Raw genomic sequence first — 67161 nt, 5'->3', positions numbered from 1 at the left:
CGATAGCATAGCGGGTAGGGCGTTTGCCTTGCACGCGGCCAACCCGGGTTTGATTCCCAGCATCCCATATGGTTCTCTGAGCACCGCCAGGGGTGATTCCTGAGTGCAGAGCCAGGAGTAACCCCTGTGCATTGCCAGGTGTGACCCATAAAGCAAAAAAAAAAAAAAGCAATGGTCCACTCTCACGGTCCTCTGCCCCATCTGGGAGAGAAGACTAACCCCTGAGTGCAGGAAGCTGGGGTTTGACTTAGTTCTCTAAAGGAGGCGATGATCCACAGCTGCCTGTCCTTGAGCCACGTTTGGATAAAGACCAATTCCTGGGCAAGTTTGGCAAGGGTGGCTGAGTGGCTTCTCTCTCGTCTCACTGCCGAGGCAGCACCTTCCCAGGAAGTGCCTTTCTGGAGCACCTGCAGCCCGTCTTTCTGGGGGCCTGGGCTGCTCCCTTCCCCCAGCACGGCTCGGAGCCCTTGCAACTGTGGCCGTGCTGGACGGCGCTGGACGGCGGCCACCCTGAGGAGAACAGCTGCCTCACCTCCAGGTCAGTGTTGCTCAAGGAGGCAGCTTAGTCTCCTCCCGGCCACGTGGCACTGCAGATACCCGTGTGTCGTTCTTGGGGGTGAGAGCTGTGTGGACGGCTGCTGAACACCTACAGTGCACCGGGCAGTCCCGCGCCCCCACTCCAGGCTTACCCAGCGGTCAGAGCAAACCAGGGGAGAAAAGTCGCAGGACTGGCCACAGAGATGGCTTTTCAGAGGGTTTTTACTTCCAATCTCCCTACCACCATCTCATCTGTTTTCTTTCCGAGCGACACCTGGCAGTGCTCCGGCTTACTCCAAGCCCAGCTCTGCACTCAGGGGTCACAGGGAAAGCCAGGAATCAAACCCAGGTTGGCCAAGCGCGAGGCAAGCGCACCGCCTGCTTTATTACCTCTCGAGCCCGCCTTTACTGTTGTTCTGACTAGGGTTTGTGCAAATGCCCGGCTCTGGTGCTCACACATGCTATTCCATTCTTTCTTCGGGGGGTGGAGGGGGTAAGAGGCTCCCAGGCGGTGCTCAGCAGAGCCCAGGGGCAATTCCTGGCAATTCTCAACCAACCAGGCTGGATGATCCAATGCTGGGGCCTGAAGATGCTGCAGTACTGCCTCGGCCCCATGGTTGGGGACCACCAGGGCCATCCTAGCAGAGATGGGGGCCTCCAGGGAGATACCTGGGGGTGCTCAGGAGGTCATCGATGCAGGGAACTGACACCGGGTTGGAAGCATGCAAGGCCTGAGCCCTAAGACCTATGCTACCTCCCTGGCCCCTCACTGTTTTGGGGCCATACCAGCTGTGCTAAGAGCTGACTCCTGGCTGTGATTGGGGGTCATTCCCTGCAGTACCCAGGGGACCGTGGGATTGAACCCACTTGGCCGTGTGCCAGGTAAGTGCGCTACGTGCTATCCTCTCTACCCCCTCACACTTTTAATTGTGCTGCAGGCCAGGGGTTGCAGATTGCCATTTGCCAGGGCCCTGAGGCTCACTTCCCTACTGGTGTACTTCTCCACATGCTCGCTAGAGGTCGCACTCCCCACTCATGCTGCTCACGTGTTTCCCGCAGAGCAGAGGGTATGTAAGCCCCACCTAGGGCAGTGTAGCTCGAGAATGCTCAAGGCACTCCAGACAGCAGCGCTCCCAGGCTCAGACAGACAGACCTACCAGGAGGCACGGGCGACTGAATGAGCAATTACACTTGCAAGACAGGCCTTGTAAGTTACTCAGCTTTTCCTTCATGACTGGAGGGGCCACACCCAGCTGTTCTCAGGGCTGCCCCTGGAGCTGCCCAGGGACCACGGGGTGACAGGAGTTGAATCTGGGCCTCCAGCACGCTCAGCATGTACCCACGTGTGTTTCCTTTTCTTTCTTGAAGTATAACAAATTTACTGGGTAATTTACTGGGTAATAAAGGGAACTAAGGAGGGAGCTCAGATATGTGCTCAAGAGAGAACACGGGCTTCTCCAGAGTAGAGAGTCAAAGTCTGCATCTCAAGAACAGAGGTGCAGGCGGCATGTGCTCAGGCAGATGGTGCTCGGAGAGTATTTTTTTTCTTTTTGGGTCACACCTGGCGATGCACAGTGGTCACTCCTAGCTGTGAACTCAGGAATCACCCCTGGCGGTGCTCAGAGGACCATATGGGATGCTGGGAATCGAACCCGGGTTGGCTGCGTGCAAGGCAAACGCCCTCCCTGCTGTGCTATCACTCCAGCCGCACAAAGAGTATTTTTTTTTTTTTGCTTTTTGGGTCACACCCAGCGAGGCTCAGGGGTTACTCCTGGCTCTGCACTCAGGAATTACTCCTGGCGGTGCTTGGGGGACCATATGGGATGCCGGGGATCAAACCCGGGTCGGCCGCGTGCAAGGCAAAAGCCCTCCCAGCTGTGCTATCGCTCCAGCCCCACGAAGAGTATTTCTTAACCAAGACTGATGAGCTCTACAGGCTAGGAAGCCACATCGCTCCAGTCAGCAATGGATAGGGCTGGCTGAGGGAAATGACTTGCACTGAGGATGGACACTGGATTTGGCTGGAGAACTGACCTTTAAATAGGGTTACTGCTCAGTTCCATCTTTTCTCTAAACCTACTGCTCAGTAAACACACACCCTCCCTTGGCACCAGCAATACTTACTCCCTGCTGCTTCAGTGGGAGGAGGGCCTGTGTGTGTGTGTGTGTGTGGCTATTTTGTACCTCAAAGGTGTAGTGTAGGGTGTTTGCCTTGCACACAGCTGGCCAAGGTTCAATTTCCAGCAGCCTTTATGCTGACCCCCAAAACCAGCAGGAATAGTTCCTGAGTGAAAAACCAGGAATAACCTCCGTGCACCGCTGGGTGTGACCCCAAAGCAACACACACACAGAAAAAACCCCACACAGGTGCAGTTAGGCACCGAGCTAGTGCCCCAAATGTGCAGTGAGGTATGTACCCCACCTTCTGGCGGAGCAGTGGCATTGCACTCAGGAGTGCATTCCTACCCACGAGTCAGAAACTTGGGTAGAGATCAGGTCACATTTGTCCCGGACTCTGCTAACCCAGTTTCAGATGTTAAGGTCAGACTTGCAAGGACTCTCTTAAAATCGTGTGCCTTGTCACATTGAGTCTTCCTGAGTCCCTCTTATGCAAAATACTCCATTTCTACACTACTAATATTATGGGTCCATTCCGTCCAAGAACCATCGTTTAGCAGCCAAGACTGGATGGACTCTTCTGATGGATAAATTCTACTGCCCCTTCCTAGGGCTGATTCCCACGTGACGAGCAGAGAAGGCTGGCTGGAGCTCCCTGGCTACCACAGCTTTCTCACACAGCCACTTGTTATAAAAGCTTCCTTTCCTAAGCATATCCCAGAACTACCTCGTAACTCAGTGATATAAACATCTACTCCCATCTACTGCCTTCCTTTGCAGTCTTCCCTTCATAATACAAAGTTGGGGCTAGGAAGGGCACTTGACTGATTGCAGAGATTGGAGCCAGAGTTAAGAGACTTGCCTTGCACGGGTTGATACCACCCGCCCCCCCTTCAGTCCCTGGCACTGCATTGCCAGGGGTGACCCCTGATCACAGAGCCAGAAGTAAGCCCCAGGTATGGCCCCACTACAGGTTTTTTTTGGGGGGCGATCACACCTGGCGACACACAGGGGTCACTCCTTGCTCTGCACTCAGGAATTACCCCTAGGACCATATGGGATGCTGGGAATCGAACATATGGGATGCTCAGGGGACCATATGGATGATGGGAATCGAACCCGGGTCGGCCTCGTGCAAGGCAAACGCCCTACCTGCTGTGCTATTGCTCCAGCCCCCCCCCTACAGATTTTTAAAATGTTTAAAATTTAAAAAAAAAGCACACAGGGGCTGGAGCAATAGCACAGCGGGTAGGGCGTTTGCCTTGCACGCGACCGACCCGGGTTCGATTCCCAGCATCCCATATGGTCCCCTGAGCACCGCCAGGGGTGATTCCTGAGTGCAGAGCCAGGAGTAACCTCTGTGCATCGCTGGGTGTGACCCAAAAAGCAAAAAAAAAAAAAAAAAAAAAAAGCACACAAACATATATAAAAATTCCTGATTGTTTCTAGGATATTTTTTATTTTTAGTTCACTCATCACTGACAGTGGGAATTCTTTGGTCAGCTCTTGCTATTTCAGGCTGTATAATGAGGAGATAGCTTGGGTGCACCTATGGCAACATTCATTTAGGGATAGAATTCAGATTTTAAGAGGGTGAGAGTTGTCAGTATCTACTATTGTAGCTGAAGTCAAGCAAGTGTTTGTTTTTTTTTTCCTGGTTGGGGTGCCGGGCTCCAAACGGTGCTCAGAGGGCCCATGGACCAACACCCAGTGGTTATGGCTGACCAAGCCAGCAATTCAATGCAAGGGCTCTAAACCATGGTGCTGCTCAGGACCTCTAGTACCGGAAATTACCCAGGGCACCCTGATGCTCGGAGACCTCCAGACTACACAGTGACGCTGCTCGTGGCATTCAGAGCTACATCTGACAATGCTCAGGGACTCTGGTGCTGTAGCTCAAACGCTAGTCAGGTGCGTGCAAGGTATGAGCTCTAACCCCCAGGCCTGTGGGCTTGATTTTGATAGGGCTGGAAACAGCTGTGCCTACTCTACCTTATTCCAGGTGGAGGGGTCACTCCCAGGACAAGTAACCTATGCCACCGCCTCCCCCATTCCTGCCGTTTCTATCCCACCATTTCTCGGTGGAGTGCTCTTAATGACTTACCACCTTGTTTCTGGGTCACACCTGGCAGGACTCAGCACTTACTACTGGCTCTGTGCTACCTGGCTGGGCGTGGGAAACCATATGGGGTGCTGGGGACCAACCTGGGCGACTGGGCACAAGGCAAGTGCCTTACCTGCTGTGCCTTCATAGCCTGTAACTTACCGACTGAAAAGGAAGCTGAATTTATACTCATTTTGTAAATGTTTCCATTATCCAGACTTCAGCTTTACCATCCTCAAGCCTGTGTGTAACCCTTCTACTTTTTTTTTTTTTTTTTTTGCTTTTTGGGTCACACCCAGCAATGCACAGGGGTTACTCCTGGCTCATGCACTCAGGAGTGCTCAGGGGACCATATGGGATGCTGGGATTTGAACCCGGGTTGGCCGAGTGCAAGGCTAAACGCCCTACCCGCTGTGCTATCACTCCAGCCCCATAATTCTCTTTTCTTAAACACCAGAATTGGGGGCCAGAGAAAGAGTATAGTGGATAGGACACTTGCCTTGCCCATGGCTGAGCCAGGTTCAATTCCCGATATCCCATATGGTCCCTTGAGCACCACCAGGAGTAATTCTCAGTACAGAGCCAGGAGTAACCCCTAAGTACTGGGAGGTGCTGCCCCCAACCCCCCCCCATACAATAATCTACTTCCTAGTGTCTTTCTCATGGTTAGGGGGCTGTTAAGTTGGAAAAAAACCCTATATGCTACCATGGAGCACAGGCAGCAACCAGGCACTGTTCTAGATATTGCTTCAGCAACAAGAACCTGCTTCCTAGCACAGCAGGTTGGGTGTTTGCTTTGCATGAGGCCGAGCTGGGTTCAATCCCCAACATCCCTTACAGTCCCCTGAGCACTGCCAGGAGTAATTCCTGAGCACCACTGAGGGTGACCCAAACCCCCCAACACCGACCCCCCCCCATCCCCCCTACACAAATCTTCTTCCCTAAGTAGAGGCCAGCAACAAGTTGCAGGAACACGGAGTTGTGCTCTGGATGCTGCTTGTACAAGGTCAGGTCTGCCTTGGAGGTTCTGGGATTCGCGTTTAGGAATCTACTACCCGGCTGCCTGCCGAGTCGTCCCTCTCGAGCCCCATGTCACCACAGGCACGCGGGACACCTATGCTGAGGGCAAGATAAATACACAGAGTCTTTGGAATCTCTATCAAATGTGGTTTTTATTCAACTGACAAGCACTTTTTCTACAGCTGCACTTGTGGAACATCACATGGCAAAAACAGGAGGTTTTTTCTCTAGACTTTTTTTTCCTTTTTTTTTTAACCTTATTAAAAATGAGATTGGTCCTAAAAATATAGAAAGAAATAAATTTAAATTCACAAAAAACTGTACATTATCAAAAAGTCACTAAAACACCACATTTGGTTATATAAAAAGTCAAGTCCCTTTTGTCGTAAAAGGAACATGGAAACTTGTTGGTGTCGATGGTGTGGTTTCTTCCTGTTTCCAGACTGATGGGGGAGGGAGACAAAGGGGCAGGGAGGTGGGTGTTTTTTTTTTTTTTTTAACCTGCCTTCCCTACCAAATACTCTTATTTATCAAGAAAATATCCACCTAGCTCAAGGGGCAGTGAAGATGAAGAAAGAAAAGTGAGAAATGGCCCTTGATCACGCCCACCCCCCACCCCCCACTTCTTCAAACCAGTGGCTAGGACTCCACCCCACCTTAAGAGTGCCTGGTCCCGTAGGAGAGAGATGGTGCTAGGAGAGGAACACGAAGCAGAACAACTGAGATCTTGCTCCCCTGTCCAACTCACTCCAATCAAATTAGTATGTTTTATGCCGGGGAAAACTGTCACGAGGAGAAAGCGAAGCCCCCAGCTCTAACAGTTCCAACATTTGACTAACACAAAGTTTGTTACAGCGCAGTTATTTAGATAAAATATAAATATTTATGCATAATATAAAGTCAATTCAAATATTCTTCAATCCACCTCTTAAAAGCAAAAAAAAATTTCAAATAAAATTAAAAGTTTTGAGGTTTTTCTGACAGAAAAGGCGACTTTAGAAATAGGCTATGGGGGAAAGGGGCATAAAGGAATCAAAACAGGGGCTGCCCCAGGACCTACACTGCCCCCCCACCCCCTTCAGTGGCTATTCAGTGCTGCCAGAAGTACAAGGGAATGCGCATCTTGCCTGGCACCCCCTCCCCCACCAATGGCACGTTGCGTGGACACCTCAGCTCTCTGCTTGGGCCAGCCAGCAGCCACCTCCCCAGTGCAAGTACCCGTATCTCTGATGGGAGGGGCTCTGCTGAGCAGGAAAGCAGGGGGCCTGGGGCCCATGGCTATAGCTGGGAGTTAGCAGCTTTCCTCTCACATGTTGGGGCTGAATTTGGACAGTCTTATGTAGGGCAGTGGTGGACCCAGAACCCTTCCTCCCTCCTCTCTCTTGTGCTCTGGAGTCTGCTGCTGGGGAAGGGGCCTGGGGATGGAGTAGGGAAGGGAAGGAAAGCACAACTAAACCCACAGAAGCTCATGGGATGAGGAGAAGATCCAGTTCTATCCCTCTCCCTGTGGAAGCTCAGCGCGCCAAGCTGCTGAAAGGAGAGGGAGTTCCTGCTGAAAGATTGCACAGTTTGAAGAGGCTGGAACAGAAATGACTGGGAGAGAGAGGAGACAAGACTTGTACCCAGAAAAAACTGTTCCTGTGGCTTCCCAAGACAACAAGTGGTGGTTCAAAACAACAGAAAAGGTGGGGCTAAAAACAAATACTGGGGGGAATGGAACGGATGCCATCAAACAGACCCATTCGCAGCACTCTCTCTCTTGCGCGCTCTCTCTCTCACACACACACATACACACACACATACAAACAAACATACATACACACACACACACACACACACACACCCCACACAACACAATGCCACATAACACACACGCCTCTCTCTCTGAGGCCAGTCGATTGCTACCTGGTCTCCATCTTGGGGGTTGCCCAAACTCAGCAGTAGTTGTCCCTGAGGAGTTCCCAAGAGGGAAGTTCGGGTAAGAGATGGGGAAGGAGGCTGGCAGGCCCTGGGTGCCTGCCCTGCCCTGTCCCCCCCAGCTGCTGAGTTTCAGAAAAGGCTAGAAACTCAGCACGTGAGGAGTATCGAACATTATACAGGGCATAGCTATTGGAAGATGAGGACAAAGACAAAGACAGGGACCTCTGAACACTTTTTCCCCCGAAGGGAAAAATGATTCGGACAAAGAAAAAAAAAAGTATGGAGAAACCCGTACACGATAGTTTTACATTATTGGATGAGAGAAAATCTGAACAAAGAGGGGGTGTGAAGAAAAATGGAAAGAAAGTGAGAAGCAGGGAGGAACTGAACATGGAAGCAGCATGTTCAGGGCCCGGTGTCCGGCTCGACACACTTGGGAGTTAAGTCCACTTTACTGGCCGTCACTGCGGGTCCACACACAGTACAGAGTGTTTCTCGGTTTCACACATTCACTAGAACTATTGCTATTGTTAAATAGCCCCAGGCTGCCGGGGCGCGTACAGGGAAGGAGAGGGAGCTGGGAGGAGGAAGTAGGGACCTCTTTCCTCCTCATTTTTTAATTAGAAAATAAAAACAGAAAGGAAAAATTATTTTTTCTTTCTTTTTTTTGGCTTTCAGTCCAGAAGGACCTCATCTCTGCCCCTCTTATTTGAGGGGCCAGAGGAGGAAAGGGAGAAGGGATAGAGGGGTAAGATGGAGGGCGCTGCCGCGGGTTCTATCTCTGACTTGAGTTTGGACCCAGGGCAGCATCAGCAGGGTGAGAATGGCAGGTTGTTTCGTTTCGGGGTGGGGGGGGAAATGCCACAAGGGACTCCCCCATCTCCCTCGCCTCACAGATTGGCCTGTTTTCCCTGATAAAATTCCTCCCAGCGGCTCTCAAAGAAGCGGCGCATGATGTGCCCAGCCTTGCCCACTTCAGAATCGTCTTCATTGAAGGTCTGGCAGTTGTCAAAGACCAAGAGCGCATCTGCTGCAAACTCCTCTGAAGTCGTGTACCTGGGCAGGGGTGGAGGCAGAGCCGTGAGTTGGGCAGGAGTGTCGAACAGTAACAAAAGAGCCGGGACAGGCACAGACGACCACCTACCCTCCCCGGAGCAGCCTCTCTCGCATGGTGGAAAAATCCATGGGGTTCTTGATGATCCGCCGGTAGCCGCTCACCAACCGTGGGTTAACAGGCTCCAGGAAAGGCCAGGCCGCATCGTGGGACTCCATCTCCATCAAGATGATCCTACAGTGCGAGAAGGAGGGACTGCTGCATCTCCGGGAGCTCCCAGCCAGGCACCTGGCAGGGGCAGAGCCAGCTGTCCCCAGCATTCGACTCACTCGCAGAATGTGAGATCACTGTGGTGGTTTCGCATGGAAAGTCGCCGCCGCTTGGAGGGGGAGAGCCCTTCCTCTGAGTACCGAGGCACTGCTGGGCTTTCTCGGCCCCTTGATAGTACTCGGCGTCGGCGGCCATCGCCCTCTGGGAAGCTCAGCATGTAGCTGCTTTTCCGCTTCTGGCCTCGCTTTGGGAAACCAGGTTTCTGGATGAATTCTCCCTCTACATGCTGAGGAGAAGAGAAAAGGGCTCAGCCACAAAACACACTCTGCTTGCCCTTCAGCTGATGACAATCCCTGCCCAAGTGCGACTGTCTCCTCACGTTACTTTCACACATAGCATGAGAATTTACTCAATCCAACTTCATAGGAGAAAGCAACTTAGACTAAGAATTTGTGACCTGTCGATGGCGACTAACGCGACAGTTCAGCAAGAAGGGCGCTTGTCTTACATATGGTCAACCCAAGCTTGATCCCTGGCATCCCATATGGTTCTCACCAAGCACCGCCAGGAGTGATTGCTGACTGCAAAGCCAGAAGTAACCCCTGACATTGCCAGGTACCCCTAAACCAAACCAAAAAACAGAGTCAAATCCTGTAATCTGTCTAAACAAGACCCCAAGTCTTCCCCACCTGACCCTTCGTGCGGGGTGATCACACACAGCTGCACTCAGGGCTTACTACTGCTGATGTGCTCAGGAATCACTTCTGTGGTACTGGAGGGGGTACTCTATTTGGTGCCAGGGATAAAACCAGGGTTGGCTGCATCCAAGGCAAGCGCCTTAATCCTGTACTATCTCTCCAGCTAAGAACGCAGTTTCAATGTGTTCTGGCACGCCTTTCAAGGAGAGACCAAGGGAGGGTGAGAAGGGAGTCTGTGGGACTGGGGGTAAATGATGCGTAAACTAGGAGTGGGATTTAGACAACAGAAGCTTCACCTGGGCCAAACAGACAGCACAGAACCAATCTCCTTCTGGGACCACCTCCATCTTGGGTCGATGGCAGTAAATATGGCAGCCACGGTCACATCCATCACAAAGCAGAAGAAACTCGTCATTGTCACCCTTCCGGCAGACTAGACAGGTCTGGAGCAAGATTGTGAGGTGAACAGTTAACCCTCCGGCACCAACAGCTTAGGGCCCCACCCCAAGCTGGCTCTGCCTACTGACCACTTTGTTGACGGACTTCTCCCAGGCAATGGATCTCTCCAGCTGGCTCAGGCACAGGCACACCTGGGCTGCACTCCTGCACCGCTCCAGGGTCTGGCGCCAGGCCCGAATCCGAGGGGTAATCTCATATGATCTGGACAGAGAAAGTGGTGATCTGTGAGTGAGCAGCACGATCCCTCTAACTCCTGGAGACGAGCGAGGCGGGAGGTGGGGCGCACTTACATTTCTGAGGTGGTGCACTGGGGGGCGCTATTGGGCGCGCTGAGCAGGGCCTTCTCCAACACCACCTCGTGTGCAGGCCACAGGGGCTCCCGCAGGTATCGCCGCTCCACGTTCTGCTCTAGAGCAGCCAACCTCATCACAGCCAAGTCTAGAGGGTTTGTGGCTTTCCGCTGGGGTGCCAGACCTTCTCGGCCTCGACCTCGCCAGGTGAGATCCTCTTGCGAGTCGGACAGATGCTCACAGTAGGACAAATCTTCACGAGTAGAGTCTGGGCTAGGGCATGTCCAACCCTACAGGTCCAACAGAAAGAAAATTCCTCATTGTGGGTTGGGGAAATGGCTAAAAAGGCTGGAGGTAAAGCTTTGCATGTGGGACCTCCAGGTTTGATTCCTGATACCACACGGCCCCTGAACACAGTGGCAGGTAAAAGTGCGCCCCACCACTACCATAAAAAACAAAAACAAAACCCCTCAATATAGAAATACATGATATGGGTAAGTGAGGTACTTTCCCTGCCTGGGGCTGCAGCAGTAGTGACCCTGTTTCAACCCCAGGAGCCATTTATGTTTCCTGAGCACCACCAAGGGTCACTGAGAGCACAAAGCCAGAAACGGTTTCACTGACCACCTCTGGGTATGGTCCACCCTCCCCACAGCAATTAAAGTAATAAAAAATGACCACTAGACCTTGGGAGCTATTGTAAAATGGAGACCCAGAGTATTTTCTAATAGAGCACAAGCAGTTAACGTCCTCCACAGCCCTTATGTACCCGAATCTGTAGGTCAGACTGGATAACCCGCTGTTCCAGTTCCTCAACCCACTGCAGCACAGCCAGATCTGTCTCGTAAGTCTTCTCTTTGGGGGACCAGCTCATAATCCCTTCTTGAAAGACACGTAGTTGACTGGGCTCAAAGATGGGGTCTGCAAAAGCAAAGAGAGAGACTCTTCAGCGCTCTGTCCACAGTTGCAGGTCCTCATTTACCCGGGGGCCTCACTCAGCCTGGAGGCAGTGCAGCAAGCTTACCAGTGGAGGGGCGTAGGCAGACTTCCTGTAAGAAGTCCCTGTGCTTGTTTAGGTGTTTGTGAAGTGCCTTCTCCCGAATGCCTCGGGGGTGCAGGGCCTTGAGCATGGCCTCCAACGTCTCAGGATCTCGGATCCACCACCAGCCCGAGCGCATCTCTACAAAGATTTTGTATGTGGGTTGGGGAGTGGGGCCCAGCTAAGATTCCTTAATGCTGCCCTACCTATCTTCTTGCCCCAGCTCACCCCAAGGTCACTCACCAGGGGGGACAGGCTGGGCAGTCAGTTGGGTTAGGTAACGCTGCTCCATCTGTTTGAAGAACTTGCTAGGGGGTCTCCCTCTCCGTTTTGGCTGTCCCATTCCGGTGGAACTCTGCAGTGTTTCTCCAGGCTCTCCTGCTCGCCTCTTTGTGGCCACCCCAGACAAGGGAGTAGAAGACAGCTGCAATGGAGAACAGGGATTTGTAGCACTATTCACCTGTGCATGAGATGAAGGCGTGTGCCAAAGGGATAAGGGGTAGTTTGTGTTCACAGGATCCTAATGGCCTTTCCAGTTCTCCAACGATAGTCACAACCCAGCCCAGGAATCAAGGGCACTTAGTGTGGCCGCTTACTGGCTTGGAAGAGGCTGACAGCTGAGGAGAAGGAGTAGTCTGGTCCTCTGAAACTGCAGGAGGCGGTGTGGGGGCAGCATTGCAGGGCGTGTGGGCTGAGAAGCTGAACCAGGACGCTGGAGCATCAGGGCTGGACTCTGTCTCATCAGGCTCTGGCTCCTCCAGTGGCTGTGATGGGATTGGGTCCAGTTTTCCGGGGCTACTATCAGGTGTGAGGACTGAGCTGCTCAACAGGGAACCGTGGTTCTGAGTCTGGCTCAGCCAAGACAAGAAGGCTGACTGGCTGAGGTCATGCTGGCTCTGACCCAGAGACAAAGGGGAACCTTCTAGTTCCAAGAACCCTTGGGGCTGAAGCTGGGGCTGGGGCTGGGGCTGGGTCTGAGGCTGAGGCTGGGGCTGGGTCTGGGACTGGGACTGGGTCTGGGATTGAAGCTGAGACTGGGACTGGGTCTGGGATTGAAGCTGGGGCTGGGATTGAAGCTGAGGCTGGGACTGAGGCTGAGGCTGGGATTGAAGCTGGGGCTGAGGCTGGGGCTGGGGATAAGCCTGAAGCGGAGAGTGGGGCTGAGTCTCTGGCTGGGGCTGGGGCTGCTCTGAACCCTGATCCTTAGCAGGGGATTTAAGGTGCCTAGGTTGCAGAGACCCAGGTTTAGTTTTCCGAGGTCGGCCTCGTGCCCGGGCAGGAGAAGTGGCACAAGTGCTGGAACCAGCTAATTCCTTCTTCTTCAAGGAGGCGGCGGGGTGAGGTGCTGGATGGGCTGCCGCTTTTAAGGAGTCAGGATCCTGCTTTATCACATTGTCGGGAACTGCAAAGAGAGTGAAAAGCTTGATTATGACACATACTGAGAATCAGAGCGATAGTACAGCAGGGAGAACCTTGCATATGTCCGACCCGGGTTGATCCCCAGCACCCTATGTGGTCCACTGAGCACCACCATGGCACCAAAACAATTACCAAAAAATGCAAACTGGTAAGTACAAAAGAAACAAAGGTGTATAGACAGGAAACTGCATACTCCTTGCTTTTTCTCTTGGACTTAATCACCACTGTTTTTGAGATACCACTGGTTAATGTCAGGCTAATGCCAATGAACAAAGTATCTAGGAAAAGAAATACTGTTCTGCTAGTGAACAGATAATAAGATATGTAACTTACTGAGAACTACATGTTAAGCACTATTCAGAACATTAACTTATTTTTAATCCTCTGAGTAGTTCTATGAAGTACAAAAACTATCATTAGCTCAATTCTCAGTTCTACAAATGAAGAAACTGAAGCACACAGTTGGTGAATCCTTTTCTCTGGGGAGGTTTTGGGGCTATTCTGGACTGTGCTTGGGAATCGCTCCTGCCTAATGCTCCAAGGACGATATGGTGGTAGGGATCAAACCCAGGTTTTCCACATGCAAAGCATATCCTCAGCCACTGAGCTGGTTCACCAGGCAGCTATACTCTTTTTGGGGGGGAGGTGGGGGCCATACCTGGCCAGCTCAGGGTTTACTCCTGGCTCTGCACTCAGGGATCACTCTTGGCAGGGCTTGGGGGAATTACATGTGGTGCTGGAGATCATACCAGGGTCCACGCATGGAAGGTAAACGCACATATCCACTGTACTATGGCTCCAACCCCAATATACGTTCTTTTCTAATGAAAGAAGCTAAGAATAACTAAGCAGAGGAGGAACTGTTTAACAAAAGTTATAGAGGACTCAATTCAGGCTCCCACAACACACCTACCTGAACCTCCCTCTGTTCCTTCCACAAAAATACCAGCCAAACAAGGCAACACCCAGTAGCGACGTCTGTAGCGGTCCTGACCCAAGGAGACTGCGCGAAGCATTTGGGATGAGTGAAGCAGCTTTTTGCGAAAGAAGAGCTGCCGCTGAGTAAGCAAAAAAAAAAAAGGGGGGGGGGGAAGTGAATAAAAAACACACTTCCAGAGTGACAGTGTTGATTTCATTCAGGATAAGGAAGGGTGTGGCTGGCCCTCAGCCTCTCCCCGTAAAAGTGATCATGTGGGCCTAACTCAACAGGTAAACACATCTTGCCCAGCCCTCATGGCCCACTCCTAGACGTCTGCAAATAAGAAGTACCTTGCTGAGTTTTTCTATTTGGCGCTCTAGCTCTGGGATGCTAGATGTTGTGGCATCAATCTGAAGAAATAAGCATATGCAAAGAAAAAGAATTATCACCTTCAAGAAAGAAATGATCTATTCTCCAACTCCCTCTTTCCCTGGTCAGGGAACTTATACCTCTCCATCTCTTCGACCCCTACGGCTATGGAGAGCAGCTGTGGCCTCCTCTTCTTCCTCCTCTTCCATGCCACTGGTCTCCTCCATGATCCGAGAGCTGCGCCTCCGTCCCAGGCCTTCCTCTGGCCCTTGCATCTCTACCTCAGGCCGCCCAGTTCTCTTCGCCAGAGCAGTTTTTAGTCTTGAATTAGACAATGATGGAGGAAACTATGATGAGGAACAGGATGCTGCCAGACTGAACCCCTATTCTCTAAGCCATCTAAAGCCCTGGGAAAGAGCTCAACACCCAGGAAGGATTAAGGGCTTGAGTTTCAGGCAAAATTCTTGGCTATATTACCCCCTTTCCCCTTGTCTCCTTTCTCTGGGCCTACCCTCTGTCCCGGAGGCCCTACCTCCGGAGCCGGCCTTCAACAATCCACTTGTTTTTCCTGTAGCTGGACATACTCTCCAGAGTCTTGTCAATCTCACTGTAGTGGGACAGGGAATGAGATTTTTGAGGTCGAAATGGCAGCACATATATTTTAAAAAAAGGGGGGGAAGGCTTAAGGGAAAAGGGCTGCAGCTGAACAGGGAACTTCAGCTTAGAGCCTAGATTATGTGAACAGAAGGCGGCTTAAGTTCTCCCAGTGAAGGCAATGAAATTCAATCCCCAGCCACTGGTGCATCCCCAGAGCAGGGCAGCAGACACAGTTCCCAGTTTGAGATAGCTAAGGCCTCCCAACATCCACTCTGAGCAAGGCAGACAATAACCACCATCACCCTGGCCCCTCACTTGATGATGAGGCTGGAGCCATTAAGCTCATGTACAAGGAAGGCCAGCACTGCGGCCTTCTGTTGTGGTGGCTGGGCCTGGAAAGGTTGAGTGCGCAGGCTGTCACAGAGGGCCGGCTCCGCTCCATACGCCATGAGGAAGCAGCGCAGGATCTCAGACACGTTGTCTCTTGTCAGTGGTATCTCCGAGATCTTCTCCCCCAGGATCTTTAAGGACTAAATAATGTATGTTCAAAAACAAAGAGAACACAAGCTGGGTAAACTACAGTAGAAAATATAATAGAACTACGAGGATAAGTAAAATAAGAGCCGCCCCCCCCATGCTACCCCCCTTAAACTACAGTAAGAAAGAATCAAGTTGTTGGGGCCAGAAAGAGCTCAATGAGCTGAGCGCATGCTCTGCAGGCAGGAGGCCCAGGTTTCAATCCCCAGCATATGGTGCCCCAGTGCTACTGGGAGCAGTCCTCAAGCACAAAGCCAGAAAAAGTAAAACTGCTAGCACAAGACAAAGGCAGTGCGTGTGTGTAAACAGAGGAAAGGCCAGGAAAGAAAGAAACAAGGATAAAAGGAAAAGGAATAAACCATCTCCCTCTCCTTGTCTGATCACCTTAGGGAGGGGCTGTGTTTGACTTAAGAAAAACTGGGAGGGCTGGAGCAATAGTACAGTGGGTAGGGCATTTGCCTTGCATATGGCAAGGCCAGAGTTCGATCCCCAGCATCCCATATGGTTCCCCCCAGCACCAGTAATTCCTGAGTGCAAAGCCAGGATTAATCCCTGAGCATCCCTGGGTGTGCCTCACAAAGCAAGGAAAAAAAGAAAAACTGGGAGTGAGGGTTAGACACAACACTGGCCCAGCCCCCCCACTGCCTAGGAAAGCAGCTCACCTGACAGTAGGAGGGCAAGCCAGGGTCATACAGCGCAGCCTTCAGAAGCCGCACGAGCAGGTCTTGCACCTCTCCCAAGCTGTCACCTTGACACAGGAGTCCCTCCTGTAGGACCCCTAGGCTGGGCACATCTTTGGCCGGGTCAAAGCCCAGCACCTTGCCGAAGCTATGCAGGAACTCTATAATGGTCAAACAGTCTGAGAAGGTCCCACTGGGCAGGATCAGACCAGGGATGTGTGAGAACTCAGGCAGGGGCTGGAAGAATAAAAACCATTAGGGGTTGGGAGGTGAGGGCATGGGGTTTGGATGGGGGAGATGGTTGGGGAGGGGACATGATAAGGGGTTATGTTCAGAAGGCTATAATCCTTCTGAGAGGCCCTAAAACTGGCCCAGCAGGGCCCAGCAGGCCCTTGGTTCCGTTTCCCTCCCCTCACTACCTGGTGGTCAGTGAGACACATGTCCTCTGTGGGTTTCTTCATCTCCTCCAGGATCATCTGCTGCCTCTGCCGCTCCTCCAAGCGCCTCTGGGTGGCCAGGGTTTTATCTGCTTTACAGACAGCCTTGGCTTTGGGTGTCTCCTCCTTTTCCTTCATTTTTACCTTCTCTTTCTTCTCCTTCTTAACTTTTTCCTTCAGTTTTTCTTGTTTTGTTTTTACCTTCTCCTTCTCAGCCTATACAACCCAACAGAGAGGGATAGCAAGAGTGTCATAAAGATTCTATTCACTACCCTTTCCTGGGAGCTATAGCACAGCGGTTGGGCCTTTCATGTGGCCGACCCGAGTTCGATTCCTCTGCCCCTCTCGGAGAGCCCGGCAAGCTACCCGTGCGTATTGGATATGCCAAACACAGTAACAATAAGTCTCTCAATGAGAGACGTTACTGGTGCCCTCTTGAACGAATCGATTAGCAACGGGATGACAGTGACAGTGAGTGACCCTTTCCTGCTTCTCACCCTTCCCGTCTCAGTCCCGAAAGCAGCAAGTCCCAAACCCCTATTTATAAAACAAGACCACCATTCACATCTTGCAAAATCTGATTGGTAACTTCGAAGTTATTCTTGTTTTTGTATGCACCTACCTTGGACTTCTTCTTAGCTTCTTTCTGCTTTAAGTTCTTGTTCTCTTGTTTCCGTTTGTTTCTGGCCTGTAAACCATAAGGGAAGTCATTTCTCCTCAAACTCTGAAAGTATCTCTGCTTGGGCTAGGATTAAAAACAGACAAGGGTGCTGGGAAGGGAAGGTGAGAGATGGGATGAGGTGTTGGCAATGGATCAATTCTCTCACCCGGGAGATGCCCACATTATTTTTGAAGCCCAGATCTCTAAATCAAGCCCCCAATAATTCCAGGTGCGATGCCAGAATAGGGATAGCAGATTTGAAAGAAGGACAAAAAATGATGGAGTAGGTTGCAGGAAAAGTTGACCCACTCTGTAATTTGATGTCCCTCACCTGCCCTTGAATAGTAGTAGTCTGACATTCTCCCCGTTGTACCTTCTGCTTTATCTTCTTCTTGATTTTACTTATCTTTGATTTGTCCTCCTCATTCAGTGTTTCTGTGAGAACAGAAAGAAAAAAGAATGGTGCAGAGATCAAGCTCTGCACACAGGTACCTGCCACAAAGCTGGCTTTCTAGGCAACTCCACTAAGGAATCTAGACCAGCCTCTCCCTACCCCTGAAAAAATTGGAAGAGCTTATCTACTGTACTATCTCTCTGGTCCCAAACAAAAAAATTAAATATACAGAATTTTTCTTTTTTGGGGGGGGAGGTTGCTGGTGGTGACTGGGGGAAATGAAACTACCACTCATAGAGTAACTTGTCTTCCCTAGAACTTCAATTTGATCCCTAGCACCCACTTATGGTCCCCCAAGCATCACCAAGGGGTTACTCTGAGCAGTGAGCCAGTAACAGTCCCTGAGACTTTATTGTGTGGCCCCAAAACCAACAAAAATGTGTGTTGCGAGAAGCCTGAGTGATAGTACAGCAGGTAGGGCACTTGCCACATGCAGCCTACCTGGGTTCAATCCCTAGCACCCCATATGATCCCTGAGTGCTGAGCCAGGAGTTAGTTATGAGCACTGCCAAGTGTGGCCCAAAACCCATTCCCCTTAAAAAAAGTTGTGTTTGGGGTTGTGAAATGTGAAAGACATCTCCTATAGGTAGTACAAAAAAATATAAACAGCATGTCCTATCCAGGAGGACTGGACTGCATTAGAAGGGATCCTAGAAGTTGAAATGACAGACTCATCTTATTACCTGCTCCTCTCTCCTGGCTACCTGACAAGGACATCAACCTTTAGTGTAGCATAGATTAACACTGATGCTTGGCAACCGAGTCTTGCTCCACTGCTATGAAATTCAGGGGCCAGAGCAATAGTACAGTGGATAGGGCATTTGCCTTGCATGCCTCAGGTTCAATCCTCAGCACCCAGTATGGTCCCGAGTACAGAGCCAGAAGTAAACCCTGAGCAACGCCAGGTATGGCCCAGAAACTTAAAAAAAAGATAAACTGATTGGAGAAAATAGTGCACAGCAGGTTAAGTTGCTTGCTTTGCATGTGGAGGAAGTGGATTTGATTCCGGGCAGCCCATATGGTCCCCTGAGCACCACCAGGAATGATCCCTGAGCAGAGTCAGGAATAAGCTTGAGCACAGTTGTGTAGACCAAACAAATTTAAATGTGTCCCTTTAGGAAGACTGAATATTGATGCAAATAACAGTGCTTTAGAGCTAAACTTTCTGATATGAGTTTTTTGTTCTACTCTGGCATAGAAACACACTACTCATATCACTCCTATCTGTATGGTAACCATTTAAAATGAGAACATTTTCATCTGCAGATGAACTACTATAGTTTTGTTAAAAAAACAAAAGTAGGGCTGAAGAGATAGTATAATGGGTAGAGCACTTGTATTGCACACAGCAGAGAGGTTCAATTCCTATACCCCATATGGTCTCCTGATCACCACCAGGTGTGATCCCTGAGTACAGTCAGGAGAAAGCCCGAAGCACTGCCAGGTGCAGCCCAAAAAACAAAACCACCACAGGGTGCAGTAAGGGGCTAGCTGGGAGGGAACTCAGATGGTGATGGAGGAAGCAGACACTCTGGTGGAGGGTGTGGGGTTATAATCTTTTTTGAAACCCTACCATCAACAGTACTGTAAATCAAGACACTTAAAAAAAAGAAATCTAAGTGACTTGCCCATGTCTTTGTGAAAATATGGCAGAATCCAACTCCAAATAGGAGTCAGAAGGCTCCCAAAGTCTTTCAAACCTTTATCAGGATAAATGACACGTTTCAGGATGTGATGAATTTCCTGAAGGTGAGGGTTAAAAGGCGATATTCCTCTTTGGCCCCTAGCATGTGGGCAGAAATGTGAATTATTTGCTTTATTTTGTTATTGGGCCACAACCAGCAGTGCTCAGAACTTACTCTTTATTCTACACTTAGGGACCACTCCTGGTGGGGCTCCATAAGACTATAAGGAGTACCAGGGATGAATGCAGGTTGGCTGCATGCAAGGCAAGCACCTTACCCACTGTACTATCTTGCTGGGCCCCTACATGTGAATTCTGAACCTCCAAGATGGTGGTAATGAGCAGTAACTATACAACCAAAACCAGTAAGGAGCTGAAAGAAGAAAGGATCTGAAAGCGCTCTGGAGACACGTAAATATATCTGGGGACAGCCCAAGGTTCCACTAATGAGAGCAATTCAAAAACCGTATTGACTGTTAAGGAGCACCACATGGGAACCAGAGGAGACAGTACATGGGCTAAGAGGCTTGCCTTTTTGCCACTTTAATCCCCAGCACAACATGGTCCCAACCCACCCTCGGAAAAAGGAGTACCAAAGAGAGCCGAGAGATAACTCAAAGGGTTGGGTTGGATGATACATTTTGCATGCAGGAGGCCCAGGTTTGATCCCTATACTACAAGGTCCCCCCAGCTCCGCCAGGAAAATCCCCAAGCAACTCGCCAGTGGTAGCACATTTCTTACATGAAGTACCACAGAAATGCTGGAATTCTGTTGCCGTTTTCCAGGGAGGGGAAGGAGATCTAGATTCATTCTGTCTGGATACAGTCACTCATACTCCTGGGAAACCCAGGCATTAGCAAATTCATCAATATTTCGGATACCTCATACAGCAAGCAAAATCGCAATATAAGAAACACCACTGTACCTTGGGCCTCCGGTTTCTTTAGGAAGCGGCTATCTGTCTTAGTCAACAGATCAGTGACTTTGACCTTGGGTGGCCGACCTCGCCCCCGTTTCACCTTGGGGACTTCCTTGGTCTTGGCCTTCTCAGTGTTTCGAGGCCGGCCCCGTTTTCCAGTAATTGCCTGAATCCTGGACGGGATTTCCTCTGCTGAGAGCTGTACCCACTGCAAGCCCTAAGGTAATAAGGCAGACACTGTCACCAAGAAAGCTCAGTTTTTAATGTCCCATAACCTTAAATTCCGAAAGAGGGAAGCTATAACAAGTACACCAACCCTGTCTCAGGCACCAAAGAATATTTAACCACTGGCTCCGTACCTCTGGGGTGTCTCTCTCTTCAAAGAAGTCTCCAACAGGCATACGGGGACTAAAACTGAAATGCTCACGGCGGACATTGTGTACCACGTTGCGGCTCAAGTACTAGAAGGAGGTAAAGTGACATTAAGGGAGATCTATCAGGCCTTAGGCCAGCACCAGCAAAACAGGCCTGAGACCATATAAATGAGTCTTTTATACTTGACTCCAAAAAAGGTCTCTGAGAAGCCCCTAAAAAACCAAACCAAAACAAAAAAAACCCATGAAATTAACATTACCTTGATCACTTCCGGGAACTGTTTCATCCTTTTCCCACAGGGACCATAATACCAGGTTTCCCCCTGCCAGCGGTGGCTGCCTTTCTTGATGCGCACCTCTCTCCGCCACCTGCCAGAAAAGCACACGGGCCCTGCCTCCAGGTCACACCCTACCCACTCTCAAGCCACCCTGGAGACAAGTGCACTAAGCAGATATCTTCCCCACAACTGTCTCACAGAACTTCCCACAAATATAAATGCAGCATGAGACACAATCCTGGCCAAAAGGTAGGCCTCAGGGGGCCTTAAAGACAATACAGCAGATAAGGGGCTTATCTTGCATGTGGCCAATCCAGGTTCAATCCCCAGAATCTATGTAGTCTCTCATCATACTCCCAGTCCACCCACCCCCCAATCCCAGCCTACCAGAAGTGATTCCCTGAGCACAGAGCCAGGAGTAAACTCTGAGCACACCTGGGTGGGGCCCCCAAACCAAATCAAACCAAGCTAAAGCAAAGGCAGGCCTTAGCTCCACAAGCTCCTCCCTGAAGCTGGTCAAGATAATCACTGTGTTTTAAGTAATAAAGGATGAAGACTCAAGAGAATAAAACAAGAAAGACAGGGAGTAAGAAGAAGTGATTGCTAGGCCAGGTTTAGTAAGGAATTGTATTCGAAACAACCTAAACAGATTATCCTAAAGCTGATTATTCTAAAACTAGGTATCCTAAAACGAGGTCTTTAAGCAGAATTTTAAGCAGACTTGGTAATCACAAGTGATCTATGGAGGTAAGGAAGACCAGGAAAGTAGATTTTTCCTATAAGGAACCAGTTGTAAACTAGCTTATTCACTCTGGTCATGAATTGCTTGCTCCTGCCTTCACCTTTCCAAAAGCATTAACAAATATCAAGTTAGGGAGATAGTTCAAAGGGCTGGAGCATGTGCTCGTGGGAACCAGGTTTTGATTCTTCACACTGCTGAGAGCAACCTCTAGCACTGTACTAGTAGGCCACCCTCCCCTGGCCAGCACTCCCAGGTATGGCCAAACACAAAAGAGACAACTACACTGGTGCTGGGAAATGTACACTGGTGGAGGGATGAGTGCTGGAATACTGTGTGACTGAAATCTAATCACAAACAGCTTTGTAATGGTTTATCTCACCGTGATTAAATTAAAAAAGTTAAAAAATAAAAATAAAAAGCAAACAAATTCCAAAGAATTGGGACTGTGACTCCTCCACTCACAGCTAAGTACAGAAGAGATTTTCTTTAATCTTTTTTTTTTCTTTTTGGGTCACACCCAGCAATGCTCAGGGGTTACTCCTGGCTTTGCACTCAGGAATTACTCCTGGCAGTGCTTGGGTGACCATATGGGATGCCAGGGATTGAACCCAGGTCGGCCGCGTGCAAGGCAAATGCCCTACACGCTGTGCTATCGTTCCAGCGCCGATTTTCTTTAATCTTATAATCACATCTAAGCAAGTTTGGATAGCTAAGTTCCAGAATCCCCAGTTGGTGTTGATGAAACTAGCTGAAGCCTCTTGAGTAGCCAATAAGATGAGGAAAGAATAGATGAGAGGAGGACAACCCAGAGAGAGGAAGAAGGAAAGTTCAGGAATCTCACCCAGGAAAAATTATTACTATAGGAATAGTACAGCTATCAGTGTACAGCTATTACAGTGGGTAAGGCGGTTCGATCCCTGGAACCCCAGAGTCCTCCCCCCAAAAGAACTATTACCATTCTGTCTTAATTCATTCTTGTCTAATTCATTCCTAGATCATGAGGCATGTGCCTCTTTCTAGAATCACTCAGTAAATTTGTTACAGTAAATGCACGTAGCAAACTAGAGCATTTACCCATGTTGTAGAGGAAGACGAACTTCTTCTGGGGTAGCAATGCGTCTTCTCAGGCCATCGCCTGGGGAATATAAGGGACACCATGTCAAGAGTTCAAAATAGTGAGAACAGTGAAGGGCTAAATGCCACAAGAGACAAAACTTTCCCTTAGGGCTGGAGAGATGGCTCAAAGGGCTGGAAGTGCATGTGTTACATGCAGGAGGCCCAGATTTAATCCCAGAAACCAAATGGTTCCCATCCCCCACCCCCAACCCCCACTACCCCAGCATCACTGCGAGTGGGCCCAAGCATTGCCAAGTATGGCTTAAAAACAAAAACAAAAACCAACTTGAAAGCCTTTCCCTGGAAGTGGCTAGGGGTAGAACAGAATCTAGAGACTTACCACTTGCAGAAGGAGTGGCTCCTCCAGTGATCTCTTCCAGATCAGCAGTGGTCTCAGGATAGCTGCTGACATCCTTACTTGCTGGAGAGACTGTTGAGAAGACAGCTGCTGGGGAATGTGCAGGGGATGCTTTGGGGGAGGGCTCCGGGGAGGCTGTCAAGGAGACCTCTGAGGAGACTGGTGGGAGCACTGCTGAGGAAGTTGGAGAGACTGGTGGGAAAGCTGCCGGGGAGAGGACTGGGGATATTTCTGGGGAGGCTGCTGGGGAAACTTCTGGAGATATTTCCTGGGAGGCTGCTGGAGAAACTGCTAAGGAGATTGGTGGAGAGGCTGCTGGCGAGACTGCTGGTGAGGTTGCTGGATGGAGGCGAATAGTGGATGACTGGTCAGAAGCTGGCTGGGTCAGGGGTGGTGGGAAGTCTGAAGTCTGAGTCTCCATTTCCTGTTCTGTATCACTACCATTATTTAGGTCAAAGCTGTTATCTGGGGAAAGGGAAAGGAATGAAGAAAGGGAAAGGAAAAATTATGTCATATGAAATAAGAGAATCTATTTGATCAAACCTGGACTAAGCTAAACAGGGTTACTGCAAGGACTTTTCCCTAGGGGTGGGAAAGTGGCCTCTGGCTGTCCTCCCCAACCATTCATGAAGGCGAAAGGGTAAAGCTGCTGCTATCACTGTAAAGAATTATCTCCTACCTGGGCCCAGAAAAGTCTCTGGCCTCCTTCTCTTTCCTGCAAACTCCCAACTCGCACAAGTTTTGATCACAGAGATTAAGCCACACTGCAGAAGCCCAAGTTTTTCTCAGTCCCACATTCACTATCTAAGTAAGGTGTTGCCATAAATCTCTCACTCCAAAGTCCTAATGGTGGATCCTGTTTTCTCCCTTTTTCCCAGACCAAAGATTTCCTTCTTTCTACCTTCTCTCACTTACCTTGCAGGACAGACTCTCCAAGGACAGGTGGAGAGGTGGGACTGGCAAAGATAGAGGCTGACGTCTGACTATCATCTGCCAGGAGACTGAAGGCAGTGGCATTATTGAGGGAAGGGCAATCAAGAGCAGAGATCTCTGGACTGTCTTCAAGAGGCAGCTTGTCCTCTGCGCCTATCAGCTCTGTGTCATCTATACCATAGAGTCCTCCACTCACAGGCTCTTCAAAAGAGAAAAATCAGAAAACAAGATTTAAAAAACACTGGGTTGAACATATCCAATTTCAGTTCCCATAGTATGAAGGTATTAATTGGGGGGCGGGAGATGAAGAGGGGGATGGGGGTGGGGGTGGTCATTTCAGCCCTGCTCATGGTCCAGGTGACGGGAAAGGGGGTCACTCCTGGAGATGCTCTGCAAACCAGGTTGGATACAATGTAATGCTCAGGCTCAATAGTGCCTGGGGACTACCAGGCCAGTGGAAGGGTACAGAAATGATCAGGGTCACAACTATGCTCCAGAGATACCAGGGCTCTACATGGCAATGCAAGGAAAAGAACATGTGGTGCCGGGGAACCAACTCATGTCCTTAGAAATGCAAAACATACACCCCTGACCATTGAGCCATCTCCCCAGCCCTCTTTCTAATATGAGCAATAGCTCAGAGTCAAATCACAAGGCTATATATAAGGATCACAAAGCTTGAAGTGGAAATAAAAGGAAGACATTAGCACCGACTTTGTATTAACACACAGACCAAAGAAAATTTCTAGCTTTAAAAATATTTCAGTAGGGTGGGGCTGGAGCGATAGCACAGCGCGTAGGGCATTTGCCTTGCACGCGGCTGACCTGTGTTCAATTCCCAGCATCCCATATGGTCCCCTTAGCACCGCCAGGAGTAATTCCTGAGCACAAAGCCAGGAGTAACCCCTGAGCATTGCCGGGTGTGACCCCAGAAACAAAAAAAGAAAAATCAGTAGGGTAAAAGGTGATTGTTCACTGGCAAACATTTTCTCTCTAGTTAGAGAGAACCCAAACCCAAACAGCCCAACTCTGTGGTAATGAGTTCCTATCCAGTGAATTATAGTCCAGGGCTCTTGGCCAAAAGGAACATGGGAGAGAACCTGGGAAATGAACCAATTCAGCTCAGAGTGCAGTTGGCTCAGTCAGTCCAGTGGCTTGAAAATGTGGTCTGTCATGGGATTATCCTAAGGCCCAATGCCCCAGTTCCCGAACACTTTTCTGTTTACTTTCTCTGTGAGGTGGAAGCAGGCCAGTCTCTGCACTATCAGCTGAAGAGAGCATCTCTCCAAGCCTACCTGGAGCAAGAGTGTTGAAGGGCTCCAGAGAGACTTCACTGAGGATTGGAGTGTCTTCCAGTTGATCAGGAAGATGTGAAGGGTCATCTAAGCAGCTCACTGTGGGATCAGGGACCAAAACTGAGACCTCTTGGTGTAATGATTCCACAGAAGGGACAGAGCCATTGTAGCCACATATCTTCAGTTCTAGAAAAGCCCAAGAGAGAACAAATGTAAAGTCAGTGTCCTCAGTTGGTTCATTTAGCTAACGTTCATCCATTCAACATATATGGGAAGCAGTTCTATGGGGGAACCAACTATACCAAGACATTCTGAGTGAACAGGGATATGCTGATAAAACCTAAAGCAGGCAAATAAAGGGGAAAACAAAATAGGGTCTGAGGAAAAACTCCCTTATTTTAGCATCTTTCCCCCATTCAGAAGCATTCAGAAGGAACAGGTGATAAAACAGAAAAGGAAAACATCCTTTGATTTTACAGGATTCTCACTCCTATTCTCAGAATCAATAGCAAACTAAGCTTTTGTCTATTTGGAGGAAAAAGATGATAGCAACTATCACATGAACCAAAAGTAACAACAAAAAAGAAACTGTGAGTAGACAAGCAATGGTATCTTGTGCTTTCTTTCTTCCTATTCTGATTGCCACTTGAACTCAGCCTGGCACTTTAGCAGCCAGCCTGGCTCGGCCAGACTCGGCCAAATCAGCCAATACCCCAATCCCTTCCTGTATTTTGGAAGAAGCCCATCTGATGCAGGGTGTCTATTGGGGCCGTTTCATGCTCGCCCACCTGCCCTCTCCAGGCCAGCAGCTCTGCATGAGCTTGAAATAATTTGCACTCCCACTTGCGAGCTGGTGTTGCTGCCACAAAAACACCAGCCACTTGGCTCTGCTAATCACCAACATGCAAATCAGCCTCCACGGCAGAGAGCTGGAAAGACAAGTTTTCCTCACCTCAAAAAGCCACTGCCCTGCCATCCCCCACAGCCCAATTTTTCATTTTCCCAACCCAACTCATAGATCCACAGTCATACCTGGTTGTTCCTCCAGCTCTAGGCTGCCTACCAAGCCAGTGCCATTCTCTGCCACAACCGAAGTCAGCTCCTTTTCTGCCGCCTCATCAGGATGGATTCCACTGCCTACCTCCTGGGAGGATGCAAAGGTTTGGATGCTGGATCCCAACATAGGAGAAGTCTGTGGGGAGGTGAAAAAACTAGGGGGTCCATTGGGCATCACCTCAAAATTCTGATCAGGAAAGGAATCATATAGTTCCTGTGAGTCGAAGTTAAGCCCCATGGGACTCTGGGTACCGTTCGCCCAGAACTCTTGGCTCCCAGCCCGAAGGTTAGTGTTGTGACTTGGGGATGAAGGTTGCCGACTGCCCCCAAGGATGCCGTTGAGTGGATATTGTCCACCCGAGAACTGGGAGAGAAGGGGTGGGTCCTTGAGGTTGCTGCCAGAATTGGCAGGTGGATACTGTGAGTAGTTCCAGAGACAGTCGTAGGCCACGTTGGGGTGATGAAGGTGTGAGGTGCTGGAGGAGTGGGGAGCAGAGTTCAAAATCCCTGAAGTAGTAGTGTGAGATACAGTAGATAAGCCATTAACATTCACATCCCCATTCAAACCTGGCAGAGAAAGAGGGAAAAGGGTCAGTTACAGACATGTATACAAGTAACATTATCAACCCTACCAAAATAATGCACCACCAGGGCTGGAGCAATAGCACAGCGGGTAGGGCATTTGCCTTGCACGCAGCCGATCTGGATTCGAGTCCCAGCATCCCATATGGTCCCCCGAGCACCGCCATGAGGAATTCCTGAGTGCAGAGCCAGGAATAACCCCTGTGCATCGCTGGGTGTGACCCAAAAAGAAAAAAACAAACAAATAAACAAAAACGCACCACCTAGAAAAAGGAAAGTAAAGGAGGATTCCCTCTCACTATATTTATAGCTTTCTGGTTTCCAGGGAACACCAAAACTTAGATGCCTGGATGTAAGCTTAGCAACTACTGCTGAGACTACTGAATTAGGGGGGCTGGGAACTCTCCTGGTTTATCACAAGACCAAACAGAGCAAGCACTGGTTCCTACTGATGCTCAGGCCTTTAATTTTTTATTATGATGCTGTTTGCAGACTTGCAAATGGTGACGTGCATTCTGATCCATTCTCATTCCCTAAAAGACTTCGTCTCTTGAAGTAGCATGACTGAATTCTCTAGACACCCCCTTTCCCCAGTGCCTATTTGGCCCCACAGTGGCACCAGAAGGGACAACCTCTACCTCACTGGCACATGCAGATCCAGCACTATTTGCTGGGATAAAAATAGAATTTGCAGTCACCACAGCAGCAAGATCTCAGCTCAGTCTCAGGCTCAGCCCCTCCCCATAGGCAGTGGAGAGAAATATGCAAAGTGGGGGGGAGAGGCAGGAATTTCTGCACAACCAGGACTGCAGACTTCAGTTCTCAACAGAAGCAACCTCCACAGTGGGAACTGAGACACTAAGATGCTGGGAAGGAGGGGAGGAAATTAAGGACAGCATCCTCCACTGAAATAAAGGAGCTTCTATCTGCAACCCCCTTTGAATGACAAGAGGAAGAGGTGGTATTTTTCTGCTGTAAGGAAGGGAAGCACTGGACTTTACTTCCAAGTGTAAAGTACCTGAAACCAAGAAGATTAGAGAGGTACTTGGCAGAGCCACTGTACAGAGAGAGCAATGGAAAAGACCCAATCCTGGCAGCAATTCTTCCATCTGGAGTTACAGATATTTCTCTCTGGGGAACTAAGTAACCATTCAAGCTCTCCCTGTCCTATCTTCTGTCTTTAAGGACAGGAAGTGGCACAGGCACTTGAAACATCTGCTTTCTTCTCTGCTGCACAAACTAAAAGGCATCACATTCCAACTTTCCACCCCAAGATCCAAACTCCCCTAAAAATAACTTGTCAGGGAGTAGGCCTTTAATCTCTGTGCAGTCCAACGCAGTTATCAGAAGCGTACCCACCTCACTATCTGGCAGTAGCCAGAACAGGGCCGATGGAGGAGAAGACCAAAATGAAAAAGCCAGTATGTTTTTTCCTAATCACTTCCAACCTTAAGACTCAATGTGTTGCTGCCATAACCCATAGAGCTGCTGCTTTCACTTCCCTTCAGCAGCTGGGAGTTAGAAGGATTCACTCCCTCCCCAAGTGGCATAAAAGAGCTGTTATGAAGCAAACCAACCCAGAGGGGAGACAAATCTTGTCCCATCAATTTGTTCAGAAGAAATGATGTCCACTCCCTCCCCAGGCCACGAAGCCTTCACACTCACTTTTCCCTTGCTGGGGGAAGTTCATGGGAGACCCGTTAGTGTAGAGGCCCTCCCCTGAGGAGGGAGAGGGTTTCAGTCCTGAGGCAGCAGGTGCAGGGGGAAGGCCAGTAAAGTTAAAATGGTCGTTTGCCTCCATTTCTGTAGGAGAGAGAAAGGGGGGAAAAATACTGTAAGTTAAACACGGTTATGTTTTGCACTCCCCTCTAACTACTTATCCCTCTCTTACCAGAGAGGGGAGAGTAGAGGTTAAAAAGAGAAAGAATATACCTCTAACCTGGGAAACAACCCTAGTCTTTTAAGAGAGCTTTAAAAAACCTTAGTGTACAGCTGAAGTACAGCAGGCAGGGCACTTGCCTTGCGCACGGCCCACCCCAGTTCAATCTCTGGCATCCCATATGTTCCCCGAGCTCTACCAGGAGTGATCCCTGAACACAGAGCCAGATGTAAGCCATGAGGAATGCTGATGTGAATCATGCGCGCACACCCCCCCCAAAAAAAAAAACAAACCCACACCACAGAAGTCAGAAGTGTAGAGATAATGTTAGTCAAATATGCAATCTTCCTCTTGTGTAAGTCCCACCCTCTTAACTCCCAGTCCAGATCAGACCTCTATGGAGCCTTCAGGTCCTTACTGTAACATTTAACAATCTCCATTCTTTTATTTTCCACAAGAAAAGACCAGGAAAGTTTAAAAAAAAGACAAGACCAGAGGGCTGGTCTTGCATTGCCAACAGTTGAGTTGATCTCCAGCACACCACATGTTCCACGTGTCTCCCCAACTCCCCAACACGAGTCCACACTAACACCACCACTGTAAGGAGTGATCCCTGAAGTCAGAGTCAAGAGTAAACCCAGAGGCTGGAGAGATAGCACAGCGGGTAGGGCATTTGCCTTGCACGCGGCCAACCCGGGTTCAAATCCCAGCATCCCATATGGTCCCCTGAGCACGGCCAGGAGTAATTCCTCAGTGCAGAGCCAGGAATAACCCCTGTGCATCGCCAGGTGTGACCCAAAAAGCAAAAAAAAAAAAAAAAAAAAAAAAAAGAGTAAACCCAGGTGTGGCCCAAAAACAAAATAAACAGAAGAGGGGCTGGAGCGATAGCACAGTGGGTACATGTTTGCCTTGAACAGGAAAGGCGTTTGCCTTGCACACGGCCGTCCAGGGTTCGATTCCCAGCATCCCATATGGTCCCCTGAGCACCGCCAAGAGTAATTCCTGCGTGCAGAGCCAGGAGTAACCCCTGTGCATCGCTGGGTGTAAGCCAAAAAGCAAAAAATACACACAAAATTCAGATCCCTGAATACACAGAAAGGAGTAAGTCCTGAGCATCATTAAGTATAGGCCCCCAAATCACAATATCATTGTCATCCCATTGTTTGTCGATCTACTCAAGCGGGCATAGAGAGTAACATCTCTATTACACTCAGATTTTAGCAGCCTCTCCTTACTCAAGCTACCAAGAGTCTATTGTCGCACAGGAGAGCCCTGCAAGCTCCCCATGGCATATTCATATCCTAAATACAGTAAAATATATATACATACCTCTTGGAGAGCCTGGCATGCTGCCGAGAGTATCCTGCCCATTCGGCAGAGCCTGGCTAGCTACCCGTGGTGTATTCGATATGCCAAAAACAGTAACGATAGGTCTCATTCCCCTGACCATGAAAGAACTTCCAATCGTTGGGAAAGACCCCCAAATATCCAATTTAAACAAAGTTTTTTAAAAATAATAATAAATTTAACTTTGATAAAGAGTAGAGAGAAGAAAAGATAGAAACAGAAGACAGAATTATTAGTAAAGACTGACACATTAATAATCTGATTCTGAACTGGAAAGGGCAGAGCACATGCTTTGCATGCAGGAGACCTAAGTTCAACCCCCAATACCAATACCAAATGGTCATCATTTGATGGGGATCATCATCCCCCATTTCAAACTAATAGTAGTACCTGAGCATAACCAGGGTGGCCAAAATACTTAAAAAATGAGATGTGAGACATAATTTGTCTTTATATAGAAAACACAACTCCAGGGGCTGGAGCAATAGCACAGCGGGTAGGGCGTTTGCCTTGCAGGCGGCTGATCAGGGTTCGATTCCCAGCATCCCATATGGTCCCCTGAGCACCACCAGGAGTAATTCTTGAGTGCATGAGTCAGGAGTAACCCCCGTGCATCGCCGGGTATGACCCAAAAAGCAAAAAACAAATAATCTTTTCTCTTATTTTTGCCATGCCAAAGTAGAATACAGAGCCTGCATATGTAAGGCAAGTGCTTTATGGTTGGCCCACAGTCCCAGTACTGCCCTTAAATATCTGATGGGAGAGGGTAGCCGTACCTGGAAGCACTAAGGGACTATTCCCAGTTCATTGTTTAGGGGTCAAACTAGGGCCTCTATATGCTTCACTGGTCCTTTGTTTTATCTCTCCAACCCAGTATCTTCATTTGAAAACAAAAATGTGTGGTTAAGGGCAAAAATACAGTTAAGGGGGTAAGGTGTCTGCCTTGCTTGCGGCCAATCAGGATTTGCTCCCTGGCACCCCACGAGTCCCACCAGAAGTGATCACTGAAGGCAGAGCCAGGATTAAGTCCCCTTACCTGGTGTGCACCCACACAAATAAATTAAAAAGTAAAATACCTCCCTGAAAAAAGCCACAAACAAAAATAAGTAGAACTCTTTTTAAAAATTATTTAAATAGGGGCTGGAGTGATAGCACAGCGGGTAGGGCGTTTGCCTTGCACGCGGCCGACCCGGGTTCGAATCCTAGCATCCCATATGGTCCCCTGAGCACTGCCAGGAGTAATTCCTAAATGCAGAGCCAGGAGTAACCCCTGGGCATCGCCGGGTGTGACCCAAAAAGAAAAAAAAATTATTTAAATAGAAAGGTTTATTGAAAATTAGAAGGTAAGGGAAGTGAACTATAGGACTAGTTCGACCTAACCCTACTTTGATGAAGAAATCATTCTTTATACACAAACAACTTGGATCCTCCAGCATTCCATTAGAGTTTAGTCTACTGCTTAGGAATAAGAAATTAATAGTGGGGCTGGAGTGATAGCACAGCGGGTAGGGTGTTTGCCTTGCACACGGCCGACCAGTTTGATTCCCAGCATCCCATAGGGTCCCCCGAGCACCGCCAGAAGTAATTCCTGAGTGCAGAGCCAGGAATAACCCCTGAGCATAGCTGGATGTGACCCAAAGAGCCAAAAATTAATTAATTAATAGCAACTCAGAAATTTATTTTAAAACAAGTTTTTCATGACCCCCATATTTAGTTATGTGGCCCCATACTAGATCATATCCATACAATGTCATAGTTTAAAAACACAGACTCTAATGGGGTTGGAGTGATAGCACAGCGGGTAGGGCGTTTGCCTTGCACGCAACCAACCCAGGTTCAAATCCCAGCATCCCATATGGTCCCCTGAGCACCACCAGGGGTGATTCCTGAGTGCATGAGCCAGGAGTGACCCTTGGGCATCGATGGGTGTGACCCAAAAAGCAAAAAAAAAAAAAAAAAAAAACCCAAAACCACAAAACCACAGACTCTAAGACCAGAGATAGTCCAGCAGCTAAGGCACTTGCCTTGCACTCAGCTGACTAGGTTCAATCCCTGGCATCTGGGTCGGAGCGATAGTACAGTAGGTAGGGCATTTGTCTTGCACGAAGCTGACCCGGGTTCAATGCCCAGTATCCCATATGGTCCCCCGGTAATTCTTCAGTGCAGAGTAAGGAGTAACCCTTGAGCATAGCTGGGTGTGACCCAAAAAGAAAAAAAAATCCCTGGCATCTGGGGATTGAATATAGTCTCCAAATTCTGCCAGGAGTGATTCCTGAACAGAGTCAGGAGTAAATCCTGAGCACCATGGTGTGGCTCAACATGCTGTCCCCCTCCCCCAGACAGACAGACAGACAGAGACAGACAGACAGACAGACAGACAAGAGACAGAGACACACAGACACACACTATAGGCTCTAGTTTAGACTCCTTCCAAAACTTCTACCACTGAGTATACTCAGCAATACAACCGTTTATTTCCCAACTCCTAGGAAAGTCAATCTCATCTGATTCCCACTTCTACCCTCCGCAACAATTTTATGCACAGCTACCTGCCTACTGCATGTTATACAGTCTCCTCCACACCTCCAAAGCATGCTGGATACCCTGTCACTAAATGTTAGGCCAGTTCATTTTTCCATTTTGTTTGAATCCATGAAGAAACAATCTCTTCCCTACCACTCTGGGAAAGCTCAGTATTTCCTGTCACATATTACAAACTATTAAGAATAAATGGCTCACACCAGAGCGATTACAGCAGGTAAACTAGTTTATTTCCCAACTCCTAGGAGAGTCAATCTCATTTAATTCCCACTTCTACCTTCCCCCAGAATCTTATGCACAGCCACACCTCCCTATTGCACGTTACACAGACTCCTCCCCACCTCCTATGTTCACTGGATTATACCCTGTCACTCAATGTTAGGCCACAGTAGGATGTTTGCCTTGCATGCTGTTGACCGGGGATCCCTGGCACCTATATGGTACCCTGAGTACTACCAAGAGTGATCCCTGAGAGCAGAGCCAGGAGTAGGCCCTGAGCACAGCTGGGTGTGGCCCAAAACCCCAAAAGAAATTAACAAAAAGTAGAATAAATAGTTCACAGAATCCCAGTAAGCAGTAAGAAATTACTTAGTGCCCAAGGTCTTTCTCCCCACAATCCTCTACTGAAGTATCATCAGAATCACAATCACTTTATTTATAGGAAGCTTCTTAGATACATAAAATATGCTTTGTACAGTTTAGTAAGATTAAGGCATACAGTGGGTCCTCAGTTCAAATTCCATGCCTACTACCCAAGGCTGTGCGACCTCGGACAATATACTTAATGTCACTGAGCTTCATTAGTAAAAAATTTAGTATGCACCTTCTGGGCTTGTCAGAATTAAATCAGAAAATCATATAAAGGACCTAGAAGAGTGTCTGTCATTCAGCAAGCACTCAGTAAATGTTGGTTGTTATTATTCAGCAAGAACTGCTGTATTTTCAAGATAATAAGGTCCAGGGCTGGAGTGATAGCACAGCGGGTAGGGCGTTTGCCTTGCATGCGGCCGACCCGGGTTCGATTCCCAGCACCCCATATGGTCCCCCGAGCACTGCCAGGAGTAATTCCTGAGCACAGAGGCAGGAATAACCCTTGAGCATTGCCGGGTGTGACCCAAAAGCAAAAAAAAAAAAAAAAAGATAATAAGGTTCAAAATCAAAATATAAAACATCATTTAAAACCATTACCTCTAAGGGAAACACAAAACTAGGAATGATCTTTCAGTCAGATTTCCTTACATACCACTCTAATTTCAGACATCATTCAAATACAGAGAATCACAATATGGGAATGCAAAGAAAATGTGGACAGTTCCTGTCAGCAATAAACCCAGTGTTATTTTATTTAACCTTCCTACCAGAGATGCTTTTCACAATAAAACTTAAGAGGTAAATAATGCCATCCCACCAAGAGCTCGTCACTGTCATCGATTTGCTCATCGATTTGCTCGAGTGGGCACCAGTAACGTCTCCATGGTGAGACTTCTTGTTACTGTTTTTGGCATATCGAATACTCCACGGGGAGCTTGCCAGGCTCTGCCATAAGGGTGGGATACTCTCAGTAGCTTGCCAGGCTCTCCAAGAGAGAGGGAGGAATCAAACCCGGGTCAGCTGCGTGCAAGGCAAATGCCCTACCCACTGCGCTATCTAATGAAAGGGAAGTGTTCCCTTTGAACTAATAGGATTTTGGCCAAATGAAAAAAGAAATCAGCACTGCCCAACCCCCGACTATCTCACAGCTCTCATAACCAGGAAGTAGAAACCAGGACAGCACCCAGCACAGTCCCAGTAGTATGTAAATGGATCTCTTAAGAGCCTTTATGCTTCATTTGTACGAGTTAAAGGACATTGCCCCTTAAGCGCTGAGCAGTAAAGCCCCTACCACTTGGCCAAATAGCCTGCTTTTCTCTCAGGCATAATTGAAGAGATACTTGGTGAACCTGTGACACAGTTTTAACAGAAAAAGGCTGACAATGCACAAAGTAATGAAATAAATATTACAGATCCTAACACTGGTGCAGTTTCCTAAACCAATCCTAACATTCAGACCTCTGAGACTAACCCCAGAAACACAAGACACTTTAGCAACATCCAGCTGAACTTGGAAGCCCTGTAGTTTGTTCTTCTCATATAACAAAAACCCATATGTAGATACCTCATTTTTTTTTCTTGGAAGGAATAGAGTCAGACTTTAAATGTTCATCTTCACTGAAAAGCAGAAGATAATATGGACTGGGAAGTTGGTTCAAGGTACGGAGCCCATGCAAAAGCCCTATGTTCAATTTTAAGCACCCAAGTATCTCACAGGAGTAGACCCTGGGCATCACAGATACAGCTCCAAAACAAAGAGCAAATGGGTCTATATAGTAAGTAAATCATATCACTATGTTTGGAAGAGCCTGCAAGCTCCCCGTGGCTAATTCAATATGCCAAATACAGTAACGAGTAACAGGTCTCACTCCCCTGACCCTGAAAAGAGACTATAATTGTTGGGAAAAACGAGTAAGGAGAGGCTACTTAAAATGTAAGGGCTGGGACGAACGGAGACATTACTGGTGCCCGCTCGAGTAAATCGATGAACAACAGGATGACAGTGATATCACTGTTAGTCTTGTAATAATTGTGAGGGTCAGAGATAAGAGATCGGTGGTAAAGCACTTGTTTTCATGTGCGAGGCCTTGCCTTTGATCACCTGGGTTTAATCCTTAGTACCACATACACACATACACATATGAATATTATGAAGAATATTTCTCAAATCTAAACATCTCTGGATTCACCCTCTGTATACAACTATAATAGTTTGCAACTGAGTGATTTCACAGGGCGACCTAACAATGTCAAAAGGTATGTTACTGCTGTCTAGAGAATGGAAGTTATCGGTGCAAATAAGTAATGGTCCTGTAATTAAAATAGTAACAAGTCTCACAATGGAGACGTTACTGGTGCCCGCTCAAGCAAATCAATGAGCAATGGGATGACAGTGAATAAGTGATACAGTGAGTAAGAAACCCACAACAAAATAATCTGGGCCAGATATTAACTAGTTTGATTCTGTAGCATCAACCAAATATTAATTTCTACCATGATGTCTCTGGCACTGAATTTAGTTCTAAGTACATAAAAGACCCAAAGGAAGTATTTGTTAAACCTATAGATTATACAAATGAATGAAGGCTTATTCCTGACTCTGCACTCCAAGACTTATTCCTGGCCGTGCTCAGGGGGACCATATGAAATGGGGATCAAACCTAACATCTGTTACATGCAAGGCAAGTTAAGTACCCACAGTACAAATATACTTTTTTTTGCCACTAGTGGCTTTAGATGTGGGTTTTGCCCCTACTATTATTAGAAACAGAAATATAATTTCATTCTTCCAACACAAAAACTTTAGAAGAAAAGATTTGAAATCTTGGTGTATTTTAGATAGGCGCACCCTAGGAGAAAATAAGGCCTAGAAACTGGAAAGTATTGAGAACACAGAAGAGGCAACAGACTTAAAGTATAACTTAATAAAATATTTTGCTTGATTAACCAAACACTGCAGGTAACTAGTAGTAGGAGGAGGAGGAGAAGGAGTAGTAGTAGGAGTAGGAGTAGGAGTAGTAGTGGTGGTGGTGGTGAGCTACTAGGTTTTAAGTATTTGTTAACTGGGGGCCAGAGAGAAAGTATAGTAGATAAGGTGCTTGCATTGCACATGGTTGCTGGGGTTAGATTCCCCAGTACCCCATCCGATCCCCAGAGCACCTCCAGAACTGATCCCCGAGTACAGAGCCCTAAGCACCACTAAGAACTAAAGAATTTGTTGACTGGCATCAGGAGATAATTCAATGATACAGAGCACATTTTCTCTCTGGGCTTTCTATGTAGGACCGCAGAGTTCAATCCCGACTCTACATGTTTCCCTGGGCACTGCCAGGAGAGCAACTCCCAAACAGTGTCAGAGCCAGGAGTAGCACCTGATCAACAACAGGTATGACCCTCCCAAAACCAAAACAAACAAAAATTATTTATTGACTGAATAAAGGAATCATACAACAGCCAAGTTAGGCTTTCTGCCATAATTCTGGTGACTTTAGTCAGAAATCTGGAAATGTATATGAAATTGCAGGATACTTACAAGCCAAAGTCTAGAAGTTTTAACAAAATTATTTCCTTCTTTGGGGCCAGAGCGATAGCACAGTGGGTAGGAGTGGGTAGGGCATTTGCCTTGCACACAGCCGACTTGGGTTCAACCCTCGGCCATCCCACACGGTCCCCCAAGCACCGGTAGGAGTAATTTCTGAGTGCAGAGCCAGGAGTAACCCCTGAGCATTGCTGGGTGTGACCCAAAAAGAAAAAAGAAAAAATTATTTCCTTCTTTTTCTTTTTAGACCCGAATGTCCCTCAGAATTTCAATTTTTTTTTTTTGCAGGGGGTGGGGGCTTAGATACCTGACAGCGACAGTACTCAGGGGTCACTCCCAGTGGAGCTTGGGAATCATTTGGCACTGGGGATATAACCCAGGCCTCCTATATGCAAAAGCATGCTTTGCACATACTCAGCCCCTTGAGCTATCTATCTGGCTCCAAGAATTTCAACTTTAACAATTAAGGCTTTTACCCATTCCTTCAAGAAAAATCTCTCTCCCCCAAGAAACCTGACCTGAGCAGGCTGGTTAAATCCCATTTAGGGGACCAAAGATACAGCACAGGATTTAAGGCACTTGCCTTGCATGTGGCTAACCCACGTTCCATCCCTGGCACCCCATATGATTCACACAACCCACCCAAAGCACAAAACCAGGAGTAACCCCTAAGCACAGCTGGGTGTTGCCCAAAACCTAAACAGTATAAAAGTATAAAAACAAAACAAAAAATTGCATTCATGGACTGGAAAAACAATACAGCAGGTAAGGCACTTGCCTTGCACATGGATTACCCAGGTTCAATACCAATACTACATATGTTCACCTCCTCAAGCGCTGCTAAGAGTGGTCCCTGAGCAGTTAGGAGTAAGCCCTGAGCATAGTTGGGTGTGGAAATAACACAAACAAACTTTAAAGATACCAAATAAACTGGGGTCAGGGAGATAGCTCAAAAGGCTAGAATGCATGCTGTGCTGAATGTATAGCTCAAGGAACTATGGATGGAGATATCATTTATTTATTGAAGAAACCTGGGGGAGCTGGAGCATAGTACAGCGGGCAGGGTGTTTGCCTTGAACGCAGCCAAACCTGGGTTTGATTCCCAGCATCCTATATGGTCCCCTGAGCACCACCAAGCTAATTCCTGAGTGAGTGTAAAGCAGAGAGTAATCCCTGGGCATCGCCCCTGGGTGTGACCCAAAAGCAAAACAAATGAATAAATAAATAAATAAAAGAAAACTGGGGGGAGGGGCAGTTCCAGAGAGAAAATGAGACCATCTATGTTTTTGGTGTGAGGTCATACTCAGATATGTTGCAAGGGTTACTCCTGGGTTTGCACTGAGAAATAACTCCAGGCGGGTCCTGGGGGCCATATGGTACAGGATGTCAGGGATCAAATCCAAGTTGGCCATGTGTAAGGCAAACACCCTACCTGCTCTACTATTGCTCCGGCCCCCGTATCAATTTTTTTTTTGGGGGGGAATCACACCCAGCGATGCACAGGGTTTAATCTTGGCTCAGGAATTACTCCTGGCGGTGCTTGGAGTAATCCCATTCCCATATGGGATGCTGGGAATCAAACCTGGCTCAGGCGTGTGCAGGGCAAATGCCCTACCCGCTCAGCCCCCACCCCCCATATCAATCTCTTACAGAGTCTCATGTTTTAGTTTTTTAATGAATTTTTAGGGAAGTTGTATTTACATCTATAAAATGTTCTCTTAATTCTCTATGACTAGAAGGACAAAACACTGCCATATTTACTGCCAGTGACCAAAGAACAGTTTTTTGGTTTTGTTTTGGTTGGGGGGTGGGGCGCTCCTAAGCTCAGAGCCAGGAATAACCAGGTACCTCTGGATCCCCAAACCAAAAATAAATAGGGGTTTTTGGTTTTGCAGAATTTTATAAACTTCAAAAATTATTAGGGGCTACAACGATAGTACAGTGGGTAGGACACTTCTCTTGCACACAAATGACCTTAATCCAATCCATGTCAGTCATATCATGCCCCCAAATCCTGCCAGAAGTGGTCACTAAGAGCCAGAAGTAAGCCCCGAGCACTACAGGTGTGGGGAAAAAAAAAAACCTTATGCAAGATGAGAGCTGATGAAATGGTCATTCAGACTTATGTGGAACAACTCTGAGAAGGTATTACTTCTGGACTATGAAGTACACAAGGACTTCTATACCCACAGAAACAATCAGGAAGACTATTTACCTCAGAAAATACTTTTGCATTTTATATTTCAACCTATATCCCAAGACATTAAAACTCTGGCATTATTGCCTCACTTTATCTCACACAAGGCCAAACATCACACCAGTTACCTGACTAACTTTCATACTATTTTAACAGCAGGAGAATAAAGCAGACCTCTTTAGAGGTGGCAAGAAAGATCAATAGTAGCAAGTCAAGTAACCCTAACAGGTTTGCTTCTCTCTTGGCAACACCTGATTCCAGAACCACAGGACTGCAAGATGAGCCTCTCACAAGGCATTCTAGATTTCTGACTGGCTCTGAGGTCAATCCGAAGAATGTTCTGTATATCTCAAATTTTTTCCCTTAAGGGAGAAGTAACGTTAAAAAAAAAAAAAAGAAAAATCAGTAAATATTAAGAAATTCAGTTCTGGACTGGAGAGACAGTACAGGGGCAGGCCTTGCATCCAGATACCGCTGGTTCAAATCCCTGGTACTGTATATTATCCCCAAAGCACTGTCAGGGATCACTTCTGAGCAAAGAGCCAGGAATAGCCCCCGAGCACCTTAGTACAGCCCATGCACCCCCTTATCCCTAAGTCCCCAACTGATGAGCTTGGAGACAGTATAGTGGATAAAGTACTTACCTGGAAGGTGGCTTATTCAGTTCGACCCCCAGCACCACATTTGGTTCCCAAAACACTGCCAAGAGTGATCCCTGAGCAGAGCCAGGAGATAACAGCTAAGCCCTGAGAATAGCTAAGTGTGGCCCGAAAAACACCACCCTCCCATACCCAAAAATCACTTGAGAAAAAAAAAAGCATACATTTTACCAGAAGGCAAAGTTTGCTCTTCTGATCAATCATACGTCAAATGAAGTCAGCATCTATGTTTTCAAAGACAACTTTGATTTCTTTGAAAAAGTCCAAAGGAGCGGAAAAAATTCTTTCAATTTCTTCACTTTAATCCCCAACAGAAAAAAACAAATATAATACTGTCAGGTTCCAATTTAGGTAAACAAAAGCTGAAGAAAAATAATGGTAAAATCAGTGTCAGATCAACCCAAGCACAAAGCAACTCAAAGGAACAAACCAGTTCGTGACAAGAGCAAGAAAAAGGATAATCACATCAGATGGACTTGTGCTGCTTCCAGACTATCAACCCCAATAGCTCCAGGGAAAAAGTAACAGTACTATTTCAAAATGGTGATGCTCCTCTCACATTATCATGGATGTCTATTGTAGAAGTCGCTAATTCAGGAAGAACAGTACAGTGAAACTGGGACCCCGGCTGAAGCAGTTTTGGATAATCCAGATGAGCTCAATACCATCTCTCAAGAATTGAAACGCTATGGCCAACTCACTTCCCATCAAATCGAGTGTCTAACACTGTGCCTGGGGACACTGTACACATAGTCCATCACAGTGTGCTGCAATAGAAATCCATGAGCATTACCTGGTGAGAGAAATAAAACCTGGGTCCATGAATTCTCAAAGAGCAGATAAAACATACTCTTCAAAATAAGGTGAGAAAAGTCTTATATAGGCTAATGAGTAAGTCTTAAGAGAGCTAACTCTTCTAATCATCTGGCAGAAAGTCAACCCTTCTGGGCCCACAAGAACCACCTAGGTCTAGAATTACCAGCGAGGAACAAACTTGCAGTACACCTTCACTCTGCAACACACAATTCCCAAGTTACAGCTGAATCGTCCCATCAGCTTCCCTTCCCACATCTTGGAACCTACCCTTCCTCTAACAAGCTGGGGGCTCTGCAAAACAAAAAACTTCCAGCGTTAAGAATACATTAAAGCAAGATCCTCCAAACCACTCAATAAAGCACAAAAGATCCTAAGCCAGAGCTAGCTCTCCACAGTGAGGAAATTTGCAAGTGAAGCCCTATTGGTGGATAACTGAGTTTGCTTCTCTATGACCTCTAGCTGAAGGGGAAAAAAAAAATCCAGACAGGGACTGAGACACTCAGGATGGGGAGATCAGGATCAGTGAGTCAACTGCAGCGACTTCCATCTGACAAATTTAATTGGGAGGTGGGGGGGGGGGGCGGGGTGGGGGGGAGGGACGGAATAATCCAAGGAAAAGGACTCTTAGACCACAGGGCTGGCAGAATCCACGCTTGCCCAGGCGGCCTAAGAAAATGAAACCAAATCTGATTAAAATGGACATTTCAAAACAAGAGACGTAGCTGCAAACGCACAGCTGCCATTTCCCGGCCACTTCCTGCGGGAGGCCTGGGGGAGGGGCTGTTTGTGTACAGATGGAGGTGGAAACCACCGCCGCCCCCCCAAAGGATGCAAATCTCGCTCCAATAAACGCTACAAAGGATGACTCCTGGCAACGTCTTCCCCTGAAAACTGGGAACCTCGGCAACGGATAATGCGGGCTCCTCTTGCCTGCCACAAAACGGGGATCCCCTGGTGCGGGATCCCCTTGGAAAGTGATCCCCCCCTTTATTCGGGCCTCCCTCCCGGGCCACAGCGCGGCCCGAATGCGGTCGCCTCCGGAGCAGCCAGGCCAACTCCCATCCCGGGAGCGGGGGAACCTCCCGGGACGCGAGGGCCCCACGTCAGGCGCGGCGCCGGCCAGGCCTCTCCTGCGCGAGCGAACGTGCGGCATCCCGGCGGCCCCGGGAGACACCCCGGAACCCCTTCTCGCCTCCCCGCCGCCCGTCGCCCCCATCCCCGCAAGCCGCGGGCGCGCGTCTCAGCCGGGCCCAGGGAACCCCCTCGCCCACCCACCCGCCCCGCGCTCCCCGGCGCTCCCCACCCCCACCCCCACCCGAGGAGGTGGAGCCCCTCCCGGGGATTCCACCCCGAGTCCCCCACAGGAGTCCTCCCCGGCAGCCCGGCGGCTTCTCCGCCTCCTCGTCCTCGTTGTCGTCGTCGCCGCCGCCACCCCTGCCGCGGCCGCCGCCACCGGGAGCCTCCACAGCTCCGCCCGCCCCCGCCGGGCGTCCCGTCCGAGGTCCCCCCTCGGCCGCCCCGGAGCCCCTTCCTCCTCTCAGCCTCCAGGACACGGAGGACCCCCCCCCCCCCGCCGCGGGCAGGAACGGAACTCGACAGGCGCTCGAGTCAGTTTCTCCCCTCAGGCCGGGCTCTGGGCGGCCGGGAGCCGCGGCTCTCCCTGAGGGCAGCCTCGGATGAAAGCGGGGCTCCCTCCCCTCAGGCCCCCCGCCTCAGACCCCACAGACCTGAGGCGGCGACGTCCACCTGGCTCGGGGCTTGTCTCTCCCCGGGGGCCGGGCGGTTCACATGGCCGCGCTCCGGGCGCCAGGAGGGGAGGGGACCGCGGGGGAGGGGGTCTGGGGGCCGGGAGGGGGGAGGGGGACGCGGCTCAACCGCGGGGCCCGAGCGGAGCCAACATGGCCGGCGGGGGAGGAGTGAGTCGGAGCCGGAGGGGGCGGGGAAGCTGCGGCCCGAGCGAGAGAGCCGCCCTCCGCGGCCTCCGCCGCCGGGTCCTAGTGCCCGCAGGCCGGCCTCCCCGGCCCGGATCTGGGTCCTAGCGCCGCGGCTCCAGGGCCGCTCCCTCCGCACCGTGCGTGTCCCATTGTGGGCGAGAGTCCTTCCTGCTTCGCGCTGCAAGCTGAAAGGCGTGCCATGGTCTCAAGGTTAACCTGAAAGACTAGCCCAAATTTCTAGGGCGGAACCGTGTGGCGCTCCCCAAACGCGAGGCGGGTGGTGGGGAATCGTTTGGGGGAAAGTGAAGAGCCAAAGCGGCAGGGTTAGTGAGGAAAAGTTTGGTCCTGGCAAAAGGGTTGGAAGGGGGGGGCGAGGCAAGGCCTCGCGCGGTAATCTGCTGCCCACTCACCTCTGTCCCGTGGGGGCTGCCTGGTCCTCCCTGGATCACTTCCCCGGCATCTGCAGGGCGCTGGGAGTCGGGAAGATTCCTGTGCGTGGGAAAGGAGGCTTAGCGGGGGGAGCACGCGAGACCCGAGTCCTGTCTGTGCATGGGATAAGCCCGGGAGAACAGAGCAAATTAAACACCCCACATGTCCACCTGCCCTGTACCTGGGAAACTTCCTATATAATTCCGAACGTCGGAAAAGCCTGAAAATCTAACAGGACTGGTTTGACTGCCAACTAAAATGTCTCTAGCCGGGCCTCTGAAGAGCGACAGTGTGTGGTAGCACGTTAGAACTGGGAGAATGTCTAGTCCAACCTTCTCCTGTTTGTCAGATGGAGATACTAAGGCCCAGCGAGGCTGGCCGACGTGTTCAAGGTCAAGTAGCAGATAAACACTAGTAATCAGGCTTCCTTCCCTTGACACTCAACACATTTGTACAGACTTCAAGATCATTCCTGCCCTCCCATCCCCCGCCTTGAGTTCACTGCATCGCAGTTCCACCAACTGAGTCTTCTGAAGGCCAACGAGTGGGCACGAGGAAACCGTGCAGCAGGTAGGTCAGTGGCCTTGCACGCCACTGACCTGGGTTCGAGCTCCAGCATCCCGTATGGCCCTGGAGCACTGCCAGGAGTGATTCCTGAGTGCAGAACCAGGAGTCACCCCTGAGCAACACCCGCTGTGCCCCTCCCAAAAAAAAAATAGAAAAAAAAGGAAAAGAAAAAGAAAGAAACTGGAAGGCTGGGAGGTCAACAAATACCTTTCCCTCTGGGGACCTGGGGCGGGAAGAGACCTAGAAACTGGGTAGGGACAGGACCAAATCCCATCAGCCTAGATCCGATTGCCTTATCCCAGGAGGAAGGCTGCTTGTTTCAGAATTTGACAAAGAGCCCACTCCTCACTCTGAATGACTGGGAACGACTAAGAAAAAAATAAGCTTTAGCTTTAGCAAAACCTCAAAGTGCCAGAAGGAGGGGAGGCTGGGGGTAGGGTGGGGAAGAGGGTGGGTATCGTGACCTGGGGGGGGGAGGAAAGTAGACCACCAGGGAGGGGCAGGCAGAAATGAAACTCCTCTCCTCTTGCCTAAATAATAGATTTAAAGGCCACCTTGGGGAAAAAAGAAAAAAAAAAAAACAACAACACAGCGATCTGCAAGTGCCTTAGCTGGCTTTCCAGTCCCCAAGCAGTCCTTCCATTCTGGAGAAAGCAGGGACTCAGCACGCATCTGAATCGCGCCCTCCCCTTGGCCCCCACGCGTGCCCCCCGCCCCCCGCCCCAGAAATAAAGGCAGGGAAGACAGCTTTAAAGGAACTGCTCCTCGGAGGCCGCAGCCGAGACCGGGTAACCTTTTTTTTTTTTTTTCTCTTCCCTTCTCCAGGGCAGATGAGGGAGACGCTTCCGACCGCCCGCCCGCCCCCGGAGCAGGGCAGGCGAGTGACGAGCAGGGCCGCGGCGGGGCGGGGCGGGGCCTGCGCCAGTCAGACGGGTGTGGCCACGCCCCTCCCCCACACCCACACCCACCCACCGCGGCTCCTCTCGGCTCCGGAAGAGCCGGTTACTCTTGTGCCCCACTGACTGTCCCCCACCCCTTCCGAGCCCCAGGCCTAGTCTCCAGGGCAACCCCGAGGACGAGCGCGGCCTGGAGCGGCCGGGAGCAGGGAGGTGTTGGACGGGAAAGGGCCTACCTGGTACTGGGGGGGGAGGGAAGGGGGACAGGATCCCTCCCTCCCGGTGCAGCGAGCACGATCCCCTTGGCCGGAGAGGAGACCCCTCCTGACCCCCGTCGGGGCACAGGCCTGCCCTGCTCCTTGGGGAGGGAGGAGGGCGCAGCCAATGTGCCCAACAGCTGGGCGCTCGCTTCCTGCCAAAAGCTACCCCAGGCAGCAGCTGTGCCTCTCCCCCTCTCCAGACGACAGAGGGCAGACTGACCCCATATGTCCCCAAACATTCCTCAATCCCATCAGACGTGGCCAATCACCAACCGCGGCTCCTTTTAGGAAGCGACCAGAAAGGGGGCAGGGGCAAAGGGGCATTCTTAAAGCAACTTGTGATACAAGAGCATCCAGGGAAGGCTCGGAGCCCCTCTCGGGCCGGGTCAGTGGGCAGAGGATGACGAGAGCAACCGGAAGGGACAACTTGGCACCTGCTCCCCCCCTTCCCTTCACGCCCTCCTGATGCACGGACACCAGGACCCGAGGGTCAGCTGCCATCGCGCCTGGCTCCGCTGGGGCCGGGGCGGGGAAGAAAGTACAGGGGGCCCAGGCGCGTTTGCACCCTCCTCTCCAGCCCTCTCACGCTCCCCCTTCCCGGCCCTCCTGGAACCCAACCCCGAAGGCCACTGCGCAATTCCATCGGCCTCCCCCTGCCCCCAGAGCCCTCCCGGCTCGAGTCTGAATCAAGTCCCTACAACCTGTCCCCTGACTCTGCACGGGCCGGGGAGTAGGGGTGGGGTGGAAGGCGAGAGCCCGAGAGCAGAAGGGGCTCGGCTGGACTCTGGGGGGGAAACCCCAATGGAGATGGGGGAGGAGGGTGATTGCTAATGACCTCCCCCCCTTGGTGAAAACGGCTCATACCGCTACTAGAGCCCGAGAGCGAGAAGGCCGTCAGCCCTTCCACTTGCACCTTCCCCTTCTCCAGGTGACTGCAACACAGCGACACACACACACACACACACACACACACACACACACACACACACACACACACGCACGCACGCACGCACTTGGTGGAGGTTAGATCCTCACCACACATCAAAAGGACCCTAACAGCCCCTCTCCCTCCCTCCGCGTCGCCGTGTGCCCCCTCTATTCATCACAAAGTCCCGGCCCGACTCCCCAGGCGGGCTTCTCCGCGGCGGTGTCATGAGAGGAAGGGAGAAAGCCCTAATTTCTCCAAGGGGTGGGGACTCCCTTAACATCTGAATAGAGCAGGCGGCCTTCCCACGCCCCCACCGCCCGGGGACGGAGTCCCGGCCCCTCACCCACGCCAACAGTCCCTGCAACCCCCGCATCCCAGGTTTCTGGGTGCCCCCTCTCCGTTTTCGGGCTCGAGGGCCGGGGCATTCCTAGACGGGGCCGACTCACGCCCGGGGGAAAAAAAAAAAGGAAGGTTTTTTCCCACCCGGGGCGGATGCTCGGTGGAGACCGGGACCACCCCCCTCCACCCCTAACTCCGGGAGAGGAGGGCTTGCGGGGAGGGGGGGGGGGGAGCCTGAGATGGGACTTAAGTCAACTTGAGGGGCTCCGCGGGGCACGGCCCGAAAGTGGCTGCAGTCCACGCGACCCCCCGGCCAGCCCCGGGACGGTTGTGCCCCCTCCCGCCGGAGGTTAGGGTGGCGTGGGAAAGCGCCGGTTCCGGCGGGGAGGAGGCGAAACCCAGACCGCGGGAGATTTTCCCTGGCGCGGAGAGCGCGGGGGAGGGGGGATCCTGGGCCCAGAATAGGAGGTACGGGGGACCCGGAGCGGGGAGGCCGGCCAGAGGCGTGCGACGCCTGCGGATCGCGAGCGGAGGACGGCGGAGAAAGGGGCGAGCAGGGCGTGCGCGCGAGGCGGGGAGCGGGGGCGGGCAGCTCCCGCGGGGGAGGGTCGGGGATCCCCCTCCCCAACCCCCACTCCCCCGCCCCCACCCCCGGCGGGGACCTGCCGGGGGACTCCGGGGCCGGACGTGAGCGCCGGGCCTCACCTGGAGCGGGGCCGGGCCGCGGGCGGCGGCGGCGGCGGCGGCGCAGGTGGCCGAGCCGGGCGGCGGCGGCGCCTCCTCCCCCAGCCCAGGGCCGGCGGCGGCGGCGGCGGCGGCGGCGGCGGCGGCGGCGGCGGCGGGCGGGGAGGGGGGGCGGGGAGGCTGCGCTTAAAGGGGCAGGAGCTACCGGGGGAAGGACGGGCGCTCGGGTAGGGCTGTCGTGATGAATCCGCGAGGGGGAGGGGGAGGCGGGTGGCGTCTCCTAGGGGCCAGAACCAGGAAGGATCCCAGATGGAGGAAGAGAACAGATCCCAGGAAGAAGAGACAGAAACTTCTGCGGCGAAGTGGAGGAGTCGGGAGAGCCCGGGCCGCGCGGAGAACCCCCTTGACAAAGGAGCGCCGGGGAGCCGGGAGAGTCCCGAGGACTCCGAGCAGGGGTGAGGGCGCACGGAGCGGGGACCCAAGGCCGAGCTGCCGCGGTTCCGCAGGGGCCCTGCGTGGTGAACAGGTTCCTCGCGGGCCCGCAGCCCCGGGGGAGAGCTCCCGCTTCCCTCGCCCCCGGCGCTGCCCAAGTTGCAGAAGCCTCTGGAATCAGGAAGCCGCAAGGCGAAGCCCTCCCAGGCCTTTGGGCCAGTGTTCTCGGGGGACCGAGCCCGGCCGGCCGGTACCAACTCTAGGCGGCAGGCCGCCGCGCGACCGTGAGAATCGGCGTCATTCTAGTTCAGTTTCCCCAAACCAGGGTCACCCCGGTAGCAGCCTCTGGGGCAACAGGAAGCAGCTGCTCCGTGCAGCCCCCACCTGGTGGTGGGCCCGAGTGGGGGAGGAGAGGACCGAGAAGACGGCCAAGGAGAAAAGGGGGAGCGGGGCCCTAACACCACCCCCAACCTCCCCAAAGGGGCTTTTCTTCTGGCCGGGAGGCCCAGCTAGCCGTGAGAAATGTACAATACTGCTTGAATCGCAACGGCTCGAGTGAGGAGGGGTGAGTAGCAGCGGGGAGCGGGCCCAGGGTGCAGAGTCGCAGACTTCCCTGGAACTCGCCACTGTCCCCAGCTTCACCCGCTGAGCCTCATGCCCCTCAAGCCCAGTTCCTCTCCTGCAACCCCCAATTGAGCAAAGGTTAGGCCCCACCCCTGCTGAGTCAGCCAGGGAAGGAGGGAGGCATCCCTGGGGCCTTCCCGGGGGGGCTGGTCCTCTTACTCACCCATGTCCGGCCGGCGGGGCTCCAGGCCTGGGACCACCCAGCTCTCTCCTTTGTCCTTGGTGTCCCCCGGTCCCCGGAAGACTGGTGTTCGGTCCTCCCCAGCGGGGGAGCTGGGAAGTAGCACGGATCAAAACGCCAATGTATGCTTCCTGCGAGCCACAGGGCTGAACTGCTGTAGGGTGATGTCCCTGTGTGACAGGCCGGGGCGGGGCGGGCGGAGGCGGGGGCGGGGCTTCTCCGGGTCGAGGGGGAGGAGGAAGCCGCGGGGACGGGGCCGAGCCGGCAGGAATATGGAGGAAGGTTAGATCTGTGTTGACACTCCTGGGGCGGTGGAGGAGTGGTGAAGGGGGAAGGAAATAAAGAGAGTTGCAGCTAGCAAGCGGGAGAAGGTTCTCGAATAAGGTTGCGAGACGTGAACGTGGCGGGGGGAGGGGGGAGGGAGCGGGGAGGGGCGGAAGAATGTCAGCGACCTTTAGGCTCCCTCGTTCCCAGGTCCGCATCTGGGTGCCATGGGAAAACGGAGCAGAAAGGGGCCGACGCGGCCCCAGCCCCGCCGCACCCGTGTGCGTGCTACCCCTGGAGTCGGGACCTAGAGGAAGTGCTCCCGCCCCCACAACTCAGCATTTCCCCCCCCCCATGCACGATTTTCTGGGAGCAAACTACAGAGACCGGCGGCTCGGGGGCTCCACCTTCCGTCCAGATCTTTGATAGAGGAGATCGGTGCCAAGGACGTCAGAGGCAGGAGGGTCGAAACTTCAAGAGGCCCCCACTCCACCCCTGGCGCCTCTCCCGAGGCCCCTCCCCAACCTTCAGCCCCCAAGGGCCTCTGAATTGAGATCTTTTTGTCTCCACCCTGCGTCGAGCCTGATTTGCATGCCTCAGGGGTGGAGCTGCTGGATGCAGGCTAGGCTCCTCCTCTGGAGCGAAGCCCCAGCTGGTTTGTAAACAGTCTTGAGCCAGAACCACATCCTAGCTAATGGCCTTCTTGGATTTCAAAATGGTGAGATCAGTGCGTGTTCTCGCACTGTCCCCCGTACCGCCACCAGAGGGCGGTAGATGGGCCTGGGTCCACACGAGTGACACCAGATCTGACCTTGCACCTTCATAGGCTCTGATGTCCATCCGGTGCGACGTGTAGGTTTGTGCATTTCTTCTAACGTTCACCTATTAGTGGGTTAAAATAGGGGAGAGCATCTAATCCCATTATCTAGTTCATAAACCCCAGACTTTCCGAAGGGAGTTTAGCAGCACAGGATGGATCTCCTGGTATTTTGTGGCCCCTCATAGCCTCGAAGGAATCACAAACAGATCAAGTCTAGGCTTGCTCAAGCTATGAAGGGTTAGTCCCAGGAATAGAACCCAGGACCTCACGTGCTTGTTCTGCAACAAGGAGCCACATCCCAGGCCTAGGCTCACCTGCTAGGTGGGTCAGTCTTCACCTTCCAGAATATCTTATCATGACTAAAGGACTAGACAAGCAACAAGTACAGAAATTCCAGGTTCAGTATAGGTTCCCCATGGCCTTACAAGCTTTCCATAAAGCAGGAGTCACCCTTTAGAACTTCTAGGTATGGCCCCAGAACCAAAACAAGTGATTTCCTTTTATTTAATTCTATTCACTCCTGACTTGTCTTAAAATAACTGTTATTAGGGGGTCAGAGATAGTACAGGAAGGGCTGACCTGGTTCAATCCCTGGCATCCCATGTGGTCCCACAAGCCCCACCAGGAGCTATTACTGAGCAGAGCCCAAGCCCTGATATGACCCAAAAAAAAAAAAAAAAAGACGGACTGGAGCAGGTAGCATGCTTGCCTTACATACCGCCAACCCAGGTTCAATCCCAGCACCCTGTATGAACTCCCAGCCCACAAGGAGTAACCAATGAGCACCACTGGGCGTGGCCCCCAAAAGTTTTTATGTATTATTATTTCTCCTCCCAGTACACTAGGCCAGGGAGATAGCTTGAAGAGAAAGGACATTCCAGCTTACCAAGTGTGGTCCCAAAATCAAAAGAAAATACAAATTAACAAGAAAAATACATTTGTTTACGCAAACCCGTGTGCTGAGGTGAAACTCAAATTGCTTTGAACAAAATTATGTGGAAGACCGAAGTTGAGGGTCTTTATGTCACACATCCACAGGAAATTCCTCACCCGTTGTTAAGGGCCTTTCTAGGCTGGGGTGCAGACTTTGCACACAGAGCCCTGGGTCCAATTCCCTGGACTACATGGACCCCAGGGTCCAGTGAAACATGACTACAGAGTATGGCCCCACAAAATGTTTTTTTAATGACCTCATTTCAAACATATATGTCCTATGGTTTCTTGTGACTAAAACTAACTTAAAGTGCTGATATGCAAGCGTAACACCAGGCTTATATGCCTTCATCACTGCCAACAATGAGGTGGACAGGGAAGGGAACACTCAATAGAGAAACATGATACCCTGCCATTGTGAACCAGAGCCTAAAATTTAGGGAAAAAGATGCCTCTATGGGTGAGCAGGGGGGAAGGAAACTGGGGACATGGATGGAAGCAAAGGAACTGGTGTTGGAACATCGTATCTATAAAACGTAATCATGACTTTCTAATTCCATAAGAAATTTTAAAAGGCCACATACATGTTTCTACATGTCTTCAAGCTTTAAAAAACCAAACAAGGGGCACGGAGAGATAGTGCACCAGGTAAGCCACTTGCCAAACATACGACCAACCTGGGTTTGATCCCCAGCATCCCCTACCGTCCCCTGAGCACTGTCAGGAGCAATTCCAGATTTGTAGAGCCACAAGTAACCCCTAAGCATCACCAGGTGTGGCCCCAAAACAAAGTAAAATAAACAAAACCAGCGTTGGTTGTCTTCTCATAATAAGGCAGATTCTGGAGGATGTGAATTTTATTGGAAACCTTAAATATTCTTCAGACAGAACACAATGCTTTTTCAATCAAGGTTCTCATATGCCCTTAGTCAGAGTAAACAGACTTTTGGATTAGGGGTGAGGACAGCACAGGGGATGAGTGTTTTACTTTGCCAAAGGACCCCCTCACGAGTGCTCTTCGGCCAGCTTATCAGCTTTTGCCACCGCTTCTTCAATGGGTCCCACCATATAGAAGGCCTGCTCTGGGAGATGGTCATATTCACCTACATGGGAGAGGGGGGAAAAACAACTGTTAGGGGATGTCAGTTTTTCTGCCTACTGTGTATTTCTTACCACTTGAGGTCAGTCAGAATGTGATGAATTAAATCTTTTCTTCCTTACTCTCAGAAATCGAATTTACTAGACCTGTTCATACGGACTAGGAAAAGCCACATAACCAGAGTTCAAATTCTTGCTCTTACGTTGGCTGTGTGACATTGCCAACAGATTATTTGAAACTTCTGAGCTCTGAGCACAAACCACCAAGTCTTCCTCATAAGATGTTCTCATTCACTCTGAAGACTAGGTAAAGCTAAAAGCATTCTGTTAAGAATCAGAACATGTAAGTCTCAGGCTGGGAATGTGGACCAATGGTAGAATGTCTTCCTCATATGTGAACCCCTGAGTTCACCACAAAAACATTCATTCCAGGCTTAATCCTGGCTGAGCACTGAGGGATCACTCCTGGAGAGCTGGGGATTGAAGCTGGGTTGACTGCCTCCAAGGCACCCTATCAGCTATACTCTTTCTCCAGCCCAATAATAGCAAGTACTTTTTGATTAAAAAAATTTCAGCTGGGGCTGGAGCGATAGCACAGCGGGTAGGGCGTTTGCCTTGCACGCGGCCGACCCGGGTTCGAATCCCAGCATCCCATATGGTCCCCTGAGCACCGCCAGGAGTAATTCCTGAGTGTAGAGCCAGGAGTAACCCCTGTGCATCGCCAGGTGTGACCAAAAAGCAAAAAAAAAAAAAAAAAAAAAAAATTTCAGCAGACTTTCACATGTTGCTCGGTAACTGTCAGAATGGGGCATAGAGCAAGCATTCAGGCTTCTCTGCCATTTTCATATTCTGCTTGATATTCAATACCTCACCTGCCAAAATCTGCTGGAATCCTTTGATGGTCTCTTTTAGGGGGACCAGCTTCCCCATATGCCCAGTGAAGACCTCAGCGACCTGGAATGGCTGAGACAAGAAACGCTGGATTTTCCGTGCTCGAGACACAGTCAACTTGTCTTCCTCGGAAAGTTCATCCATACCCAGGATGGCAATGATGTCCTGAAGGGACTTGTAGTCCTACGGGAGGAGAAAGGGAGCAATTTAAGAAGCCTAAATTCTTAATTTGGATCCCAGAAAATGAACACTCCCTTGTAATTGTAAAGGTGCTCTCTGCACAAAGTCTTTTCCCACCATACCTCACATCGTAAGTGAAACAAGTACAAATTAATGAAGGGGAAGTTACACACTCGTGGTCAATTGTGTACTCAGCTCATATCAATGTCCTAGTTTTCCTTCTCACCTGTCGCTATGAGAAAACACTAGATTCCAGAGACTAACTGAAAACTCAAGAGACTTCATTAGCACTCACTAGAAATCTCTGGTCTCATCTTTCCTTCATCCACAGCAAATCACAATTGTCACTAGAAAAGAGCTGTCCCCTCATCTCATGCCCAAATCCCCTTTTGTGATTTTAGGGTCACTGATCTTACTAGCAGAACTCACCTGCAGGATCTTCTGCACCCCACGGGCAACGTCATAGTGCTCATTGCCAACAATGTTGGGGTCCATGATACGAGAGGTGGAGTCGAGAGGGTCCACAGCTGGGTAGATGCCCAACTCAGCAATAGCGCGGGACAGCACAGTGGTGGCATCCAAATGGGCGAAGGTGGTGGCAGGGGCAGGGTCAGTCAAGTCGTCAGCTGGCACATAAATAGCCTAAATAAAGCAAAGCAAACATGAACACCCGGAGGTATTCCTACCTTAGCCCTCCCCCTCACAATCTCACTTCTCAACACTTAAGAGCCCACCTGAAGGAACCAGGGCAAATGCTTCGGATTCAGAAGACCAGAGTTTAACCCCTGCACCAGAAAGGTCCCAGGAACCCATTTTTTTTTTTAAAACCACCTCAAGAGCCTTTCCACCACCCAGAAGAGCTGCTGACTTCACATATATATCTAGTTCCTCTAGCTGTATTTTTTTAAAAAAACCTGACATTACTTTTGTCTATACATTAACACTGTCACCCACTTTTAACATAAATCAAAAACTAAAAAAATTTTAAAAAGCACCACTGTAGTACTTCATCAGAACAGTACGTATTTAATGCTGTTTTCCATGTAGCTCACCTCCCTGTAAGCTAAAAACTTTGTGATCTACAATGACACACTTTACCTGGGTTTACTTTATAGTGTTTCCTAGAATTTTACAGATTTTTTTCAGAAAGCTCATGAACCAAATTGAGAGCTATATAGACAGAACCAAGTTTTATACCTTCCTCTCTCTACTTACCTTCACACAAATTAGGCCTGCCTTCCTTCATATAACAATTCTTACCTGGACAGAGGTGATAGATCCCTTCTTGGTGGTGGTGATTCTTTCCTGCATGGTACCCATATCAGTGGCCAGTGTAGGCTGATAACCCACAGCAGAAGGGATTCTGCCCAATAAAGCAGACACCTAAAAATAAAACATTATGAACATGTCTCAAGTCTCTTTATCTTTGACTTCATCTGCCTCATTCCAAAGAAATGTCGATGAAACCAGTTCTCTCAGGCTTTCTCTTACCTCTGAGCCAGCCTGGGTAAAGCGAAAGATGTTATCGATGAACAGCAACACATCTTGACCTTCCTGGTCTCTGAAGTACTCGGCCACAGTCAGTCCCGTCAGAGCTACCCGGGCACGAGCACCAGGTGGTTCATTCATCTGACCGTACACCAGCGCCACCTGCAGTAACACAAATAGCAACAGCCTAGCTGAGGAGTATGGAAACCATGTACAAGGTCCCCAAGTCTAAGAAACGACCTTCTTAGAGAGGTCAGAGTACAGCCAAGTCAGGTGCTGCATTACATGTGGCCAACCTGGATCTGATTCCATGAACCACCAGGAGTGATCCCTAAGCAGAGGAAGGAATAAGCTGAGAAATGCTAGGTATGGCCAAAAAAACCAAAACGGAAACAAAACTTTTTCAGGAGTCATTTTGCTCCTAAATTTCTTCCTTTTAGAGTTCAAAAATCAAAAAAGATGACTTCTCACGCTTAGGAGAAAAAAAAATCCTGTAGGAAAGAATCAAAACGAAAGGCACAAAATGTCTTTCATTTTGATCTGGTTCTCTAAGATATAATAAACCATCTCCCCTAAATTGATCTTCAGGTCATGGCACTATCTATCAAAAACAATTGTCAGGAAATGTAACCTAATTTTAAAGAGAAAAGAAAACAACCTAGTAAAACCTACTATGTGGGGTCTGGAGCCATAGTTCAGCAGGTAGGGCGTTTGCCTCACACGTGGCCAACCCTGGTTCGATTCCCAGCATCCCATATGGTTCCCTGTGCACCGCTAGGAGTCATTTTCTGAATGCAGAGCCAGGAATAAGCATCACCAGGTGTGACCCGACCCTCCCCCCATCAAAAAGGGCAAAACCTACTATATGGGTAAGCTCAGTGCTTACCTTGGAGGTAGCATCTTTCAAGTTGATGACACCAGATTCAATCATTTCATGGTACAAGTCATTGCCCTCACGGGTTCTCTCACCAACACCAGCAAATACAGAGTAACCACCGTGGGCCTTGGCAACGTTGTTGATTAACTCCATAATCAATACTGTCTTCCCAACTCCAGCACCACCGAACAGTCCTGGGAGAGGTTGAAAAGAGAATTTTTAAGAAATTCTTATATTCCTCACAAAAAGTCCTCCCAAATTTAAGCCAACTTAAAAACCTAAATAAATAAAAGACTTTTGCCGCCTATAGTCCTTCTCAGAATGGCATCTGGCTTCAGCAAACTCAGAAGAACGAAAGTCAGAAGCTACTCATCAGCGAGGGATAATATCTCAGTACCCACTCATACCCTGAGATGATCTTTCTCCCCACATTTGGTCTGGAAAATATGTGCCCACCACAAACATACCAATTTTGCCACCCTTGGCATAGGGAGCCAGCAGATCCACGACCTTGATACCAGTAACCAAAATTTCTTGCTCAACACTCATCTCAATGAATTCAGGCGCCTCGGCGTGAATAGGAGCGAACCTGTAAAGAGAGAATCGATGTCTGTTCACCTTGTTGGAAAATGTCTCTCTACTCAGTCAAAATGTGAAGTTGTGTCATTGAAAAAACCCTTCCTGGCACTGGAGAAATAGTACAGCGGGGAGGGTGCTTGCCTTGCACACGGCCAAACCGGGTTCTATCCCATATGGTCCCCTAAGCACTGCCAGGAGTAAGCCCTAAACACAGCTGGGTGGGGCCCCAAATAAAAACAAAACAAAAATCCTTTCTTCAGAAACCAAATTGGTAAGACACAACAATACAGATTTCCTTTCAGAGTCCCTAGCAGTAATTCTTCACATTTGAAAGTATCCCTAAATCAACAGGACATACTAAGATCTACAAGCACTGGAAACCCCACAACCAAAGAAACTGGAATTCAAGCCCAATCAAGTGGGGTTCCCTCTGATTGTAGGCCTTCCAATTTTCTGTTGATCTGGAGAATTTCAAATGTCAAGTACTTTGGCTACATCCCTGGTGCAGTACCCTTGAATGTCTTTGGAGGACGAGGTTTGAACCCTGTTTTATGTGGGCCTATTAACAGGATACATCAGCATCTCATTTTATCTCTGAAGGAAAACTGCTATACTAAAGAGTGTCACCATGTATAAAACTGGGAAAAATAAGTCACATACCTCATCCTGGGCACCACCTGGAATAACCCCATACAGTCACTCGATCGTCCTTAAGCACTGCCAGCTGCAGCCAAACCCACCTCTCCCCCCCACCCCCAACACGATACAGCAGGAGAGATACTTACTGCTTGGTTTTGATGGGGCCTCTCTCATCAATAGGCTCTCCGATGACATTCATGATCCTGCCCAGGGTCTCAGGACCCACGGGGATTTTGATTGGGGCACCAGAATCAAGGACTTTCTGGCCTCTAACCAACCCTTCTGTACCATCCATGGCAATGGTCCTCACCGTGCTCTCACCTGTCAGATAAACAGAGCCCCATGGGCAACGTGATTCTTAATCCCGCACGGAGGGCACGAAAGGCCCAAGTTCCCCAAGACTCCTTCTCAGTTTCTCTATTATGGCTTCAGCAAGCTCAGAAGAACGAAAGTCAATTTTGGATAAAATCATCACAGAAGGGTTGCACCCTGGCTTTGGAGCTAACTTGGAACCCACAAGCTCTTCCCGACGCCTAACCAAACCCGACTTACCCAAGTGCTGGGCCACCTCCAACACCAGCCTGGTGTCCCTGCCTTGCACTTCCAGGGCGTTGAGAATGGGTGGAAGTCCTTCATCGAACTGGACGTCCACCACGGCGCCGATGACCGCCACGATGCGCCCAGTGGAGGTGCCCGCCTTCGGGGAAGGAGATGTTTGGGCGGCATAGTCTCTGGCTAGTGCACGCACACACACATACACACACGCACAAAACAGAGAGGTGGAAGGAACTGGGGTCAGTGCGGGCAGTTAAAGGTCATCGGAAGCCCAGTCTAAACCCCCGAGGATTGGCGGAGGCTCGGGCTCAGGCCCAGCCTCCTTCCGCTTGCACGGAAGGCGTGTCCTGCGGGAGGGCCTACACGATTCTCCCACCCCGCGCACGAACCCCCCGCTATTTCGAAAGCCCGGGGCCCCGATTTCGTAGCAAGGTCAATGCATCTGCCCGCGCTTTTCCGCCACATAATGCCCATTTTTCCCAAACGAGGCGAAACCGGGCCGATGGCAGCCCCCGTGGGCGCCCCATTCTTGTTCTCCAAGCCCGATAGGCTGCGGGGCCCCGGCCCGGTCGTGCTTCCACCGACACCGATCCCGTAGGCCCGAGCAACGATCTCCCGCGGCTCAAGGTCACGGGGCTGCAGGCGCGGGCGCAGCTGCAAGAGGAGCCACTTACCAGGCTGGAGAGCTGCCGGGGCCACCCGCAGTAAGAGCTGGGCTTGGGGTAGCGGCGCTGAAGGGCTGAGTCCCCGCAAGGCCCCAGAGGCCGAGGCAGCGGCCACACGACCCACAAGACCCAACATGGCGGAGTCCGGGTGGAGACTGATCGCTGCAGTGTTCGTGCTGCCAACATCCCCGGAGATGGGGCGTGGCCTGAACTGCAGTAAGCACTCCCATTGGATGAATTTACTGCTCATCACTCTTAACACTACTCCTATAGGGTAATGGTTTCTCATCTTCTCAACCATTGGTCGAGATAGATGCTAATCTGAATTCCTTTTTCTACTGGTTCCTGACAGGTTCGGGTCAACCCTCAAAGCTTCGAAACGTAATTGGACAGCAGGGCTGTCAGTTGGAGAGAATGCTTGGCGGAACTGCGTGTGTTAAAGGGGCGGAGTTCCTGTTGGGGAGCATGTGCACCGTCTTTGGCTGTCCTTGGGCCCTCTCCATGGGTAGGACCTTGAGCTAGGTGACAGTCTCCGAGGCGGGGGTTGGGAAAATAGTAAGAACGCGAATCTCCTCTGATGGTGACCTTGGCCGCGGCAGAACGATTCTCTGAAGTCGAAATGAGTTTTTTCTTTCTCCCTGGTGAGACTTCTCAGCTTCCAGGCAGCTGGCTCAGCAGGTCGGGAATACTGACTTAACATTTTACAGCTGTATAACGAGTGCTTGCTTGGGCAGCACATACACGAAAACTGGAACAAGACAGATTAACATGGCTCCTGCACAGCGATGACATGTGAATTAGTGAAGCGTTTCATACTTTAAGGAGACAAAATTGTACCAAAAAATAAATGGTATAGGGCTGGAGAGAGAGACAGCACGTGGCTGTCGCGGGTTCGATTCCCCGCACCTCAAATGGACCTGTACAGGCACCGCCAGGAATGAGTGCAGAGCCAGGAGTAAGCCCTGAGCACCTCTAGTGTGACCCCAAGCCCAAATAAATAAATAAAACCTTAAAAAAAAAAAGTGGAGGCTATAGCACACCTAGGGTACTTGCCTTGCATGCAGCTGACCTGGGTTTGATCCCCAGTACCCCATGGTCTCCAGAACCCTGCCAGGAGTGATCCCTAAGCACAGAACCAGGAGTAACCCCTGTGTACTGTCGCTCAAGAACCAAACTAACTTTTTAAAATTATTTTCCCCCTTTTAAATTTATTTTTTAATTCAGTAGCAATAGTCATATACTGTTCAGTCATAAATCTTCCAACACCCATAAATCAATTTTAAAATAAACAATGTAAACAGTCAGTTGTACATAAATGTACAAAGAAGAGAGAAAGAAAAATATGGCAGTTTCTCCCTTAAAAAAAAAAAAAAAGGCCTGAAAGATAATACAGTGGGTAATGAGCTTTGCTTGCATTGGCTACTAGGGTTTGATCCCCACCACCCAAGAGCGGTCCCTGAGTGCAGCACAGAACCAGGATTAAGCTCTTATCACTGCCAGGTTGGCACAAATACAAAAACCATGACAATGCACTAAACTTATGATAGGGCATTATTACTATAGTATAAAATGGGTTGCTAACTAGGATAAATTACTAAGAGGGGGCAAATTTGGATCCCCTGGCGATGTAGGACAGTTGTCTCAAAGCAGGGTAGCTGGTTGACCTCAATTGTGAAACATGAATAGAAATTACTAGGTTATCAGGAAATAATATCCCAAACACAAACTCGCATGAAATAGCATATTCTTTTTGGAACACTGGAATTGAGGAAGAGTAAAAGAAGATAATAGAGATGAATTTAGGGTGAAGGCCAGAGAGAAATATGGCCCCACCCCCAATTTTTTAATATTAGAATGAAAATCAGGAACTGTATCTTAGTCGTTCATTGGATGGGAAATGAATGTAGAAGCTAAGAGGAGACTGATATATGGAGGTGTTCTGTGGAAAGCCATAAAGTGAATAGGACATCCTTTTCTCTAGTACTGTTTCCTTTCTTTTTTTTTTTTTTTTTTTTTTTGCTTTTTGGGTCACACCCGGCAATGCACAAAGGTTACTCCTGGCTCTGAACTCAGGAATTACCCCCAGCAGTACTCAGGGACCATTTGGGATGCTGGGAATCGAACCCGTGTTGGCAAACACCCTACCCGCTGTGCTATTCTCCAGCCCTTCTAGTACTGTTTCTATTAAAAGCCATATTTTTTATATATATGTGGGAGATCATGGTACTCACCTTGCACATGACTGCCTGGTGTTTGATTACAGACACCTCATATGGCCTTTTGAGCCCGGCCAGGAGTGATCCCTGAGTAAAAAGCCAAGGTTAAGCTGTCAGGTGTGGCCTCCAAACAAAAAGACTGGGGAGATTACTCATAGGGAGAGAGAGCACTTTGCATTTGGGAGCCCCAGGCTTGGTTTTGTTTGGTGCCACATCTAGTGCTACTGGTGGTTACTCCTGGCTCAGCACTCAGGAATCACTCTTTTTTTTTTTGGGGGGGGGGGGCTTCACATCTGTCGATGCACAGGGGTTACTCCTGGCTCTGCACTCAGGAATTACCCCTGGCGGTGCTCAGGGGACCATATGGGATGCTGGGATCAAACCCGGGTTGGCTGCTTGCAAGGCAAATACCCTACCCGCTGTGCTATCGCTCCAGCCCCAGGAATCACTCCTAGTGGGGATTTGAGAATCATATGTGGTGCTAGGGAATGATCCTGGCATGTGCAAAGCAAATGTTCTACCAACTGTACTTTCTCTGGCCCCAGGAAGCTCAGGTTTGATGGTTTGATCCCAACATAGCGTAAACCACTAGAGCACCACCAGGAGCAAACCCCTAGCTAGATGTGACCCTAAAATTAAAGGTTTTTCTTTAAAAAAAAATACCTTTTTGGGGCTGGAGCTATAGCACAGCAGGTAGGGCATTTGCCTTGCACGCGGCCAACCCTGGTTCGAATCCCAGCATCCCATATGGTCCCCTGAGCACCGCCAGGGGAGATTCCTGAGTGCATGAGCCAGGAGTGACCCCTGTCCATCGCCGGGTGTGACCCAAAAAGCAAAAAAAAAAAAACAAAACACCTTTTTTTTTGGAAGGCAAATCAAACACTGTGATCACTTATGCAATCTTTCTGGCTTAAAACATACACAAAAATTTTAAAGGGAAATCAGGGCCAGAGTGATAGAATAGCAGGTCACGTGCTTATCTTGCCCAGGGCTAAGCCAGGTTCAATCCCTAGTACCCCACCTGGTTCCCCAAACCCACCAAGAGTTATCCCTGAGCACAGAGCCAGGAGTAAGCCCTAAGCACAGATGTGTGTGGGCCTCCGCCCTCCTGGCTGGAAAAAGAGTAAATCCAATCCTGGAGATAGATGAAGTGATATATATATTTTTTCTTTTTGGGTCACACGTGGCAATGCACAGGGATTACTCCTGGCTCTGCACTCAGGAATTACCCCTGGCGGTGCTCAGGGGACCATATGGGATGCTGGGAATCGAAACTGGGTCGGCTGAGTGCAAGGCAAACGCCCTACCCGCTGTGCTACCACTCCAGCCCCAATGAAGTGATATTATGGATAAAACTTGAGGGCATAAGGCTGAGTGAATAACGTATGTACATTTTCAAGCATGGAATCTAATAAAACAAAGCTCATAAAAACAGCAGAATGGTAGCTACCCAGGGCCTGAGAGGTGGAAAAAAGTGTTGGTCAAAGGGTGTTAAGTTCTGGAGATGACCCTTGGACTATGACAACAGAGCTGACATTGCAGAGGCAAGGGAGGGGGGGTGGGGGAATAGCACAGGATGAAACAGACATACCATCCTTCCCTGCCTCTCCTCCCCTTTTCTTCATGCAGCCCTCCCTCTTCCTTTTTTGGGGTACACCTGGCAGTGCTCAGGCTTACTCATGGCTCTGTATTCAGGGATCACTCCTGGTGGTGCTTAAGGACCATATGAGGTCCCAGTAATCAAACCTGGGTCTGCTACATGCAAGGAGAGTACACTGCCAACTGAACTCTCTCTCCAGCTCTGAGGCAGACAACATTAACACTACAATAATTTATATAGATATACACACACACACACACACACATACAGCCAAAGAGATAGCTCAATGGGCTGAATGCACACTTAGCATATAGGTCTAGATTTGATCCCTGCTACCACCTTGTCCCTTGAGTATGACCAGGAGCATATCCAAATCACTGCTGGCTGTGACTCCTTCCACAATTAAAAAAAAATTAGAATAATGAAATGTAAAATTACGGTGACAACATGTACAGCATGGTATATATTTGAAAGGTGCTATAAGGGTTGTACAAAAGTTGCTAAGAGGGGCTGTTCAGTGGCACAGCACTTGTTTTGCACATATGATACCCTGATCTCAATACCTGGCTTTACCAAAAATTTTTAAAAACATTTTAATTAGGAGATGAAGAGATAGTACATACGATAAGGCACTCACCTTGAAGGTGGCTGACCTGGGTTCAATCCCCAGCATCCAAAATGGTCCCCCAAGCTCTGCCAGCAGTGATTCTTGATCGCCTCCAATTAAAGATCAAAACCAATATTGGGAACCAGAGATAGTACAGAGGTTAAGGCACCTGCTTTGCACAAGGCTAGTTTGTCCCTTGAGCACCACCAGAAATAATGCCTGAGCAGAATCAGGAGTAAGTTCTTAGCATTGTCAGGTATAATCCAAACCTCCCCCCAATAAAAAGAAGTTGCTAAGATTTTTTATTCAACACACACAAAAGCTCAAGAATCCTAATTGTGGGGCTGGAGAGATAGCACAGCGGGTAGGGCGTTTGCCTTGCACGCGGCCGACCCGGGTTCAAATCCCAGCATCCCATATGGTCCCCTGAGCACGGCCAGGGGTAATTCCTGAGTGCAGAGCCAGGACTAACCCCTGTGCATCGCCAGGTGTGACCCAAAAAGCAAAAAAAAAAAAAAAAAAAAAAAAAAAACAAAGAATCCTAATTGTGTGCATGACAGATATGCTAACTTTATTTCAATAATAATTTCCCAATATTTACATATATCAAATCATTGTACAATTTAAACTTACATAATGTTATATCAATTACATCTCAAAGTGTGTGTGAGAAGAGCCTACCCAATCTATTCACCAATTTGTTCATCCCTCATGCATTTCATTTTCTTTTTTTTTTTTTCTTTTTGGATCACACCCAGCAGTGCACAGGGGTTACTCCTGGCTCTGCACTTAGGAATTACTCCTGGCAGTGCTGGGGGACCATATGGGATGCTGGGAATCAAACCCGGGTCGGCCACATGCAAGGCAAACGCCCTACCTGCTGTGCTATCGCTCCAGCCCCCTCATTTGCTTTTTTTGACTTGGTGTTTTGGACCAGACCTAGAAGAGCTCAAGGCCTACTCCTGGCTTCATCCTTAGGGGTCCCAGCGGTGCTTGGGGTATCCTGTGGTACTAAGAATCAAAACTGGGGCTCCTATATGCAGAGCATGTGCTCTAGCCCCCTTTTTTTTTCTTTTTTGGCTTTTTGGGTCACACCTGGCAATCACAGGGGTTACTCCTGGCTCATGCACTCAGGAATTACCCCTGGCAGTGCTCAGGGGACCATACAGGATGCTGGGAATCGAACCCGGGTCGGCCCTGTGCAAACGCCTTACCCACTGTGCTATCGCTCCAGCCCCCCTCCTCCCGCTCATACTTTTTTTTTTTTTTTTTTTTTTTTTTTTGCTTTTTGGGTCACACCCAGCGATGCTCAGGGGTTACTCCTGGCTCTGCACTCAGGAATTACTCCTGGCGGTGCTTGGGGGACCATATGGGATGCCGGGGATCGAACCCGGGTCGGCTGCGTGCTAGGCAAACGCCCTACCCGCTGTGCTATCACTCCGGCCCCTCCCGCTCATACTTTTAACACACTTTATATGACAATTTTTTTTTGCTTTTTGGGTCACACCCAGCAATGCTCAGGGGTTACTCCTGGCTTTGCACTCAGGAATTACTCCTGGCGGTGCTTGGGGGATCATATGGGATGCCGGGGATCGAACCCGGGTCGGCCGCGTGCAAGGCAAACGCCCTACCCTCTGTGCTACCGCTCCGGCCCCTATATGACTATTTTTTAAATATAGTTTTCATTTTTATTTACCTTTACCTCTGTGGATGTTGCAACAACCAAGGGTAACACCCACAATTGGTTATGGTGTGCACCTTTTTATTCCTTCCCAAGAAGTGCTCAGGGGGTTTTGGAGTTACTCCCAGTATTATATTTGGCCCAGTTCTGTGGATCTGCAAGTTCAGTGTTCTGTTGGTGATAGTTTAGCAGTGCTGAGTCCATCTGGTCACCCTGGCGCTGATTGGGAGTCACCAGGGCTACAAGTTGTACTGGGGGAACCAACCACTGCCGGGAACTGAACTCAGGGTCTCAGCATGCAAAACATACACTTTTGAGCCATTTGGGATATCTTCCTGCACCTTTCACATTTTAGATGTGATGCTCACCAAATGCTGCAGTCCTTGGACACTTCTGAGCACATTCAAGCTAGCTTGCATTCTGGGGGTGAGTATACTCACATTTTCCAGGGATTACACTCCTGTTACAGTGCCTACACGTTTTAGTTGCAGTGCTCTCTGGAGCACTGCATACCTTTTGCTTATGACACTAAAGGCTCACGCATTCCTGGCTGCAGTAGAGCTGAAAATGCCTTATCGCACTGGGGATCTCACAGGGTGCATGTGGGCCTCATAGCCTCATGCTCCCAAGCCAAGCAATTATGCTATCCTTGGACTTTGAATTTTTCTTTCCAAAAAAAATTTTTGGGGGGTTGTTTTTTGTGCCACACTAGGCAATGCTCAAGGGTGACCCTGGGCTCTGCACTCAGGAATTACTCCCTGGGGATTGGAGGACCATATGGGATGTCGGGGATTAAACCTGGGTCAGCTGCATGCCAGCCAAGTGCCCTACTAGCTGTATTACTGCCCCTATCACTCCAGCCCACTTTCCTAGTTTTGGTTTACTCCTAGCTCTATGCACAAGGCAAGCACCCTACCTGCTCGACTCTCTGATCCTTCTTATTTTTGGAGGGGACGTGGAGAGGCTCTGGGTACACCTTGCAGTGCTAAGGTGTACTCGCAGCCCACTACTTGGGGTGGCTCCATGCATTGCGTGGGGGACCATGAGGTGCTGGGAATTAGAACCCAAACCCAAAGCATGCATTCAGTTCTTTGATATCTCTGACTTTGTATTTAGTATTTCTTGGCTCCCAGATAAACCAAGTAATATTTTATGCAGAGGAGGCAAGCCATAGAAAAAAACTGACTAATCTTGGCCGTGAAGATGCCTGAGAAAGAACCACCACCTCCTTACATCCCTGCCTGAAGAGATTCTGCATTTGCCAATAAACTCTATACCAGCTTTTGGTTTTATTTTACAGGATGCTGCAATACAGGGCTTTTCAAACTTGTTTGAAACTACATTATATTTTGTGCTTTCAAACAATAACTTTCAAACACTAACAAGTTTTTCGAATATCTATTAAAAGTTTTTGTTATTTAAATCTATTACATTTTAGTAGTTTTTGAAGACAATCTGGACTGGAGCGATAGCACAGGGGGTAGGGTGTTTGCCTTGCACATGGCTGACCTGGGTTCGATTCCTCCCTCTTGGAGAGCCCGGCAAGCTACCGAGAGTATCCCGCCCGCAGGGCAGAGCCTGGCAAGCTACCCGTGGCGTACTCGATATGCCAAAAATACTAACAAGTCTCACAATGGAGATGTTACTGGTGCCGCTCAAGCAAATCGTTGAACAATGGGACTACAGTGCTACAACCTTGCTTTTTATCTAAAGCTAATTTTTATCACGGACCCAAAATTCATCACTAAAAACCTTATCAACTTTAAGGTAAGAATTTTTTTTTTTGGGGGGGGGCATGGCTTCGGGGCCACACCCAGTGTTGTTCAGGGGTTACTTCTAGATTTGCAATCAGGAATTACCCCTGGTAGGACCTGGGGGACTACATGGGATGCCAGAGATCAAACCTGGGTCAGCCCTGTGCAAGCAAGTGCGTTATCTGCTGTACTATCTCTGCAGCCTGAAAATTCCTTTTTTTCCCTCCTTTGCAGTGCTGCAGATTGAACTCGGGGTCTCACACACACACAGGGCAAGTGGTCTACTACTGAACTACCTGTCTGCCAGACAAGACCATTTTCCACCAATACCCACCATGATTACATACAACATTCTTCCAGAAATCTGATAACTGAAAATATCCTTGTGTCTACAATTTCTTCACCAAGACCATCACTTTTTTTTTTTTTTGCTTTAGGGGCAAACCCGGTGGTAGAGCAAAGTGGGAAGGATGGCCCCATTAGTGTTGGGAGTTACTCCTGGAAGTCAGAAAGTACTTGGGGCATCAAAATTCAAAGCTAAGGCTCTCTTCATATAATCATGTGTGGAGAGATTCTACAGTGAAATGTATGTATGTCTTGCTTGCAGACAACCTATATTTGACTCATAGCACCACATATGGTCCCAAAGCTTACCAGGAATGATGTCTGAGCAGAGGCAGGAGTAAGCCCCGAGCATCAGATGTGGTCTAAACACAAAAATCTGGGGTATGATGTTTGCCTTTCACACAATCAACCCAGGTTGAATTCCTGGTACCGCATATTGTCCTGGGCCAGCCATGAGTGATCCCTGAATGTAGAGCTAGGAATAAGTACTGAGAACAGGCAGATGTGGCCCCAGAAAGAAAACCGAACAAAAGAAATAAAAATCTAATTCTGTCAAATTTGGCAAGTGTGCACTAGGATCCAGTCAGGCCTCCTACATGTGAGGCATGCTTTTAACACTGACCACCTCATCCTCAAATTTTAAAAATATGTATTATTATCATTATATACATACAGTTGCACATGGCATGCTCAGGTTTTACTCCTGGCTACTCAGGGGTCCTTCCTGGTGCGCAGGAGATCACTATTTGGTGCCAGGAGTCAGCAAATACATGGAAGGCAAGTGCCTGACCCACCGTATGGCCCTCGGGCCTACATACATATAAACCATATATAGTATACATTAACACATTCTCGATTATGAATTTCAAAGTCAATTCACCAGTACTGAAAAAATTTAATTCCTAAGAGCTAATCATTAAAGCATGCATTCTGGATTTTTTTTTTCTTCTTTTTGGGTCACTTCTGGCTCTGCACTCAGGAATTACCCCTGATGGTGCTCAGGGGACCATATGGGATGCTGGGAATCAAACCTGGGTAGGCTGAGTGCAAGGCAAACACCCTACCTGCTGTGCTATCGCTCCAGCCCCGCATTCTGGGTGAAGGGGCCCACACCCTGAGGTGTTCAGGGTTATTTTTTCTTTTTTTGCTTTTTGGGTCACACCTGGCAATGCACAGGGGTTACTCCTGGTTTTACAGTCAGGAATTACCCCTGGCAGTGCTCAGGAGACCATATGGGATGCTGGGAATTGAATCCGGGTCGGCTGTGTGCAAGGCAAATGCCCTACCTGCTGGTTCAGGGTTACTCTTATTCTGAAGTCACTTCTGGCAAGGCTAGGAGGAGGGTGGGGGGGCAGGGGGAGGAGGGAGAACCACAGGGGATCCCAGGGATCAAATCTGAGTAAGCCACATTCAAGGCTGTTATCTCCAGCTGTGTTTTTGTTGCCACAACCATAGTGCTCAGTAGCTATTCCCAGCTCACTGTTTTTTTGCTTTTTGGGTCACAGGGGCAGGGGATGTGAATTGAACCCAGGCTGGTCATGTGCAAAGCAAATGCCCTACCCACTGTAGGTGGGTACAGCCCTTCTCTGCTTGCTCTTAGCTAAAGAACAACACCCATTCTGAAAAACAAAGACATCTATTTCAAATATGTATCCTTCACTTCCTACTCCGTGTATTTGTTTTGAGGGGCTACTTAGCAACTCTTGGTACTTGGGGCGGTCATGCTGGTGGTGTCAGGGATCAAATGGGTCTGCTGGGTACAAAGCACCTTAACCTCTGTACTCTCTGGGCCAACCATTAGCTAAGGACTTGAATACGGTAGCTACCACCAATTATCACTTGCCAGTGTTTAAGGTATTCATTTGGCCCACGAAAGGATGCTTATCATGGGGGCTGGAGTGATAGCACAGCGGGTAGGGCATCTGCCTTGCACGCAGCTGACCTGAATTCAATTCCCAGCATCCCATTCGGTCTCCGGAGCACTGCCAGGAGTAATTCCTGAGAGGAGAACCTGGAGTAATCCCTGTGCATTGCCAGGTGTGACCCAAAAAGAAAAAAAAGTGCTTACTACTCAGGGACTTGAGCCAAACAGTGGGTAAGGTACTTGCCTTGCACCTCACAGAGCCCTGCCAGTATTCCTAGCCCAGGGTCAGGAGTAAGCCGAGTATCACTAGTGTAGTTCCACCAAACACTCCCCTCACAAGATG

General features: G+C 49.6%; 2 protein-coding genes and 3 non-coding genes across 10 annotated transcripts; 1 reads left to right on the top strand and 4 right to left on the bottom strand.

Annotated features, from left to right (window-relative positions):
• Positions 1 to 7554: 7554 nt before the first annotated feature.
• On the bottom strand, positions 7555 to 47914 carry BAZ2A (bromodomain adjacent to zinc finger domain 2A). 6 transcript variants are annotated; one of them, XM_055126051.1, is made up of 30 exons: positions 47745 to 47914; positions 42833 to 42911; positions 28586 to 28723; positions 26315 to 26905; positions 25283 to 25468; positions 23970 to 24188; positions 23037 to 23519; positions 22655 to 22715; positions 20821 to 20929; positions 20546 to 20647; positions 20193 to 20403; positions 17460 to 17563; positions 17090 to 17155; positions 16450 to 16683; positions 16013 to 16267; positions 15129 to 15343; positions 14749 to 14823; positions 14357 to 14537; positions 14198 to 14257; positions 13842 to 13986; positions 12106 to 12911; positions 11753 to 11933; positions 11495 to 11650; positions 11240 to 11391; positions 10471 to 10760; positions 10249 to 10381; positions 10018 to 10164; positions 9083 to 9309; positions 8844 to 8987; positions 7555 to 8755 (listed from the first exon to the last, which is right to left on the bottom strand). In XM_055126051.1, exons 3-30 carry the CDS (start codon positions 28719 to 28721, stop codon positions 8590 to 8592), a joined length of 5835 nt encoding a protein of 1944 aa, XP_054982026.1. In that variant the 5' UTR covers positions 28722 to 28723; positions 42833 to 42911; positions 47745 to 47914; the 3' UTR covers positions 7555 to 8589. The 6 variants fall into 6 exon arrangements, with proteins under 6 accessions (XP_054982026.1, XP_054982030.1, XP_054982027.1 ...); XM_055126055.1 differs by lacking the exon at positions 42833 to 42911 and having other exon boundaries at positions 26315 to 26426; positions 26517 to 26905; XM_055126052.1 differs by lacking the exon at positions 47745 to 47914 and adding an exon at positions 46547 to 46592.
• A 2704-nt stretch (positions 47915 to 50618) lies between these two features.
• Positions 50619 to 56918, bottom strand: ATP5F1B (ATP synthase F1 subunit beta). Its single transcript, XM_004601617.2, has 10 exons — positions 56761 to 56918; positions 56084 to 56266; positions 55678 to 55852; positions 54781 to 54902; positions 54323 to 54507; positions 53440 to 53598; positions 53209 to 53331; positions 52378 to 52590; positions 51750 to 51951; positions 50619 to 50882 (listed from the first exon to the last, which is right to left on the bottom strand). Exons 1-10 carry the CDS (start codon positions 56885 to 56887, stop codon positions 50785 to 50787), a joined length of 1587 nt encoding a protein of 528 aa, XP_004601674.1. The 5' UTR covers positions 56888 to 56918; the 3' UTR covers positions 50619 to 50784.
• LOC129403002 (small nucleolar RNA SNORD59) lies at positions 54625 to 54694 on the bottom strand. Its single transcript, XR_008628994.1, has one exon. It is a non-coding gene; the product is annotated as a small nucleolar RNA SNORD59 (small nucleolar RNA).
• Positions 55935 to 56012, bottom strand: LOC129403003 (small nucleolar RNA SNORD59). The gene has a single exon (XR_008628995.1). It is a non-coding gene; the product is annotated as a small nucleolar RNA SNORD59 (small nucleolar RNA).
• Positions 56919 to 57469: 551 nt separating the features above from the next.
• On the top strand, positions 57470 to 57571 carry LOC129402896 (U6 spliceosomal RNA). Its single transcript, XR_008628921.1, has one exon. It is a non-coding gene; the product is annotated as a U6 spliceosomal RNA (small nuclear RNA).
• Positions 57572 to 67161: the final 9590 nt, after the last annotated feature.

This window comes from Sorex araneus, chromosome 2, assembly GCF_027595985.1.
Source record: "Sorex araneus isolate mSorAra2 chromosome 2, mSorAra2.pri, whole genome shotgun sequence".
Lineage (NCBI taxonomy): Eukaryota > Metazoa > Chordata > Mammalia > Eulipotyphla > Soricidae > Sorex > Sorex araneus.
The sequence above is the reverse complement of the archived record's forward strand: the minus strand, read 5'-3'. Positions and strand labels throughout refer to the sequence as shown.

Excerpts from the sequence above, each read along its gene's own strand:
- BAZ2A (XM_055126050.1), bottom strand. Across the intron at positions 20,404-20,545 it reads AAGAGAGAGACACCCCAGAG|GGCTTGCAGTGGGTACAGCT; the intron begins GTACGGAGCCAG and ends TTATTACCTTAG. Across the intron at positions 11,651-11,752 it reads TGCCCAGCCTGTCCCCCCTG|AGATGCGCTCGGGCTGGTGG; the intron begins GTGAGTGACCTT and ends AAATCTTTGTAG.
- ATP5F1B (XM_004601617.2), bottom strand. The coding sequence starts at position 56,887 with ATGTTGGGTCTTGTGGGTCGTGTGGCCGCTGCCTCGGCCTCTGGGGCC. Across the intron at positions 53,332-53,439 it reads TTACCCAGGCTGGCTCAGAG|GTGTCTGCTTTATTGGGCAG; the intron begins GTAAGAGAAAGC and ends TTTTATTTTTAG. Across the intron at positions 51,952-52,377 it reads GGGTGCAGAAGATCCTGCAG|GACTACAAGTCCCTTCAGGA; the intron begins GTGAGTTCTGCT and ends CTCCTCCCGTAG.